Source organism: Crocuta crocuta, unplaced genomic scaffold, assembly GCF_008692635.1.
Source record: "Crocuta crocuta isolate KB4526 unplaced genomic scaffold, BGI_CrCroc_1.0 scaffold666, whole genome shotgun sequence".
Taxonomy (NCBI): domain Eukaryota; kingdom Metazoa; phylum Chordata; class Mammalia; order Carnivora; family Hyaenidae; genus Crocuta; species Crocuta crocuta.
The window spans coordinates 139,585-211,673 of record NW_027528879.1 but is presented as its reverse complement, the minus strand read 5'-3'; the positions used below and the strand labels follow the sequence as shown (position 1 = coordinate 211,673).

The 72,089-nt window shown below is 37.7% G+C and overlaps 5 protein-coding genes and 2 pseudogenes across 5 annotated transcripts; 4 read left to right on the top strand and 3 right to left on the bottom strand.

The window, feature by feature from the left end:
- Nucleotides 1-8,224: 8,224 nt before the first annotated feature.
- Nucleotides 8,225-9,397, bottom strand: LOC144225557 (olfactory receptor 52E1-like). The gene is given in 4 exon segments (XM_077756780.1): nucleotides 8,225-8,272; nucleotides 8,492-9,061; nucleotides 9,064-9,165; nucleotides 9,167-9,397. Coding segments are annotated over 4 exon segments (951 nt in total).
- An 8,340-nt stretch (nucleotides 9,398-17,737) lies between these two features.
- LOC144225570 (olfactory receptor 52D1-like) lies at nucleotides 17,738-18,574 on the top strand. The gene has a single exon (XM_077756791.1). It carries the CDS (start codon nucleotides 17,738-17,740, stop codon nucleotides 18,572-18,574), a length of 837 nt encoding a protein of 278 aa, XP_077612917.1.
- Nucleotides 18,575-23,153: 4,579 nt separating this feature from the next.
- On the bottom strand, nucleotides 23,154-24,113 carry LOC144225556 (olfactory receptor 51L1-like). Its single transcript, XM_077756779.1, has one exon. It carries the CDS (start codon nucleotides 24,111-24,113, stop codon nucleotides 23,154-23,156), a length of 960 nt encoding a protein of 319 aa, XP_077612905.1.
- Nucleotides 24,114-38,154: 14,041 nt separating this feature from the next.
- Nucleotides 38,155-39,114, top strand: LOC144225555 (olfactory receptor 51L1-like; annotated as a pseudogene).
- A 290-nt stretch (nucleotides 39,115-39,404) lies between these two features.
- LOC144225554 (olfactory receptor 51L1-like) lies at nucleotides 39,405-41,548 on the top strand (annotated as a pseudogene).
- Nucleotides 41,549-52,197: 10,649 nt separating this feature from the next.
- LOC144225569 (olfactory receptor 51L1-like) lies at nucleotides 52,198-53,157 on the top strand. Its single transcript, XM_077756790.1, has one exon. It carries the CDS (start codon nucleotides 52,198-52,200, stop codon nucleotides 53,155-53,157), a length of 960 nt encoding a protein of 319 aa, XP_077612916.1.
- Nucleotides 53,158-56,545: 3,388 nt separating this feature from the next.
- LOC144225553 (olfactory receptor 51L1-like) lies at nucleotides 56,546-57,478 on the bottom strand. The gene has a single exon (XM_077756777.1). The coding sequence runs from the start codon at nucleotides 57,476-57,478 to the stop codon at nucleotides 56,546-56,548; it is 933 nt and encodes a 310-aa protein (XP_077612903.1).
- Between the last annotated feature and the right edge of the window lie 14,611 nt (nucleotides 57,479-72,089).

The following is a 72,089-nucleotide window of genomic DNA, read 5'->3' as shown; positions in this document are numbered from 1 at the left end:
ATTTTCCTCTCTTTTCAGATTTCTAATCTTTATTACCTATTTCATTCACAATGCTTCGAATGGTACCTAGTGTATATAGGCATTCAATATATTCTTGATCAATGAGAAATAAATGATGAGGACTTCTACTTTGGGCCAAAATGGAGCAATTGAATTCATCTTCCAATCTCAAACAACCAAAATAATTAGAAAAAAGTGTATGAAGCAACAGTTTTTAAGAAAATGAGTCTCTGGCAACAAAGGACTCCATGAGAGTCAGGGAAACATACAAAATAAATCCCACAGGGGCGCCTGGGTGACTTAGTCTGTTAAGCATCTGACTCTTGATTTCGACTCTGGTCATGACCTCACGATTTTTGAGATCAAGTCTCGTGTCTTGCTCCCTGCTGCGCAGATCAGAACCTGCTTGGGATTCTTTCTCTCCTCTCCTTCTGCCCTCCCCTTTCAAAATAAATAAACATTTAAAAATAAATAAATCCTACAATGGCCCCAGCTCACTGCGTTGATAGAGTTTATAGGCAGAAACCCAGACAGAGCCTGTGAACTTTCTGAGTTGAGGAACCATTGCTAAGAATCTAAGAGGACAAAATTGTTTATAGAGTTCATGAGACAGAGAAATAAAGAAGAGAGAACTACCAAAGGTAGAGCCTTGAAGATCTGCAGAGGGTCCCCTCAAATACTTATCAGAGTCCTGATTGGTGCATATGTGTAAACAAATTACCTGAGGCCACACCAACAACCCTCGCAAGGGCAAAGCCCAAGGCCTGTGGAAATACAAGAAGCCATAGTTGGGGTCGGGCAAACAGCTCATCAAATAGCTGCTTTTGGAAAAACCATGCATACATTCCTAAAAGGAGTTCAGGGCACCTAGGTAGCTCAGTCAGTTAAGTGTGGGACTTGGGCTCAGGTCGTGATCTCACAATTCCTGAGTTTGAGATCCTGCATAGGGCTCTCTGCTGCTGGCACAGACCTTGCTTCGGATCCTCTGTCCCACCTCCTATGCCCCTTCCCTGCTGGTTCTCTCGTCCACTCTCTCAGTTAATTAATAAACTTTAAAAATATATTAAAAAATAAAAGGAAAATCAAAATACATTGCCCATCCTTGCTTCCTCCTCCCTTTACTGGGGATTATAGACAATGAAGTAAGGTCAGGAAAGGGAACAATCAGAGGATCCTAGCAGGAGAAAGAGCTCTAAGTTGGTGGTCAGAAAAGAGAGCTTCTGGAGAGACAGGAGGCTGGCACAGACGTGAAGGGGAAAGATGGGGTGACTGAGACAGGTAAGGGTGGGAGGGTGACAACACAGACAAGACCACAGCCAGAAAAGGAGTGGCTCAAGAATAAAAGGAATTGTTTCCCCCCTAAACATAAGCGTTTTTTGCTCTAGGACAGCTTGTACTTCACCAGTGCCTGACTTCAGAGGGCCTGCAGTGTGACTCAGGACACAAAACAACTGTAAACCTGTGTGCTATAGCCCTAGGCTACTTTCCAAAACAGCTACACGACCCTGACTTGCTATTAAAAATGTGAGTCCCTCTCTGCCTTGCTTCCAACTTCCCGCCTTCCTGGGGCTTCTCAATGGGTCAGACACTGAGGGCTACATCCAATAAGGGCCCACACCGTGGGACAGGATCACGCAGTCAATGGAGGAAAGGCAGGGTCTGCCAAGAAAGGCTTGCCTCAGAGTGTACAGAAAGAACCCGATTCTTGGTTTCACAGTTCTTCAAGCCACCCTCACTGCCTGCAGGATCTGGGGCTGCACTGCTGCCCCACTGCCTCAAGGCGCTTCTTTGCTGCCTAGGGAATCTTTCCAGCCTAAGACTTCAGGAAGCACTAAGGCAGCCAGGCCTTGCCCCTTCTTCTGCTGATCCTCCCATTGGTGGAAAGGACCATTTCCCAGCCAATCACTTGCCTGAACACTTGACTCCACCCCTCAGTCCCAGGCCTGGGTAATGTGATTGGCTAGACTGGAAGAGCTCTTGCCCCTCCCACCTCAGTAAATTCTGTGGGCGTAGGGTGGGAAGAAGCACCTGACTTTGGTGCTCCGTTCAGGCCAGGGCAGGATGTCCTGTCCCTGGAAACTCAGGTTGGTCTCAGAAACAGCCACTGCTACTCGATTTTGTTAGTTTTAATGGTGTATAATTTTATCTGCACATGACATGGCTTTTCTCAAGTATTCCAGAGGTGTACAGTGTGGTTCTTTTTTCTTTTCTTTACTCTTTTTTTAGGTGGCTGGGGGAGGGGGAATTAACTATAATTGCCACCTGGTATCTTTCCACCGCTAATATTCTAATAGCATAGAGACTGCCTGGTCCATGGCCGAAACCTGCAATCTGTACACTGCAGCCAAGACCTGCTTCCCAACTCCTTCTTGCTTTGAATCTAACTGAAGGTTAAAATCTTTGGTGTGAGTTGATAGATGGTTTTGCAGATGTCATTCCACGTGTGAAATTTGTTGTCTCTAGCACATGAGAAGTTACACCATGAATTGTGCTTCATTTTTGTAGTGGAAAGCGTCAGATGCAAACATTCATTCTGCGTTTGATCAGTGTCTAAGACAAACAGCCTCTTAAAAAAACTTTGCTGTTGAGATAAGCCACTTAATATTCAGGAGGTTTATTTCCCACTCTTTGGAACACGTGTCTTACTAAGACCTCCAACAAACTCTCTACTTATGGCTCAACTAATCTTATTAAAATGAACCAAGAGGAAATTCTCCAGAGTGTATGGATTATTAAGGGTCCTTTGAACTGTATCAGGGCAGTAGGAAAATTGAAAATCCTGACATCATTGTATTTATATGATGTTGTTTTTCATGTGAGTGTGATCTCTTAATGAACTTTCTTTCCGATAGAACTGAAAAATAATACATCTGTAAGATTAACGTCTACATATCATGTACCTGAAATATCCAGCAAAATCCAACTTATGGCACAACAGTTGCAATTACTACCATTAATTGCTTGTGTTTTCAATAGTCCACTAACCCACTGTCCACCTCTTATGTTTGTTTAAGCGGAGACTACACATATGGCTATGTTATACTTGTGTAGGAGCCAGATTGGTGAATTAAATGAGAATATGAAAGGGGTAAATGGCTCTGCAACCCTGATTTTTTTAAAGGAGGCTCCACACTCAACATGGAGCCCAACACAGTGCTTGAATTCCTAACCTTGAGATCAAGAACTGAGCTTAAATCTAGAGTCAGATGCTTAACCAAATAAGCCACCTAGATACCCCTGTAATGCTTAGATTTTTTTAATGGTTGCATTAATCTCTGCCAGTCCCCATAGAAGCAGTATTGTTTTTATATACTATTTCTGGGGGGTAAGATCAGTTGCAAAGTCTCCTACTTCACTTTCTCTTCTATAACAACATTTACCTTTGGCCAAGAAATGAATGAGAGTTTCTATTAAGGGTTATGTATATCCTTTCCAATTACTTTTGGGAATCACGTAAATAACGATTCCATATTGCTAATCTCCTGTGAGTCAAAATTGAAACAGGGTTCCATTTTAAACTTTCCTCCATTTGTTCTCATTATAAGAGTTTATCATGATGCTTTGAATTTCCAGGACTATGTCTATTCAGAACACAAGTCTTTGTAATATCTTTGCATCTTTGTAGAAAACTGAAACGTGTATTTCCAAAAGTACTTGCGACACTATTGCAATATTCTTCCTCATGGAGACATGGCTAGTTCACATCATTTAGTGAGTGGATTCTGGATCTGGAAACTGTATCATGTTGGAAACTGAACAAAATGTTGTGACACTTATCCTGAAGTAGCTGCCCTCAGCCTCTTGATGACCCGTCTTTGGTTTCTTTGTGTTGTATAGTTTGAGAAATACATATATCAGCTTAGTTATGTCATACTGTATTAAGCATCTCCATTTCTCTATCTGCATCAGGCCCGTTGGCTGTCACTCTGGTCTTGACATTCATTACAAAAAAATCCCACCACCTTGTTTCAAATAATTAAGATCTGTCACCTGTTCCTTTTTACTTTTGTACTTCTCAATTCTATAACAGAAACTGCTACCTTTCATCTAGTGTGTGGAGGCCAGTCATTGGATTTCTCAGTAATGCTAGCACCTCTCTCTCCTCAATGCATTCTGGCTTCACTTAATAAAATATTCTCTAGTATCTTCCATGGAACATAGTTGGCTAGTGGTTTGCTGGCATTTTATAATTTGTTTATTCTAACACGACCATCTCTCTGAGTATTTTCATCCATTCATGTATCATGTAAGATGGCTTTCTAATATTTTTATTTCTTTCAGTGGAGAACATCATTATTCAAAGCTTCCAAGGGCCAAAATAGCCACAATTAGCACTATTTCCCAGGCTTGTGGAAAGAAATTAAATCTTCTCTAATAGAGGATTTCTTTATTATCCATAAGCTTTTTCCAAATTGAGTTTTAAAAAATAATATTTATTTGTTTACTTTGAGAGAGATGGAGAGAGTTGGGAGGGGGCAGAGAGAGAGGAGAGAGAGAGAATCCCAAGCACTGATAGTGCAGAGTCAATGTAGGGCTCAGTCTCAGGAATCGTGAGATCATGACCTGAGTCAAAATCAAGAGTTGGACACTTAACTGACTGAGCCACCCAGACACCTCCTAAACTGGCTTTTAAATCATTCTTCCCATTGTTATTGTTGTCATTTTGTTTTCTTTTGTTTTTTAAGTTGAGTTGTCAAAATTTTCAGGTATGCCTTCTCAAATGTCTCCATTCTATATCTCAATGTTCCACTCCTTCCCAAATATGACCTCGAACTTAGCACAGAAGGCTTATGAGGTTTAAGAATTAAACCTCATATTAAGAATTAAGAGAACCTTCCCTGGAGCTTCTCTATGGTTAAATGTTCTCTGCTCTCTCTTGTGTGGCAGATGAGGGTCGATTGCATCCTCACCTTTCTAGGTTTACCACAAATTAGTGCTTAATAATGGTCACTTTGTTGTTTTATTTCACTATCTATCTCCATTGCATCAGTGGTCCCCAGCATGGACTTACAAATCTGTGTTCCTAAGGATTATGATTAGTGTGTTTGGTTTGTGGAGCCTTCTCCACATGCATTGTTACAACTCTCTCCTTTGTCCATGTTGCTCCCAACACACTGTTTTTCTAACTGTCATTAAATGACTTGAACTATTCTCTACCTCCAGGTTTTTTTTACTTACTCTTTCCTTTGCATGAAATTTCCCTTTCCCAGCTTTTCAAAACTGTTGCCATTATATTTCAGATCTCTGCTGATGGATAATCTGACCACACTATCTAAAGTAGAGAACACATCCTGTGTTCTCTCAGAGCACTTCATCCATTTTTTATTCCATTACCAGAATGTGAAATTCTTTGCTCAGTTTACATGTTCAGTAATTGTATGCAGTATCCCAAATGCTCTCTCCCCATCAGAAACACATTATATGAAACAAATGGCCTATCTGCTTTGTATCAGCCTTGTTTATTATTGCATCCTCAGCACTTACCATCATGACTGCAGCAGAATCAAATTCTAGTGTGCATTCTTTGAATGATCTTTAATCAAGAAACTGGTTGATCTATCATATGATCAGTAGCCCAGGCTCCTGACAGTGCAGAATAAATGTTACTATTGATCTAGAATAATTGAAGACACTTCTTAAATGTTACCAAAAATTCATACTCAAAAAGAAAAAAAAAAAAACCACAGCTTTACCAGTGAGAGTGGGACCATGAACCAAAGACATGACTTTCATCTGAAGCAAGCCTGTGTATATTCAGTAAAAACATGATGATGAAGATGATTCTGAAAATATCAGCCCAGCTTTTCTAAGTGTTCTTTTCTTCTTTCTTGAATCCTTTTCTACGTTCACTCAAATTTTTATCATTTTTCATCAGAATGAATAAAAACAGACATCAAAATTGTCCCATTATTTTCAGTTTACTGTTCTGGATTCCAATTAAACACTACTGCTGGGGGCCTGCGTGGCTCAGTCAGTTAAGCATCCAACTTCAGCTCAGGTCATGATCTCACAGTTTGTGGGCTTATGCCTTGCGTTGGGCTCTGTGCTGACAGCCATAGCCTGAAGCCTGCTTCACATTCTGTGTCTCCTTCTCTCTCTGACCCTCCCCTGCTCACACTGTCTCTCTCTCTTTCTCAGAAATAAATACAACGTTAAAAAAAATTTTTTTTANAAAGACATGACTTTCATCTGAAGCAAGCCTGTGTATATTCAGTAAAAACATGATGATGAAGATGATTCTGAAAATATCAGCCCAGCTTTTCTAAGTGTTCTTTTCTTCTTTCTTGAATCCTTTTCTACGTTCACTCAAATTTTTATCATTTTTCATCAGAATGAATAAAAACAGACATCAAAATTGTCCCATTATTTTCAGTTTACTGTTCTGGATTCCAATTAAACACTACTGCTGGGGGCCTGCGTGGCTCAGTCAGTTAAGCATCCAACTTCAGCTCAGGTCATGATCTCACAGTTTGTGGGCTTATGCCTTGCGTTGGGCTCTGTGCTGACAGCCATAGCCTGAAGCCTGCTTCACATTCTGTGTCTCCTTCTCTCTCTGACCCTCCCCTGCTCACACTGTCTCTCTCTCTTTCTCAGAAATAAATACAACGTTAAAAAATTTTTTTTTAAAAACCACTACAGCTGGATGATTGTTTTTAATTCTATGCTTTAACTTTTAAAGTCCCTCATAAATTAAGTCCAGTGGAACCTAATTACATGTAGGGACATTTATTTAAATGTCAAAATTATCTTCTGAAATGTATACAGTCAGTGTCTTTATTTTACTAACTGAAACTGAGACAAAGAGGCGCCATAACTTGAAGACTGACACAGCTTGTAAGTGGTTGTTGTAGGATTCAAAACTGAGCAGTATGACTTAAGAGTAGTTGTCTTAAACAGTACCACTTATTGCCTGTCTTAGAATTTTAGATATGCAAGCATATTTCATCTGCACCAAGGCAGTGTGATGTATAGGACAATAAAATACATTTGGACAATCAGAAATATGAGCATACAGTTAAACACTGTACTTTCAATGGAGAAAGTACAAAATCACATGTTAGTCAACAAAAAGTGGCCATATGGTTTCTGACACCTGACAACCCACTTGTTTGGAAAGAAGAAATAAACAACCAAGGGAAAACTCTCATGATACTGAATAACTTGACATTGAGAGAGGTACTCTAGCTACAGAAGAACTTGATAAAATATGCTACTAGGGGCTAATGACAAAACTATTTTGGATATTATTAGGAATAATATAGATCTTAAAGAAATCATAATCCTTTTATTATCTACCCTTAGTGACTTATTCTACATGATATTCCATACAAATATGAGTCATTGAACTGCCAAAAAGGAAAATGAAGAAACAATATTGCAATCAAGAGTAACTAGAAAGATGAATTATAAGGAAATGGCAGAAGAGAATATTTATGTATTTTATAATATAGATTGGGACTGCATAGGATTAGAATATGCAAGATCATCAAAGAATGGAAGAAGGAGCTATCCATATTTTCAAAGTATCAGCTGAGTCAACTTGAACCACACTGAAGGAAGAGAAAAAGGAAAAATGGTAGGACAATTCTGGATATCATTAAGATTTCTGGAAGAGTTTATGTGGGAAGAAATGCTATTCAGAAACTTTAAAAAGATTTTAGCTAGGTAGAGTAAAATAAGAATATGTCACAAAAAGAGTTCAGGAAGGCCTCTGGAAAGCATATCATGAAAGTTTCTTCATCCATCTGTTGAGAAAGTATTTTGCTAGAACCATACCAATTTCCAAGATTACATATTTAAAATGCTTTCAAACTTATACTTCAGGAGATACAAACAATTCCATTAACTCATATATACAAATGTGCAGCTTCTTCCTGAAAGTAAGAGATAATGAGTCCAGAAAAATCATCTCCTATAAAGGTGATAAGACTGAACTACTGGATAGTCCACTAGGAGCAAACATAGCTTATAAGAACAAATAATAGTGGAGATATTGCATTGTCATGCATATATATTAATAATAAGTAACCTAAGTCAGCTATCTCTTAGGAAAATAATCTGAGGAAAACAAAATCTAGTTAATGCAAACTAATATTTGAAAATTAAAAATGGAAGATGTAGCAATTCAGAATTCTAGAAAGAGTTCATTCTTTTTCTTTTCTTTCTTTTTTTCCCCCCATAAGCCAATGAAACTTCTTAAGGGAAGACTTGGGAGTTGGTTGTTTCAAAATTTGTGAGAAGTAATAGCTTGGAGGAATTGATCTCTGATCCTGTTGGTTCTTTATTTTTTCCATTTTTATTAAAAAGATTTTTCTTTAATTTTTTTCTACTATATTTTTTACTTTTTAAAAAAATTTTATAGTTTATTGTCAAGTTGGTTTACATATAACACCCAGTGCTCATCCCAACAAGTGCCCTCCTCCATGCCCATCACCCCCCTTTCCCTCTCCCCACCCCCGTCAGCCCTCAGTTTGTTCTCAGCATTCAAGATCTTGTTGGTTCTTATGCCATAGATCATTAGGTTCACCATGGGTGGAACAAAGATGTAGATGTTAGCCACAAAACTGAGAATATGAAGAGCCGTATGATGACCAAAACTGTGAGTGAAGAAGGAAAAAAAGTCTGGAGTGTAGGCCACTAAGATCACACACACATGGGATCCACAAGTGCTCAAGGTCTTGAGCCAAGCAGCCTTGGATGGGAGACCAAAGACAGTGTAAAAGATGATAACATAAGAACATAGGATTAATATGAAATCCAAACCTCCTGTGAGGAAGACAGCAGTCAGGCTGTAGATTCTGCAGATCCTTGTCTCCGCACAAGCTAGCTTGATCAGAGCCATAAATTCACAGTAAGTGTGAGGGATGATATTAGTTCTGCAGTAAGGAAGCCACTGAAGCATGAAGGGTTGAGGACTTAAGAGCAAAACCACACGGAGGACAATAGCCAACCCCAAGTTCTTGATGACTCTATGTGTCAAGATGGTGGAATGTATCCGAGGGTCACAGATTGCCACATAAAGGTCAAAGGCCATGGCCAAGATAAACCCTGAGGCCATGCCATGCTGCATAGTGAATGAATGAGAAACACTTGTGTGATGCAGGCTTCAAAATAGACCTCCCTGCCACAGAACCAAAAATTGCTGAGGATTTTGGGCACAGTGGTAAGTGGAGATGATCAAGTCAACTGCAGAGAGCATACAGAGGAAGAAGTACATGGGCTCATGCAGGTTGGAATCTGTTCTGATAATAAAGAGAATAGAAAAATTACCCAGGAGAGCACTCAGGTAGATGAGGCAGAAGGGCATTGAGACCCAGGTGTGGATGGCCTCCATTCTTGGAATGCCAAGGAGAAGAAAAGTGCTGGGATGGAAATTAGTATTATTTGACAACGACATGATGAGAACTCCTGGCTGCACTCAGTTGTGGGATGGTGTTGAGTCTTTCATATTCATATGTTCATTCATTCACTCCTGCCTTTATTGTTCATTTATATAAAATACTTGGTGATGTTTTATATCCCAAAGATACAGTGATAGATAGGATTGATCCCTAACTTTCGATATTAACATTCTAATAGTGGAAAAACTGATGCAAACCAAGGATCAAATTCCCAAGTGATTAATGCAGTAAAAGTTACATGAACAAACAGGGAGATTTGTTCCACTCCTATGAGTCAGAGGAATCATAGTGAAGATGCTTAATCTTGGTTCTGAAGCACATTAGACCTTTAAAATTAAGAAAAAATTATAACTACAATAAAGTTCACAATACGAAAAAGTTCACAAAGTGCCTCCACCAAGGATATTAAAGAATCTTCTGTTGTTTGTATGTGGGTGAAGCTGGAGTAGTTGTTTGAGACATAGCCTTTGTCTATGACTGCCTCCTTGTTTTATTAAACACATGGGTGAAGTCATCATGATACACTGTTAATTGATAAAAAAAAATTTCTATGTATTCTACATAACATGGTTGCCTAACACATATCCCTTGTACACACCTCCACATAGTGAAAAGTCTGAAACATTACAAACCAATCCGTTAGCAGAGATTGGGAGTTGTATATACAGGGAGATAGAAACAAAATATCACTTCTTCAGAACAACCTTTGTTTTGAAAAAACAGTTGTAGAACAAACAAGATTATTTTTCTTTTTGAAAAATGTAATGCATTAGTGGTTTCTCATTAATTCTAACATGTTTTATTTCCATTTTCTTTCACTTCAAACTACTTTCTACGGTTGGGTTGTTGTTTTTTTTGAGTCACAGGGTATTTAGAAGAATATTATTATTTTCTAAATATGGGGAGGGGGCTTCAAGGGAAATTACTACTACTTTGGAATTATCACTGCAGAATACTACTTTTAATAGCCTCATCCCAATTGGCGTTCACTTGTTCAGAAATGCTTCTAAAATTTATTTAAATGACAATGAAACTGTAAATAAAGAGGACAGGAGATTGTTTCTTACCTTTCACTTGAGTGTCCACTATGCTATATATAATTAGTATATATTAATAAATAATATTAATTTTATGTATTCTAGATTCTTTTTCCAAGGAATGAGAGCTAGAAGAGTGACATTAAAAAGCTCTATGCCAAGTCAAACATGACCAAAAGTCCATCTCTGTTAGGAAATCCATAGAAGTTTTATGGCTTCTCAGAGCTCTGCTCCTCAACACTTGCTTGGAGTGTAGCTCAGAAAATTAGTAGAATTAATACCCCTGATGCCTAGAGATGGCATGAGAGAGATAATAAACATATCATTCAATTTTAGAGTTAGCAACTACTGAGAATAGGTTGATCTTTCTCTCTGATAGTAAATAAGAGAACAGACAAAAAAAGAAATCTCAATTACTTGGTAATGAAATTGGAAATTGGCCGAATATATACAGTTCAATATTTATTTTGGATAGTAGTTTTACTTCAGCAAATGCAATAGTTCAGAAATGAGATGGACATATGCAAAGCACACCCATCATTGTGAAATTAAATTTGCTTTTCAGAGCAGCTCTTCACTGAAAGAGTAAATCAAGTTCAAAACAATACATTCCTATGAAATTGTAGAATATGAGAACATTGTCAACTGCATGGCATGATTCCAATTCTTAATTTGTAGTAAATCTATAGGCTTTTTTGTTTTTATTATATAAATGATAAAAAAGAGAAAGAAATAAAGAATTATTGATTGAAGATTTCAAAATAATGCCAGCAATAATCTCTAGAAAAATAAGAATGAGGAGATAATGAAAATTTTTAAAAAGTGGTGTCTTGCAAGACAGTAAAAAAGTAAGAGCATACTATTTAAAAGAGGGTAAAATCTGATACGATTCTACCAAATTTAAGAAAAACTAAATGGATAATTAAGCAAATTTACAAATGCAAAGTAGCTTTTGAAATATTTAGCATGAAATTCCACATACATTTCACATTAGAGAATTACTTGGCCCATTAGCTCTTCTGCAGAGAGGTTATTCTTTTGTGTAGATTATCTTTCCATATTCATCAACCCTTGGACTCACCATTTTTTGATCTTCTCTATTTCTTCTGGAGACTTAGTGACAAGAGCCTGAATGAGCAATTCAGATGCTCTTAGAGTTTTTTGTAGTAAGCTGTAAGAACATGATGGAGGCAGGCAGCCTGGATTCTATTTTGGACATTGTCATATAGTCCCTTTCTCCCCAGAAAGCACAATACTTTGCTTGGAATTGCTTTCTCTCTGTTGCCTTGGCACTATAGGAACTGACTTTTCTTCAGTAGATCACAAAGTCCCTGCTTCTCACTTCAACAACAATTATGCGCTGCAGATACAACATATGCAGTAGCCTTCTTTCTGTATCACAGCCTAGGATTTTTCACTCTCAGATCTTTGATTTAAAAAAAAATTAGATAACCTGGGTTATCCTTGATTCTGTTGCACATACCAATGTTGATGTCTGTGCTTTCCCCTAGGATTTGACTAAATAGGAGGTCAAGGGGTCACTACTTTTATGTCTTTTGTTTTTACTGCCATTAGGTACCCTCAGAAAACCTCAGCTGCATTGCTTGCCTTTCCTGGAGACAAGATCAGATGGGAATAGTGTAAAGTTTCTGGAGAAAAGGAAAATTCTAAAGAGGGGTAAGATGTTGTGGTACAAGAAATATCACAGTGGACTCAGGACCTGGATTGATAGAATGAAGTAGAAAGATACAATAAAAATGATTTTATGGCATCTTCTCTGTTTGATGAGAAATTTCCTTCATAGAAGATACTAATCCTAATTCCATCATTTCCTCACTCCTACTACCCTAGAGCACATTTGAATATTCAGTGCTATTTTGTTCTCTGACCTTACAGACATTGATGAAGTGCTCGAGGTCTCATGTGCCATACTTGTAGTGATGAAGTGAGACCCTGAAGTGGTTGTGTTATCCTTGATCTTACCTGTCCTGTAGCACCAGAAGCTTCTGACCTGTCTTTATTATAATCTACTGCCTTTTCAGCTAACCTCAACTATCAATAGCTCTAGAACCACCTCAGGGAGACCAAGAAAGTGGCCCAGCTGTGCATGCATTCCCTGTGGAGCCCAACATATGCTAGAGCATAGTACCAAGTCCTCAGAATTATTCTCCTACTATTTTTATTAAAAATCCATGAAAAGGGAAAGAAAACAGATCATTTCTTTAATGGAATTTGTCTCACAATAAAACTATTTTCAGTGGGGGTGTATTGGTTGGTTAAAAATACTCTACAGATCTGCTTCTCGCACTAAATTCTTTCAAGTTTATAATCACACTGGCTTTGCATAATGATTTTTGACATGGTGGCACATACATAATTTCTATTCCAGTGAGAAAATATTATGCAGTAAGGACTGTTTTTATGCTACAGTTTTCGGAATTACAATGTCAAGGTCACCAAACAGTTATTAATTTTATGTTCCATACTTCACTTAACCGATTTCCAGTTCTTAGATATATGTCTTATTTTTATTGTTACAATGATTAGGAAAGGATATGAAGAAGATCAATTCTTTATACAATTGTGATTGAAATTTAACAGAAATACAGAAAAAAGAAAGACAAATCCATACATATCTACTACTCAGAACACTACCCTGCAAAGAAGTTTTAAGATATCTTATTCCACCACAATGCACATAGAATTTTTCACATTCCTGCATTTATCTATTAAATCAAATCTTTCATTCATTAAATCAACTAATTTTCAGCGCTAGATAATAAGGGAATATTTTAACAACTGGCAGTGTAATAAAGGAAACAGACAGTGCCCACAATGTGAGAAATATCTGTTGAAGGGGAAGAAATCAGCAATAAACAAATTCAAAGTAATATTTCAAGGTGTGAAATATTGTCAGGAAGCTGCATAAAAATATGCCTAAATGTACAAGACAAGAATGTAGGATTCAAGAATGTTTGTAAATAACCTAGAAGAGGTTTTTTTGATAGATAACATAATATTTATTGAAAAATAATGAAATTATATAGAAAAATTCTGGAAGATGTAGTTCAAGGAAGATAAAACATGTTGTTTTATTATCAATGTTGTGTTCATATTTTTGGAGGAGGTCACCAAAAGAACTTGAGGGCTGGTTAGCCCCCAAGCTACACTGAGGCAATTGTTGGCTTCTCACCCACTCCACTGTCTTTGGAATATGCATTCTGCCCACCTGCCTACCTAGTCTGCACTAGGACCTTTTCTATGGACAGCCTTGAGAGAGTAATGTGTTGCTGAGGCTGCCTGGAGGTTATACATGACCAAATTCCATAAAGGCCTCTATATGAACTATTAAGATTCTGGTGGCCTGGTGTAGAGAGCTACTCATCTGGTGGCCACGCAAGCAAGATAAGCCTCATAAGTAAGTTCCCTTGCTTATTAAACCTTCCACTTACCTGTATAAAATGGCCTGCCTTTTTCCTTAGTTTTTTCCTGCCCTTGATGTATGGCGCCAGTTTGTGAAACAACAGTTGATGACCAGCCAGAAGATGGAGGAAATGGGACACAGATCATGTGTCCTTGGGGACAAATAAACTATGATAACATTGATAAGAAAGGCCTCTTGTTTCTGATATATTGTGGATTTCACTTGAGTATTTACTTGTCAGGATTCCCTCCATCCCTTAAAATGCAGATAGAGGAATATCTGTTTTGATAGTCACCGTATCACTAAAATCACTTTGGAAGGCAGTTTGGCAGCTCTTACAAAAGTAAACATACTCTTACCATATGAGCCAGTGAGGAAACTCCTTTGTATTTGCCCAGATGAGGTGAAAACTTATTTTCACACAAAAACTAGTACCAACATATCTAGAGAAGCTTTGCTTATAATTATCAAAACTTGAAGGCCACCAAGATGTCCTTCAATAGGTTAATGCATAAACTGTAGTACTTCCATACAATGGAATATCATTCAGCAGTAAAAATAAATGAGTCATTAAGCCATAACATGGCAGAGAGGAAAGTAAATGCTTATTGCTAAGGGAAAGAAACCAATCTGAAAGGTCATCAATACTGCATGTTTCCAAGTATATGACAATGTGAAAAAAATAAAGCTATAAAGACAGACAATAAGTGGTTGTAAGAGGGCTTGGAGGAAAGGACAGATAAACATGTGGAACACAACAGATTTGTAGAGCAGTGAAACTCCTGTGTATGATATCATAACTCTAGATACATGTCATCATTTGACTAATAGTCAAAACACAAAAAATGTACACCCTAAAGAATAAGGTCTAATGTAAACATTTTTTTAGCTAACAAAAATGTGGCGATATTGGCTTATAAGTTATAACTATTGGATCACACCTATATGACATGTTAATAATAGGAGAAACTGGGTGGGTTGAGGTGAGGGGATTATGTGTGGACTCTGTACTTTCTGATTAATTTTTCTATAAGCCTAAAACTGCTTTATAAGTAATACTTATATAAATTTTTAAATCTTTAAATATCTAAAACATTTCAAGTATTTAAATATTTTAAATCTTCAAATATACTGTAATGTTTTTCCTTTAGAATAACTTCAAAATATCTCACTAAAGGACACCTGGCCATGTAGGGACACATATTAAAATAGTCTCAATAGTTGGGCTTTATCATAAAAGACATCCATGTTTCAGAATAGTCATGCAATAGTATCCTGCAAGGACTACATCCTGAACTAGAAAAAAAGTGCAGAGATGTTGCTCAGAGATTTGGTTTGAGATGGAAAATTATCCAACACAGTTCAAATTTGGGAAAATAATCACAAATGTGAAAGGTCGGTTTAGTAATCCATATACTGACTGGGTCTCAGGTGCAAAAGCAATCACGCATCAGGTAAAATGCCCAAAAGACTTCTTGGCCCTGAGGTTATTCTTTCAATTGTTGTCATAGAGATCTATGTACAACACAGGTGGTATATATATGCCTACAAATGTCTGCTGAATCCCTACAAACAAGACATGACATTTTTACCTAAGACCTAAGAATATCAGTGTGGACAGTGCTAAAAGGAAATTCAAGGTCTGCCTTTTTATATTCCCAATGATTTAGAAAACTCATGAATTTAAAAGGTAAGTTAGAATAGTTCAATGGTTAATAATTTGGGCCCTGCAATTAAGGTTCATGATTTTGAAACAGGGTTTACATACTCCTTAGTGTTGTGACCTTGGGAAAGTCCTTGAGTACCTGAGTTTCCTTCTGTGTAAAATGAGGTACTAACAATAATTACTTCATATAGTAGTTGTTACCATTAAAATGGATAATCCATGTAAAGTGATTAGAGTGAGTTTTAAGAAAATGCTTAGCACATGGTAAGCATTTATACATATTTGTAATTGTTATCTTTACCATTACTGCTATATTTCTGATCCCTGTGCTGAAATGTGGTATGTCTTCTATTTAAATATGCTGACATTTTTTGTGTGATTGCTACACGAAAGCCAGGCACTGCTGGGAAACAACTAGATAAAAGAAGCAAAGTGTCATTCTTACCAGGATAATAAAGTTGTGGTTATATCTCTAAAATAATCATTCAAAAATTCTCTCTTGGACTTGCATTCAAAACCATTTCATCTTTTTTGATGAAAATTTTTGTTAAGAGATGAGAGAGAGAGAGGAAGAGAGAGAGGACAGTGTGAAGGAGAATAGAATAAATATGTGTTAACTCATGTGATAAGGTGCCCTACTTCTTTGTTAAGGGTTGTGAAAATCTGTGAAGGGTTTCAATTAACAACTAAAGTGTAATAGACATCTTGCACTACAGTGTAGTTTTCCATACTTGTGGAAGTGTCACATGAAAAGTGGACCCTTTGCAGATTTTAGATGTTGGTTTTTTGTTTTCTTTTGTTTTGTTTTAGCTAAACAGCATTTATTATCCATCATTTTGAAACTTTTCATGATTTGCAGTCAAAAAGTATTTATAAACATCTTAGTGCCTTTACCAAAAGTATTGCATCTGATTACAAACTTGACTAATTGAATTAGTGTTTTATAAGCCCTGGGAAGATATATTTGAGGTATTTTTTAAGAAACCTATTTTTATCAAACGTTTTTGATACATGAAAAGTAAGAACTGTCATTACTTTAAAAAGTTGCTAAAATGTGATCTTACTCTTTTGTTGGTGAATGTGAAGATTGTAGTCCTTCTACTCCACAGTTGGGTCTTTCAATAATAGGAATTGAAAATCATGGGCCTTGACATATTTTCAGTGACAGTCTTGTCCTGAATGAAAACATTCTTTACTCTGGAGTTTTATTTGTCTTCATCTTCCTTGATTCTAGTTTATGATCCTTGAGAGTTTGTGCTTCTTAGGGTCTGAATAATACCACAATTTTAGCAGAGCAGTTTAAATTTCATGTTAATTAAACTATTGTCTTCAAGAGTTCAAGTGAGAAGCAGATCAATAAAACATTTTATTTATTGTAGAAAAAGTAAGCCAAGGAAACATCACTCATACTATCAGGATGGGAAACAAGAATTGGAATCTTCATGCAGATTCATGTATCAGTTGACCATTCAACCCCTGTCCTTCCATTAACTTTGTCAAAGAATGAAATATGAACCCTCTCCAGTCTTCTATTCAGTGTTATAGAGAAAAAATAAAGAGAAACTACTTTTTGGTATTTAATAAATTATTATCAAGTTAGAAAAGCAAAAACTATATACACAGCACCATTGAAAGTTGAAAAAGCATACATATAAATTATGTGTTTATAACAATTAAGTTTACAAAAATAAAGGTTTTACCACTTATTTTTCTGATTCATAGTTTTGTTTTTTTCAGAGATAGCAAGATGCCCCATAAAAGGGAAGTGGTTTGCCCATAATCATTCAGGTTTGTGGCAGGGGTGGTTTTTTTGTTTGTTGTGTTTATGTGTGTTTAGTAAGCTGTAAGCCCAACATGGGGCTCGAACTCAGGCTCAAGACCCCAATATTAAGAGTCATGAGCTCTACTCACTAAGCCATCCAGGCACCGTCATTCAGATTTTTAATAATTTTCTCAGACCATTTTATTCTGTTTCTACTTCCTCATCCCAGAATTAATTGTTAGATTTTAACTAGGATGAAAGAATAAATATGTGTTTTCTATTAGTGTTTGCTCCACCTATTTTCTCTCTGATTTTCATGTAACAGAGTTGGGCCACCTGTTTACAAGAACATCCAATTCTACATCCACTCACCTCACTGGCTTTCTGCTGACTGGAGTCCCAGGATTAGAAGACTTCCAAATCTGGATCTCTATCCCCTTCAGCTTCATGTACCTTTTGGCGGTGATAGGCAATGGCCTGGTTATGGCAGTGGTGGCTGGGGACAGGAACCTCCATGAACCCATGTATCTCTTCCTGGCCATGCTGGCACTCAATGATGTTCTCCTTTGTACTGTGACAGTGCCCCAAATGCTTCTTATCTTCTGGAAAGGCCCTTCCCCATTAACATTCCCTGCATGTCTCACACAGATGTTTTTTGTTCATGCTCTTTTCCTCTCTGAATCCGCTGTTCTCTTGGCCATGGCTTTTGATCGCTACGTGGCTATCTGTACACCACTCCGTTATGCAACTCTTCTTACAGGCTCTCTCATTAGCAAGCTGGGTCTGGCTCTGGTGGCTCGGAGTGTGGCTGTGGTCACCCCTGGTGTCCTCCTCATTCTCCGGCTACGCTTTTGCCGGGAACACATCATCCACCATACCTACTGTGAGAACATGGGCATTGCCAAGTTGGCCTGTAATAGCATTGCTCTCAGTAGCATTTACGGGCTCACTGCTGCTCTCCTCACCACAGGGCTAGACTTTGTCTTCATCTCCCTGTCCTACTGGCTAATCCTGAGAACAGTCTTCCAACTACCTTCTAGGGAAGCCCGGATAAAAGCCTTTGGAACATGTGGAGCTCATATATGTGTCATCTTGATATTTTATACTCTGGCCTTCTTTTCCTTCTTTACCCATCGCTTTGGAAATCAGGTACCCAAGCATGTCCTTATCCTCCTGGCAAACCTCTACTTACTGGTGCCACCTACTATGAACCCCATTGTTTACGGGGTAAAGACAAAGGAGATAAGGATGCATGTACTAGGGCTCTGCAACAAACTAAAATGACCCAAGGGTTATAAAGCAACAAAGAATACATGAGTCCAGGATGGGGGATCAGGCTTAAAAATCAAGTCTGAATCAATCTGGACAGATCCATTCCCAAAACACCTAACCTCTGGATAGAGCTTACAATAGTCACATTTCCAAATGCTGTCTTCCCGACATGGGGTAAACAGGAAGCTAACAGGGAACTGCTCCATTTCCATCAAAGAATATTTCAACATAGTAAGGCAATAAGCAGTGGGATGTCACTATAAGCACAGGGGACTTAAATATCCTTTTTAAATACACAGTGCCTCTTTTATGTCAATTTGCTGCAGACAGGACAAAACGTAAACTCCATAAGTCATGGTTTAGTTCAGATTCCAGCTTCATCGTTATATCCACAAAATCTAGAATATAAAACATTAACAAATATTTGTTAAATAGATACATACATTACCTAATCAAAAGCCAAATGCTAATAATGTTATGTATCAAACTCCCTACTGTGTCCTTATGTATTAAATAGGACCTATACTTTAAATACTTCTTTCCTTTCCTCTAAAACACCTTTCCCTTATCTTGCAGAGAATGTTGATATCTCCTTTAATACCTTAGTGTAATAAAGATTCTTTTGGTTACACACAAATGAAAGTTACTTTAGTTAGATTAAATAAACAGAAAAGCAGGATGAGGCATGGCATACAACCAAGAAGTTTGAGGATCTGTGCCTTAGGAAGGACAAAAGCCAGGCCAATTGCCCCATATTGGGTCAGAATGTTAAAATTGCATCAATCTGTTACATCCCTTAATATTCTGATATTAAGTTGAAACTGTGTCAGGGAAATTCTCAGAAAAAAAATCCTTGCAAACGGTCAAGATTATGTTCACTGGATTCATTTGGCTCTTTTATATAAGCACCTACAATTTCTCTCTTGTATTGGTTTTCACACACCAAACATTCCTATTAATTTCATTCTATAGTAGCTGTGACAAACTTTATTATTTATAAATCTGTCATTATTTCTACATGTAATCCCTTTTCTCCTCTAGAGAATATTCACCTGTTAATTAATAAAAGATCTAAAATCTATCCCTGGCATAAGCCAATAAAACAATTGGTACGTCATGTAAAGAAGATGTGGTATATATATATATATATACAATGGAGTATTACTCAGCGATCAAGAAGAATGAGATCTTGCCATTTTCAACTATGTGGGTGGAACTAGAGGGTATTATGCTAAGCGAAATTAGTCAGCCAGAGAAAGACAAATATCATATGACTTCAGTCACATGAGGACTTTAAGATACAAAACAGATGAACATAAGTCAAGGGAAGCAAAAATAATATAAAAATAGGGAGGGGGACAAGACATAAGAGACTCTGAAATATGGAGCACAAACAGAGAATTACTGGAGAGGTTGTGGGAGGGAAGATGGGCTAAATGGAGAAGGAGCATTAAGTAATCTACTCCTGAAGTCATTATTGCACTATATGGTAACTAACTTGGATGTAAATTTAAAAAATAAATTAAATAAAAATTTTCATCATAAACATAATATAAACATATACATGGTCTAGTGGTTGAATTAATTGAATAGAGTGTTTTGTAAATATTTATATTGTTATCATTCTTTTTACAAATGTATATGGCTGTTTCTAGATTATGTGTGTAATGAGGTAATTACTATAATATATGTTTTCTAAGAAAATTATGTTTTTATTATTTAAGATATCAGATGGAATAACTGAATGGCTAAGTGGGATAATGAAGTATTTTGCAGTGCAATGCTTTGTATGAACAAAATGCCAGACACTTAGATGAAAAAAGGCGTAGTGATCTTCTTTACTATTATTTTTTCTTGCCATTGTGTTTTGCCACTGAGAGCTTTGGGCAGCATCAAGCTGATTCATGTATAACTTAAAAGATAACATTTGATATTATGCAATTATGAAAATAATTGCATTGCATATTTGCCTAATGATAGAGGATTCAAATGCACAAATGAATTTTTATTTGGGCTTCTGGTTATTTTACAGATTCTGCAGGAAGGTAGAGAATGCTTTCAAAAGGCAAATAACTACTCATGACTTTGTCAAACAACCTAATATGAGTAAGAGTGTTTCCTAATTTATAAATCCATATAAAAATGAGAAAGATGCTCTAGACGTATTAATGCAATTCTAGGCAGGAACGGGAGACCTTCTTGTTTTTGGAGCACCAGATGCTTGCCAGAAGACTAAACCCCTGCTTTCATTAAGGTTGCACAGCAAGATAATGCTTCTGTTCTCAACTCCTAATACAACCTTGTCATTCACTCATTCATTCATTGATTCATTCATTGTTATATTCAATCACTTATCTCCCTACCAACTGTATTTTATTGAGAGGAAATATTTCAATTTTGAATGTATGTGCTTTCTAAATGTTTATGGTAAAATATATTTTATGAATATAGTGTAATACTAATAATAAAGTTAAGAAGTGAGCATAGTAAATAATAATCTGTAAGTTTAAAGTTAGATTATCTATGCAGGTGTTCATTTAAAATAGTCTCATTGGTATGTAAAATGCAAAATCTAGGATGCAATAGTTAAAACATATTTCCATAAGCAAATAAAAACTAATACATCTTCATTTTTTAGAGCACAAACACTAGGAAAGTTATGTACAACGTCCACAGGTTAAAAATATCTTTTGAATTTGAAGTTCTAATTTTAAAGATGATTATCAATAAGTTAAATGTTACTTATACAATGTGTAGCTGATGGTAATATTCATTCTCAACATTTTCATTTTTTCCTATCAATTTTGTTTATTTATTGCACCAAATACTATCTAATTTTGATGTTTGTATAGTTTTATTTTTGGTTGACATCCCTTATTCAAAGCAGATATGCTAAAAGGACAGTGACTGTTGGAAATTAGAATCAAGAAATACGATAAAAGAAGGGAACGGACATAGTTGAGTTAAAACCAGGTAGCAGAAATAAATTTTGAATGTGCTCAATGTGACTGAAATATGAAATCCTAATTTAAGCTAGTAAGATCGCTTTTATTATATGACATGGGGTCATATAATAAAATGTTTTCCTCTATTTTCTTTAATATCCCAAGTAGTCATTATTTATTCAGTGATTGATTCATTTATTTTATCATTTACATTCAATAGTGATTTGGTATCACTTTTATACCAAACATATATTCATTTTTACAAGTAACAAACTCTTCAAACACACTTGCTATACTAGGTAGAACAAGGTATGTAAAAATAGAGTATTATTAAGACACAGATACTGGGAACTATAACACATTTTTTAAAGTCTTATTTGTACCTTTTGTTTATTTTTTGCCTTTGTACAAGTATTGCCATATAAACTAGAAAATTCAATTACATTTGCACGTTTTCTGTACAACCGTATGCAGAGCCATGTGCTAGCTAATTTCAGAATTATAAGGAAGGATAGTTTTGAGTACTGAGAAGAGTTCAAGATAAAATTAAGAGACCTTAATCTGTAACTGCTTCCTGCTACCACAAATTCATAGGTAGCTGCATCCCAGTGAGTTATATTGTTACATAAGTAAAATACTTCATAGCCAGGGATACCAAAGATAATACTTTTTTACATTTAAACAAATAGATGTCATAAATTATTATTAAGATAAACTTTACCCAATGGATTATAATCACTGACTTCACATCACAGTATTTGGAGTATTTCAAAAATTACTGAGTCCAAAATTTTTATAAAATTAATAATATTTCTAAAAATCAAGAAAGGAAAAATATACAGATTGGTCCTTTCTATTTCTGAGCAAACTAAATTTCCTTAGTAGGGCAGAACATGTATATAAACTTTAAAATATGATGCTGATGCACCATAAGATTTGATAAGTTCTTCTTTGAACCTTAATAGGCTTTTATATCAAGATAAAATTTTTTCCACCTTGAAGAAAGAAAGAATGCAGATATACAAACACATTGTTATAACAAGAAAGGCAACATAAGATTTCTAAACAGCTACAGAGTATCAAGAGGCAAAGAAACATGAGTTGTATGTATGTATGTATGTATGTATGCAGGTATGTATATATTTCTGAGAAAAAGTGAGAGAGAGAGAAGAGGAGGAGCAGAGAGAGAGAGATTGAGAATCGAGAGAAGGTTCCATGTTATCAGCGTAGAGCACATGTGGCTCGATCTCATGAACTGCAGATCATGACCTGAGCCAAAATTAACAGTCAGAAGCTTAACTGACTGAGCCACACAGGTGCCCCTGGGTTTAATATTTAAAGAAAACTTAATGGATAAGTTCCCATGAAAGGTTGAGATTAGAAATGGAAGGGAATAAGTGATTTCTAAAACACTCAACACCACCATATTGATATTTAAAGGTAGTTTATGAACCACATGTTAAGTAAGCTGTATAGTCCCAAGGGACAACAACTCTCTCCTTTAAGAATTTCTCATGATACTCTGTGGACTCTATTTCTGATCTTTCTCTTTTGTTCACAACTGTGATGCCAACATACCTCCTGCAGACAAATCAGTATATGTGTACATCATTTAGAATGATGCCATCATAGTTTAAGATCATGCCTTAAGATATAGTAGAACTGATTTTTGTGGGGCGAAGTAGGTGGAGGACTCCTTGGCGAATCTGTTTGGTCTTCACACTATAGATGATTGGGTTGAGCACAGGTGGAACCAGTAAGTAGATGTGAGCCATGAAGATATGGATCAGTGGGGAGGAATGTTTGGCAAAACGATGAACAATAGATAGCCCCATCATAGGCACATATAGGATGAGTACAACACAGATGTGGGATGCACAGGTGTTGAGAGCCTTAAGCCGCCCCTCACGGGATGCAATTTTTAATATAGAGTGAAGGATGTACACATAAGACACAAAAATACCCAGAGAGTCCATTCCCCACAGCACAATGACCAAAAGCAACCCATATATAACATTAAACATGGTGTCAGCACAGGCAAGGCGGATCATATCCTGGTGCAGACAATATGAATGAGAAAGGACGTGGGAGTGGCAGAAAGGAAAGAAGGCCAGCCGGGCCAGAAGTGGAGTCATGGCACAGGCACTCCTAAGCAGGGCTGCAATTCCAATTTTCATGATAAGTCTTGGGGTGAGAATGGTAGCATACCGTAGAGGGTGGCAGATAGCCACGTAGCGGTCAAAGGCCATGGCCAAGAGCACAGACGATTCTGTGAAGGAGAAAGTGTGAATGAAAAACATTTGGACCACGCAGATGTTGAACTGGATTTCCCTGGAAATGGACCACAGTACCCTGAAGAGTGATATCATTGTGGGCATGGACATGCCCATGTCACTGAAGGAAAGCATGGCTAGAAAGTAGTACATGGGCTGATGGAGCCTGGGGTCTGTCCGAACAATATGCAGGATGGTGCAGTTACCCATGATCCCAACAAGGTAGAGGAGACAGAATGGAATGGATATCCAGTGGTGAAATTCCTCATAGCCAGGGATACCTGAGAGATAGAATGTGGAGGACAAGGTATTACTGGAGTTTAAGGTTGCCATAGAGCTCACTTTTAACTACAGTCCAATTTCAGGATCACTCTCCAGTGGGGAGGGCAGTGATAAGCCCGGCATCTGAATCAGGAAAACAAAACGAAAGCATTAAACTTCAATACTTTCCTGTAAGCACTCTTAAATTCATCCCCACTCTTTTGCTTCCTTCATTTCATTGCTGAGTATTGTTATTTAAGTAAAATATATACTTTATAACAATTCTTTCCCTCCTGCCTCTCAGATGGAGGCTCATTGGTATTCTCTCAAAATACGGACAATCTTCTTCTAAAGACACTACCTAGAGCAGCACACACATAACCTGTTCAGGATGACATCTTTCATTTTTAATTTTCCTCTAGAAATTTCTTGGCAAGGCTATTGATGCTAATATTAATGTTTTTTAATAACTCCTGCTATGATTTACACACAATGCCTTTTTATGCCTAAGCTTCAGTGCTTTCTCAATAATACTACAACACCATGAACGGTGTCTTTACAGAATTCAGTCAAGTATGGGTCAGCAGTACTTATTACCATGATCAGGTCTTACTAAATTAAGATCCGCAGTTAAACCACATATAATTGAGGCCACAGACCTGGTCTGAGACTAGCAATCCCAGGAACTAAACATAGGTTAAAATAGACTTAATTTAAACAGTTTTAAATTTAAAAAATTATAATAACGAACTATGTAACTTTAAATGTAATGTTCCTATTGTAATAAAATATATAATCTAAGCAAAGTGTAACTGTCCCTGACTCTGATTTTAAAGATTCACAACCTTCTTTCTATGATGTTTCAGATCTGCCTTGCTTATTACCACCACCAACCTCCACTTCTCTTGCCTTGGGCTTGTCTCTCTCACCTTCCTTTCTACACTTGCATTCATCGTCTTAACTCCCTAGATTTTCCATTATTCCTTCTTTTTGTTAATTATGTGGAAAAATCTCATCCATAATCCAAGCTTCCTTTTTTTACCCCACTGCTTAGTCAGTTCAGACCATTCCTCTGATATTTTAAATACCTCTCCCAGGGTCGCCTGAGTGGCTCAGTCTGTTAAGTGACCAACTTCGTCTCAGGTCATGAACTCATGGTTCATAGGTTCAAGCCCTGCATCGGACTCTGTGCTAACAGCTTGGACTCTGGAGCCTGCTTTGGATTCTGTGTCTGTCTCGCTCTCTGCCCCTCCACCACTCGTGCTCTGTTTCAGCCTCTCAAAAATGAACAAATGTTAAAAAAAATTAAATACTCTCTCCCAAAGCCAAGAAGAGGTAATTGAAAACTGGAAGATACCTGATCTGGAGGCCAGTCTGAAGCAAGTTTACATTCTCCATGACTTTCTCCTGAGGTTTTAGGAGACTACTATTCACTATCCCCCTTGCTCAGACTCTTTATCTACTTCCACAAGCATATCCACCTCAGTAATATTGTGGCTCCTATTCTTGCTCACTTTTGAAGTTGAATAAAGACTTATTTCCCTCTGCACCAAAGTAGCCTTATCTGTAGACTGAAGATAAAAAAAACTCTTGACAAGATTTCTTTAAGGTTAAAGGAGATACTGTGGACAAAACACTGAACTTAGAGCTTTTATACATAGTGACCATAAAATAATGGTAATAATGATGAAGACAATATATGACAACAACAGTATTTCTTTGAAGGGTCACAAGAGGTAGGAAGATATGAGGAGACTCTGGAGGATCCTTCCACAAAGGAAACACCAGAAGTGGGCACCTCACAAAAGTGACCGAGGTAGGCTGAGGAATGGGACGTGAATAGTACCAGTTTCATCTCTGTTTTATCCAGTGAAAATTTGGGAGATCCATAACATGAATGGCTTCATAATCTTTTTCTCTACCTCCAATTTCCTTGGGTAATTATGATGCTGTTACTTCTATAGTTTTCATTATAAACATTGTCAGTTTTGGAGGAAAAAAAATAAAAAAGACAACAACCAGGATGAAATGGAAAGCTCTCCAAGAAAAGGAATGAGGTTTTTGGCACTACAGGGAGTCTGCAAGCTGAGCATCCATGTTACTGTCCTGAAGTTGCCACAGCATTAATTCACTACATTCCATATATTCACTCATGTCCACTCTGCCTGTTTCTCCACAGCTCATTATATGGTGGCCTTGGTTCAATATTTGTCCAATTCCTATTGTTTCTGACCCTATAATTTCAAATTGATTCACATTGTATTGTGATGTTTTCTACCATTTCCCAGAGGAGGAAGATGGATTTAAGGAGTTATAAACTCAAAATCCAGAAAGAACTACAATTTGGGGTTTAGACTCTGATGAATTCTTTTTCTTCTTTTAAGTGTTTGTTTAATTTTTTAAGAGAGAGAAAGTGTAAGCAGGGTAGCAGAAGAGAGAGAAACGAGAGAAAATCCAAACAGGCTCTGTGCTATAAGCATATAGCCAGACTAGGGCTTGATCCGAGGAACCATGAGAAGAAAATTAACCTGAATCAAAATTAAGAGTTGGATGCATACCAACTGAGCCATCCAGGCATGCCTAGACCTCTGAGTCATAATTAATGTCATATTAAAAATCACTGACACTTGAGATTGGAAGGGACATTCTTGAAGGTTATCTGGTACAGCCCCAATAGCATTCTGGAATACCTATCCCATGACACTAGAAAATAATCCTTCACCCAGTATAAGCATCACATCCCACTCATGGACCCAGAGACCACCTACCATAAAGGCCTAGGCATCCTGGGCAAGTCCAGCCTGAAAAGTCTGAGTCTTGCTTGAATGCTATAAGAATGAGCATGAACAATGAAGGTATTTTAGTGAAAATTATATCCTCTGAGGAACTGAGAATGTCTCTCTTCTTCAACAGTGTCCTGATCCTCCTTCCCATACTCTGAGTGTCCACCCTCCTCTCTTCTGTCTCTCAAGTGCTACTCTGTAGTTTCCTCTTACCTCTCACTTTTATTTTCCCCAGGACTCACTCATGTACTTGGTGGAATAGTTTGCTTGTCGTCAGAGACCATTCTAATTCTCAGAGGAAGAAGGATCAGTTCATAAGTTTCCTCCAGTCCTTTGAGGTAGGAAGTCCCAGGATAAATGCAGGACAGTGTGTGTAACCCTGTCAGTGCCACCATTTTTGGTTTGCTTTTCTCCACCACCCCAGCTGCAGCAGGATTGAGAGGTTGGGAATACAGGGGCAAGAAGGCTATTGAGAGTCTCAAATACTGCTGCCTCAATGTCTAGAACAAATGAGATATCACAACATGAGATGAAATGAGATCAGATCAGATCAGATTAGATCAGATACTAATTTATATCCAGGATACGATGGCGTGGTAACAATTTGGGGATATGGTGCAGCCAGTGAGAGGGACTTATTAAGGATGTAAACTAGGGAGAGACAGAGTCTATACCCTACGAGCTGGAAGTGATCTACTTCCATTCTGTTATTATACACTGGATAAAAATGAGATTCAGTTATGATCTGCCTCCCTCAAAATCATACAACGATGGGTACATGGGAAATCTCTGTTCCTTCCACTTGATTTTGCTGTGAATCTAAAACTGCTATAAAAATAAAATCTATGTTCAAAACCACATAATAAGCCATAAAACCAATGTAATCACTCAGATCTGATTGACTAGTGTGGTATTTTCTTTACTGTGCCCTAGATTCCTTCTGATGAAACAGATTAATATGTTGATAAGACTAAAATCAGAAGCTGTTACTTATCTCTTTAAACTCTCTCTATGTTTGTCAACACTATTGTCTTCTGCATGTCTGTTGGTGATTAAGCAATATAGCATGCTGGCATGTGCACTAATGAATGATCAGAAATCTCTAACTTGGGGTGTGAGTTCCAATTGTGATGTTAGCCCTGTTTAGTATAGGAACTACTTTAAAGAATGTGATCTGCAGTTAATTTTTCCAACTCTGGCTTTAATCTTGCCAATACTGGTCTAATTATAACTGCTAACAATTTTATCATATGTACACTCAACTCAGATTTGTCTATTGCACATTTGTCATAACTCATTAATTACTAGGTACTGCTGTATTTAATGCTTTCTGTTAAAAATTGGCTTTCTCAGGAATTGATGACCTTAATATAAGTAATAGTTTTCTTAAATGTACTCAAAGAAATTCACCATCCACTGATAGTCTGTGGAAATGAGACTCTTTATACTTTAACATTACAAAAACCTTCACAGTTCCACCTTCGAATGTCTTATGAAATTACCAAATGGTCTGAACTTACTGCCTTCACTGACACTCAATGCCTCACACTTCTCCTTATTCTTTAATTTCCTTAATATTAATTTAAATCACTCTTCATGGATTTTCCTATAAAATAAATAAATAAAAACATACATTTTAAGACATCTGATGATTTACATAAGCCAAAATGCAGGGAACTTTAGGCTATGGAGAAATTACAATGCCTATAAATGTTTAGGCAGAAGTTATTTTTGTCCTATGACAGAGCACTATATATTATTTCTGAATTATTCTGCCTCAGCAAGGGCTAAACCTGAACAAATACATAAAAGATATCTTTAGGGACAGACAAGTGCAAGAGTATTTTGTCCCATTGTTGTAAGGCACTGAGCTGATCTCTGTGAATAGCTCCTTATTTATCAACAGAGAAGCTTTGCCAAATTTTACTATACATTTCCACAGATATTTTCATTCATGTATATGTATCTATACGGAACTTGCAATATGACCATTGGGTGGGTGCTAATCGAGGGAAAATATCTGAGTACCAATATCCAGGCTTAAATGTATGAAAATCCAAAATTTTTCCATTGGGAAGATAGTGATACCACTTGGAAGCTGAAGAATGTGCATGCATCTTAGGACTAGATTACTTAGTAAGAAATAGTGCAGTTATAAGACAATAAATGGAGTAAGACATGATGTGATAGAAGATTTTCACTAGAGAATAAATTCCCTCCAGCTTTTTCTTTTCTTCCTTTCCCTCCATCTTTTTTTTTTTCTTTTCTTCCCTTCCCTTCCTTCCTTCCTTCTTAAGATTTAGTCCTAATAGTTTAGGGACATGCCAAGTTACACGGTGGGGCTTTGAGTCTGAAAAGCCAGAATTTGTGAAGACGTGCTGCTTGCTATGGAATGAACAGAAGGAGGTTCATTGGCAACAACGTGAAGTTCATTCAGTGCGATGACAAAGTGAGCCTGATGCCAGTGTGTCAGGACACCAACAGTTCCTTGCATGGCTCCTGACTCTCCGCTTGGGACACAGTTTGTATTTACTCTGGACCACAGTAGGCAAGAACTGCAACAATGTGGTTGTAACCCGTACTGTGAGCTTCCTTCACTTCCCTCTACATATCCAGTTTGTCAAACAACTTCATGGCTTTCTTTCCATTCAGCTCCCTCTCTCTCTTTCTCTCTCTCTTTTTTTTAAGTTTATATTTATTTTGAGAGAAAGCGTCCACACTAGCGCGCGCGCGCGCACACACACACACACACACACACATACACACATACACACGTGTGCTCAAGTGCGAGAGGCAGAGAGAGAGGGAGAGAGAGAATACCAAGCAGGCTTCTCGCTTTCAGCACAGCAGCAGCTCCCTCTCTAAGCAGTGAAATTCATCCAAACTTCCCCTCAAAACCTTTCCTCTGCTCTACACACTTCTGGATTGGCTCACCCCTCCCCCCACCCCATACTGTGATTGGCTGACTATACTTGTCTGGTTTCTTTCTTTTTAAAATTTTTTAAATGTTTTATTTATTTCTGAGAGAGAGAGAGACAGATTGCATGAGCAGGGGAGGGTCAGAAAGAGAGACAGACTCCGAAACAGGCTCCAGGCTCTGAGCTAGCTGTCAGCACAGAGCCCTGAGCCCTACCCGGGGCTCAAACCCACTAGCGGAGAGATCACGACCTGAGCCAAAGTCGGAGGCTTAACTGACTGAGCCACCCATGCGCTCCGATACTTGTCCCATTTCTTAAGATCATAGAACAACATTTTGAAAGTGATACTGGTCCTAAAACAAACAGCCTTCCCCCACCCCCACATGCTTTCTTTTATATATATATATTTTTAATTTTAATGTTTATTTTTCAGAGAGAGACATAGTGTGAGCAGGGGAGGGGCAGAGAGAGGGGGAAACAGAATATGAAGCAGGCTAGGCTCCAAGTCTTTTACTCTACCCACTGATACGGGAGGTTGGGGGAGTTCTCGGCACCTGACACCTCAGCCACCAGCCAATGCCAGATTCTTGACTTCGCTGGAGAAAGAATTCAAAGACGAGTTAGAATAAAGTAAAAGCAGAAGCTTTATTGCAGAGCAAAAGTACACACTCCCAAAGAGAAAGTGCGGAAGAACTCAGAATATCCAAGTGATGCCAGGTGGATGTTGGGCTCTGATGCTTATGGGTGGCTATCATTTGGGGACTAAATATTCTCGTGGGGCTCTGGAACAGGAGGGGATTTCTGGGAACTCTAGATAGTATTACACATGCTCTATAGTAGGTCCTACGTGCCTTCAAATTTTGCTCTTGCGACTACTCCATGTACACTCAAGATCTATTGGGAGTATTCTGGCATTCCCAGTGAGGCGTCATTCTCAGTCATTTATGGGAGAACTGGCTTTTTCTGCACATGTGTGCTGCAGTTAAGGCTACTTGATGTCTTGAGAAATCACAGCGCTATCACAGGTGTGCCTAATCGTCACAGACTGTCAGGTGTCAGACTCAGTTCCCAGTTTTTTGTTACTCTTGCAAATATCCAGCGCTTCCCTATCCTGCCTGCCTCACCACTATTATAGACACTTGAAGACTATGGAGTCCTGTGATCAAGAAAAATAATCCTTAAATCACTGTCCATTGAAGAAGAGATTGGAATACCTACAACAGACTGGCCATCTATATTGAGTTACAGGGATGACACGTGTGTTTCCACTTAGTCTGTTGAAGTTTCAATTCCAAAATTTCTGCTTACTGTGGTCATTTGGACTTTAAGGTCCTAGGGATGGATATTCTCTTTTAAACATTTAAACAGCTGGATATATAGTTGATCCTTGAACAGCATGGAGGTTAGGGGTTCTGAGTCTTGTGCTGTCAAAAATTTGGCTATTATTTTTGGGGCTTCAAAAACTTAACTGCTAGTAGCTTACTGTTAGCCCTATTGATAACATAAATTGATTAACAACTGATTAACACATGTATCATATATTTATTATATGCTGTATTCTTACAATAAAGGAAGCTAGAGAAAATAAAATGTTTTTTGTGGTTTTTAAATAAAGTTTATTTATTTTGAGATAGGAGAGAGCATGCACAATCAAGGGAGGGGCAGAGAGAGAGAGAGAGAGAGAGAGAGAGAGAATCCCAAGCAAGCTCCCCACTGTCAGCACAGAGCCCGACATGGGGATTAATCTCATGAACTGTGAGATCCTGATCTGAGCTGAAATCAAGAGTTGGCTACTTATCTAACTGAGCCACCCAGGAACTCCCAAAAAATAAGTGTTAAGACAGTCATTAGAAAGAGAAAATACATATATAATACTGTACTGTATTTATTTTAAAAATCCATGTATACATGGACTTATACCATTCAAGCCCGTGTTGACGCCCGTGTTGTCCAAAGGTCAACTGTATAATATATGCACATTTGTAGTGAGAATTATATAAACACAGAAAACAATTTAAAAGAATCCATAGCCAAATCAGAAGTCTAAAATGGAAGATGGATGGGAAAAAGTATGAAGAAGGTATAATTTAGATGTATATCTGTGGTTTGACTTTTTTTTTCGACAATGCCAATGTACTCTTGGTATACCTGTGTTACTGTGTAGCTTAAGGGAGGTGAATAAATAATGCAGTCATAATTGTATTCATCAGAAAAAATATAAACCAAGAAATTACAAAGAAGATGTGTCCTCCCATGTCTTGTAAAACATTAAGAAATTTTTCTATCCTCTTATAATACCTTTTCTATATCTCTCTGCATAGAGAACTGGTCATCTACTCGGCTGATGAAGGTGAAAAATCTGTGTCCTGTTCATTGTGATATTTCTTCACACATACAAACCTTCAAAACTTGGTTAGAATTGGATTCTACTCACATGTCACGCTCCTGTGAGAATATATTTCTAGGAACTTTGAACCACCATCGACATCTGTCCTCATGTTCATATTGCATATGCACTTGTCTTTTATCTCTTGCCATTTTATATTTTATATTTTTGTATGTCTTTCTCCTTTGTTATAGTGCACATTGCTCCTTAGCAGAGGCCATGTCCTCCTATGTATTTGCTGTCATTCCAATAAATGAGAAAAAAAAAGAGAAGGAAAAAGAAAGCAAGGGAGTGGTTTTTTCTCTGTCCAATAATTTCAATATAAATTTAGGACAACCAGTGAATTGTCTTTAGTTTATTAGAGGTCACACTAATCCCCAAGTACTGTAGTGCATTAACAGTTTCCTGATTATAATATTAAATCTTTCAGACATAACCAGGGATCAGTCTCCAACAAAATTGAATTCTGTCCACATTTTGCTATGTATTTAACTATAAGATGGAGAGAAAAGGGAAAAGAGGAAAGAAACTTCACATCTTCTTTCCAGGAAGAATAAGATAAATGGACTATAATGCTTTCTGGCTAAATCTCACATATTCTATCTATCTCTTTACAATAATAAACAAACAAACAAACATATATTGAGCATATATGAGGGCTATGTTAGTTGTATTATAGTTGTATAATATAGTTGTATTAGAGAGTTTGATATTTTTTTTATTTTTTATTTTTTATTTTAATTTAATTCCAGTATAGTTAACATGTTATGATAGTTTCAGAGTAACAATATAGTTACTCAAAAATTTTATGCATTAGTCAGTGCTCATCATGATAAATATAATCTTAATTCCTTTCACCTATTTTTACCAACTCCACCCGCCTTCCCCTGGTAACACCAATTTGTTCTCTACAGTTAAGACTCTGTTTCTTGGTTTGCCTCTCTATATCCTTTTTATTCCTCTGTTCATTTGTTTTGTTTCTTAAACTCCACATATGAGTGAAATCATATGTTACTTTTCTTTTCTAACTATATTATTTCACTTAGCATTATGATCTCTAAATCCATGCATGTTGTTGCAAATGTCAATATATCATTCCTTTTTATAGCTGAATAATATTCCATTATATATATGTATATAACATATATATATTGGTGCATATATCTTTTTGAATTAGTGTTTTTCATATTCTTTGATTAAATTCCCAATAGTGAAATTACTAGATCATATTGTAATTCTTCTTTTAATTTTTGAAGAACCTACAGACTATTTCTCATATCCCATTTAATTCTAAAGGAATTTTATTAATACATAATCCTAATGACACAGTTAAGAAAACAACTAAGAATGATCAGTTCATTTGCCTAAAAACTATCCTAGTATGAATTCATTGCTCTGGAATTTGAACCCAGGTATAATCACAAATTTGCAATCTTTACATTATCATTTTAAACTTAGGAGTCATATAGTTACGTATTGTTAAGTCAGTAGTTAATACACTATTAGTTAAGTTTTGGGGGAGGCAACTTAAAAGATGAGCACGTCACAGCATTTTTTAAATGTAAAATGACATAATGAATTTAATATTGTTTTAAGCAGCATGAACCCTTATTCAAATACCAAAGATTTTCTAAAGTTTGCTCAGAATAGGGGACTGACGCATCTACTCTCCTACCCATTACTCCATCAGCCTTCCTCTGATGGACTGAATTAAGCATAGATGCCCATGTATAAATTCAGTTTCAATGGAGTTTCTATCTAGTCCCAAAATATAACAGAGTAGAGATGCTGTTGCTTGTAAGACAGAGATGGTTGTACAATCTTAGTATCCACAGACTCTTTGTTCTACTAAAGGCTTTACAGTTGGAACTCAACCACCCCTCTGTGTATCTAAGTTCAGCCAGCTATCAGAAATACAGTCAGAATCTCCTTGAATTTATCCACCTGAGTCTCTCTTAGGCATTCTCTGTTCCTGTGGAAATCCCCACTCTCTCATCCTGAGGGACATTCATCCCTTATACCCATCCTTATACCCCAACTCCTTATGTGGCATTAGTGGCTATTTTCCCTCAGGCTCCCAGGAACCCTCCATAACCAGGAAAAACTAAAAGCTTCTTTTGTCTCAGATATATAAATCAGTAACTCCTTTGCCCCTTGGGAAATTGAGAACTCCATGAGTAAGAAAGCAAAGCAGTGAAAGTTAATTAAGTGATGGGGAAACAGAAGTGGCTATAGACTTGAGTAAGTCTGTTATGGGGAGGAGGGCTAAGCTTGGAAGAAAAACAATGACCAATTTGTCAATGGAAAGGGGGAAGGAAAATATGAGTTAAAGAAAAGAGATTGTGGAAGGTTAGACATAAGGATTTGGGTGAGGTGAAAAAAGCAAATTTTGTAGGACAAAAATATAGAATGTGGTATAGTACCATGAGGTGAGATATGCTTAAGTATTTGAGATAAGTGGACAAGGAATATTTGAAGAGAATTATGAGGAGACTTGGATTATTATACAAAGAAAGAGAGAAAGAATGTCTGTAGTGTGGTGAACAATAATAACAATAATATGTTTTGAGTGCTCTCTGAGTGGCACTCTGGGGGTTTTGAGCATAAAGGTAAAGAGGAAAGGGAGTAGGGGCAAAAACCACATGTATAAATCTATCTTCCTTTCCCCATACACTAGAAAGAAGGATCTTTTCAGTAATGGCAATGGCTTTCCTTTCATCCTGAGATCAGTAGGCAGCAGTTGACACATTGTAAACACAGGAATGATTTACCTTACCGATGTCTTTAAGAATTTACTGCTCTAAGAAAGATTTGAGGGAATGACACACAAAACAGGAAAGAATTAGATGACTTAAATGACTAATATAATAATTTAGAAAAGAAATCATGACAATGATAAAAATCAGATGTGAATTAGTTGGATACTTTAGACACGGGAAGAAGAGGACATGTTAAGGGGTTGGGTGGAAGTAAAAGGTTATAATAATCAAGGACAATGCCTAGTTTTTATATTTGATCAGCTATGCAGCATGAGTTACATTTACTAAAGAGGAAATATTAAGGGAATCATCAGGATTTCTTTCTTGGCCATGTGATCTTTGATGTGTCTTTTAGACATACAAGCAGAGATATTTCAGTAAGCTGTTTCATACATCCTTACTCTTGTTGGAGATTTTGAGTTCTTCCCACTTCACTCCCTTCTCTGCCCTGCAAAACCTTTTCCTTTCAGGATCTGCCTCCCTCAGTTTTGTTCTAGAACTATCTTTTTGGTAAAATTATAAAGAAAAGTGAGAAAACAACACATGCCCAGGTAAAATTTGGAGGCATTTGCAGGAGAGAACAAGGGAATTACACAGGGAAGCCTGATAAACATGCTCTGCAGTCTGAGTAGGAAGGACCATTGATGAATTATATACATCACTCTAATTCCTAGTGTGTGACCAAGGGTCATCATAGTATAGAATCAGGGCTACTTCCTGAAATAGGGTTAACATGTTTCAGTAGAAGTTACAGAAGCTTTAGAAGTAGGGGCATAGATTCTATTTCTAACTATTCTTTTGTTTGCTTGGTAACATTTCTGAACCCAGGCTACTCATTTATAACATGGCCTCTGTTTACCTTATATAAATATTTAGTGGTTCATATGTGTTAATTAATATATAAATAATTTTAAAGAGTCTAAAAATACTCTGAGATATTTGGATATGATTATAAGCCATGAACGTAATAACTCATAAACTTAAGGAATCAGATAATGATAACTGATTTTTTTCTTTAACTATGTAGAGATTTCCATTCATAGCCAAATTTCTCTTATGAAAGAATCATTGCATTATGAGGAATAATGTACAGGTGATTAAATGACCAAGGATTTAGTAACAAGCATAAGATGTTGTGTGGTTGTTGTGACAGAAAGAAGGCAAGGCAGAAAAAGTATACATTAGTAAAATACTGAACTGGTGAAGTGTCTGAAGGAACTGAATTTGTTTTAACATTGTTTTGGCATTAGGGACTGCTCATCATGGTGGGCTGGAGCTTGAATGTTGGCCAAGCTACTCACAAGGCTGCAGGAACCAGACAGGTGATCCAACCACTATTCTGGGAAATTGCCATCTACATGAGCAGATCTTTGAAACTGATATTTATTAAAGCTATTATTGTATCTGTGTGCTTTTACCCAAACCGTATAAGTCTCTAAGCCTCAGTCTGCCTATCCCTAATACGCCTCTCTTTTGATGTCATTGGAGCTAGTTTCCAGTACAAATATGATAATTAAAATGTACAAATTCAAATTGAAAGAGGGAAGCATTTTCATACATTGTTTAATTTAATTATCTGTAAAATATTGTAAGATACAGTTTAGTCACTTTGTAACTGAAATACACTAAAACTGAATGAGCAAAGAAGCAAAAACAAGAAAATTAAGAGATGGCACCAGATTTTTGCAATTTTAATGGCCCACTGGATCACAGTCTGGGGGGTACTATCTTCATTCTAATACCATAGGGATGATGAGGCTGTGATTGCTGATATTTTTCTTTTATCTGTCAGAGATGGCCCAAGGCCATTTCTACAGATGGGAGGATTAGAAAAACAGCTGAGTTTCAGTGACACCAGAAGAGAGGTTTCAGGATCAACAAGGCTGATGCAGCTCACAAATCAATGATAAAATGATAATGATTCACTTAAGTAAAACCCTTCCTGATTGCAGTATAAGTTCATATAAATGAACCTTGGGTAGGGAATGTGAAATGGAAACCAAACTCCAAATACCCATATTGAATAAGTGAGGTACGTGCTATTTATTCCTGGATGTTTGTGGGCTTCTGGTTCCCACTTAAACGAGTTTCAGGGCTCATTTATTTCCCTCTCAAATTGGAAACCACACTCACTACATGTGCAATGTTTTTCAAGTAACCATTATATACTATGATATGATTTGATTAGTTTTTCAAGTATCCATTATATCCTATGATATGATTTGATTAGTCTTGTAAGTTATTTTCCATTGGAAAATGGATTTTTTATGCATCTATTACCTAAACTTTTTCCAACATTCCTTCTTTTTTTTTTTAATGTTTGTTTATTTGTTTTTGAGACAGAGAGAGAGGGCACAAGGAGAGGAGGGGCAGAGAGAGGGAGGGAAGACACAGAATCTGAGCTTTCAGCACAGAGCACAACACAGGGCTTGAACTCACCAACTGTGAGAACAGAACTTGAGCCAAAGTCTGATGTTTAATGGACTGAGCCACCCAGGTACCCCTTCCAATGTTCCTTCTAAACTGTTTCTATAAAGTGTCCTTGTCTCAGGAAAACTAATCCTTGACATGGAGAGATCAGGATCTTGGAAAATATCCTTACTTAATAACATACACAAAAATAAATGGTAAATAAACGATGAATATAAAAGTAAATAAAAACATGGGGCGCCTGTGTGGCTTAGTCGGTTAAGCGTCCGACTTTCGCTTAGGCCATGATCTCGCGGTTCGTGGGTTCGAGCCCCGCGTCGGGCTCTGTGCTGACTGCCAGCTCAGAGCCTGGAGCCTGTTTCAGTCTGTGACTCCCTCTCTCTCTGACCCTCCCCTGCTCATGCTGTCTCTCTCTCTCTCCTAGAAATAAATAAAAACATTAAAAAATTTTTTTTAAAGTAAATAAAAACAAACCAGCCTATCAAAATATTAGTAGAAAAGATAGGACAATACATTATAAATTTAGAAGAGAGAAGAGTATCCTGTGAATGACTCAAAATCCAGAACTAGTAGAATAAAAAATTGACAGTAAAAGTCATAATTATCATAAACCATTTAAAGGACTAAAAAGTAATAAATTAAAAGAGGGTGGTGACTTTGGGTAATTTTTCAAAATCATTTTTAAAACCATATAGATAATGTGTCTACAAAACAATAAGAGTAAAGAAAAAAACTAATGTAGAAACATGAGTTATTGTCTTCTCCATACTATATGTTTTTCTTCCTTCTAGGAGTCCACATTTTTATGGTAGGAAAATGACTACTTGGGACAGACTCATGACAGCCTCTAACTCCAGTATGGAACGGTCTGTTTCATTCTACCTCACTGGGATTCCTGGCTACGAGAATGCTAATCATCTTTCGATCCTCTTTTGTGTGTGCTACCTGATAGGAATAGTGGGCAACAGTGCAATCCTTCACATCATCTACATAGACAAGAGTCTTCACAAGCCCATGTACTACTTCCTGGCCATGCTGTCCCTCACTGACATGGGCATGTCTATCTCTACCCTGCCCACAGTATTAAAAAACCTCCTGGTTTGATAGTAGGGAGATTGAGATTAATGCTTGTGTAGTCCAGATGTATTTTATTCATACTTTTTCCTCTGATGTAGTCAGCTGTGCTTCTAGCCATGGCTTTTGACCACTATGTTGTCATTTGTGATCCTTTGAGGTATTCCAGCAAGCTCACTCCACAGCCCGCTATCTATATTGGGGTCTTCATTATAATCAGATGTTCTGTTGTCCTCCCTGTTATTCTTGTTTGTATTCTCACATTTTCTTTCTGTCACTCCCATGTTCTCTCCCACTCTTTCTGCTTGTATCAAGATGTCATCCAGTTGGCCTGTGATGACATCTTACTCAACATTTTATATGGCTTGTTTGTTGTTGCATTTTATTGGAGTGTAGATTCTCTAGGAATCTTGTTATCTTATGCTTTCATCCTCCATTCTTTGCTAGAGATTGTATCCCAGGGAAGGCAGCTTAAAGCCCTCAATACATGTGCTTCCCACATTTGTGCTGTATTCATTCTATATGTGCCCATGATCGGGCTATCCTTAGTGCATCGCTTTGCAAAACACTCCTCCCCCTTTATTCCACGTTAACATAGCCAATATTTACCTCTTAGTTCCACCAGTACTTAACCCAATCATTTATAGCATCAAGAAAAAGCAGATTCACCAAGGTTTCCTAAGGGTATTATTACCCAAAAGGATTGAGCTTCCTCACACTTAACTGGGATAAGATTCTCTATTATTTTGACCTTTTTATCCATTTTCTTCATTCTGAAGATAACGTGTTTAGAATTTCTTGGACACATTTGGTGCATAATAAGTACATGATAGTTAATAAATTCTACACGTCTCTGCAGAAGAATGAAACCAGACAACTTTCTTACACCATTCACAAAAATTGATTCAAAGTGGATGAAAGTCTTAAATGTGAGAGAGAAACCCATAATAATCCTATAGGAGAAAAGAGGCTGCGACCACTATGACTTTGTCTGCAGCAACTTCTTAGTAGACATGTCTCAGGAAGTAAGGAAACTATGGGGACCTCATCAAGATAAAAAGTTTCTGCACAGCAAAGGAAACAACCAAACAAAATTAAAAGGCATCCTACAGAATGGGAGGAGATGTTTGCAATGACATATTAGATAAAAAGCCCAAAATCTATAAAGAACTTATCAAACTCAATACTCAAGAAACAAATAATCTGGTGAAGAAATGGGCAAAAGACATGGGCAGACACTTTCCCAAAGAAGACATCCAGATGGCCAACCAACACATGGAAAACATCAATATCACTCATCATCAGGGAAATACAAATCAAAACCACAATGGGATACCACCTCACACATATAAGAATGACTAAAATGAACAACTCGGGAAACAGATGTTGGCAAGGATGAGGAGAAAGGGGAACACTTTTGCACTGTTGCCAGGAACACATACTGATGCAGCCACTCTGAAAAACAGTATCGAGGTCCCTCAAAAAATTAAAAATAGAATTTTCCTATGACTGAGCAATTACACTACTAAGTATTTATCCAAAGGATACAAAAAAGTTGATTCAAAGGGCACATGCACCCCAGTGTTTATAGTGGCACTATCAACAATAGCCAAATTATGGAGGGAGTCCAAATGTCCATCAGCTGATGAATGGATTAACATATAGTATATACATACAATGGAATATTACTTGGCAATACTACTTATTGCAAACGGCAATGAGAAAGAATGAAATCTTGCCATTTGCAACAATGTGGATGGAACTAGAGTGTATTATGCTAAGTGAAACAAGTAAGGCACAGAAAGAAAAATATCATATGATTTCATTCATATGTGGAATTTAAGAAATAAAACAGATGAACATACGGGAAGTAAAGGAAAAATAAGATAAAAACAGAGAGGGAGGCAAACCATAAGAGACTCTTAAAGACAGAGAACAAATTGAGGGTTGCTGGAGGGGAGTTGGGTAGGGGGATGGGTTAAATGGGACACAGGCATTAAGAAGGACTCTTGTTGGGATGACCACTGAGTATCATATGTAAACCATGAGTCACTGGGTTCTACTCCTGAAACCAATACTACNAAAAAAAAAAAAAAAAAAAAAAAAAAAAAAAAAAAAAAAAGAGAAGGACTCTTGTTGGGATGACCACTGAGTATCATATGTAAACCATGAGTCACTGGGTTCTACTCCTGAAACCAATACTACACTGCATGCTAATTTGAATTTAAATACATTAATTAAAAANACTGGGATTCCTGGCTACGAGAATGCTAATCATCTTTCGATCCTCTTTTGTGTGTGCTACCTGATAGGAATAGTGGGCAACAGTGCAATCCTTCACATCATCTACATAGACAAGAGTCTTCACAAGCCCATGTACTACTTCCTGGCCATGCTGTCCCTCACTGACATGGGCATGTCTATCTCTACCCTGCCCACAGTATTAAAAAACCTCCTGGTTTGATAGTAGGGAGATTGAGATTAATGCTTGTGTAGTCCAGATGTATTTTATTCATACTTTTTCCTCTGATGTAGTCAGCTGTGCTTCTAGCCATGGCTTTTGACCACTATGTTGTCATTTGTGATCCTTTGAGGTATTCCAGCAAGCTCACTCCACAGCCCGCTATCTATATTGGGGTCTTCATTATAATCAGATGTTCTGTTGTCCTCCCTGTTATTCTTGTTTGTATTCTCACATTTTCTTTCTGTCACTCCCATGTTCTCTCCCACTCTTTCTGCTTGTATCAAGATGTCATCCAGTTGGCCTGTGATGACATCTTACTCAACATTTTATATGGCTTGTTTGTTGTTGCATTTTATTGGAGTGTAGATTCTCTAGGAATCTTGTTATCTTATGCTTTCATCCTCCATTCTTTGCTAGAGATTGTATCCCAGGGAAGGCAGCTTAAAGCCCTCAATACATGTGCTTCCCACATTTGTGCTGTATTCATTCTATATGTGCCCATGATCGGGCTATCCTTAGTGCATCGCTTTGCAAAACACTCCTCCCCCTTTATTCCACGTTAACATAGCCAATATTTACCTCTTAGTTCCACCAGTACTTAACCCAATCATTTATAGCATCAAGAAAAAGCAGATTCACCAAGGTTTCCTAAGGGTATTATTACCCAAAAGGATTGAGCTTCCTCACACTTAACTGGGATAAGATTCTCTATTATTTTGACCTTTTTATCCATTTTCTTCATTCTGAAGATAACGTGTTTAGAATTTCTTGGACACATTTGGTGCATAATAAGTACATGATAGTTAATAAATTCTACACGTCTCTGCAGAAGAATGAAACCAGACAACTTTCTTACACCATTCACAAAAATTGATTCAAAGTGGATGAAAGTCTTAAATGTGAGAGAGAAACCCATAATAATCCTATAGGAGAAAAGAGGCTGCGACCACTATGACTTTGTCTGCAGCAACTTCTTAGTAGACATGTCTCAGGAAGTAAGGAAACTATGGGGACCTCATCAAGATAAAAAGTTTCTGCACAGCAAAGGAAACAACCAAACAAAATTAAAAGGCATCCTACAGAATGGGAGGAGATGTTTGCAATGACATATTAGATAAAAAGCCCAAAATCTATAAAGAACTTATCAAACTCAATACTCAAGAAACAAATAATCTGGTGAAGAAATGGGCAAAAGACATGGGCAGACACTTTCCCAAAGAAGACATCCAGATGGCCAACCAACACATGGAAAACATCAATATCACTCATCATCAGGGAAATACAAATCAAAACCACAATGGGATACCACCTCACACATATAAGAATGACTAAAATGAACAACTCGGGAAACAGATGTTGGCAAGGATGAGGAGAAAGGGGAACACTTTTGCACTGTTGCCAGGAACACATACTGATGCAGCCACTCTGAAAAACAGTATCGAGGTCCCTCAAAAAATTAAAAATAGAATTTTCCTATGACTGAGCAATTACACTACTAAGTATTTATCCAAAGGATACAAAAAAGTTGATTCAAAGGGCACATGCACCCCAGTGTTTATAGTGGCACTATCAACAATAGCCAAATTATGGAGGGAGTCCAAATGTCCATCAGCTGATGAATGGATTAACATATAGTATATACATACAATGGAATATTACTTGGCAATACTACTTATTGCAAACGGCAATGAGAAAGAATGAAATCTTGCCATTTGCAACAATGTGGATGGAACTAGAGTGTATTATGCTAAGTGAAACAAGTAAGGCACAGAAAGAAAAATATCATATGATTTCATTCATATGTGGAATTTAAGAAATAAAACAGATGAACATACGGGAAGTAAAGGAAAAATAAGATAAAAACAGAGAGGGAGGCAAACCATAAGAGACTCTTAAAGACAGAGAACAAATTGAGGGTTGCTGGAGGGGAGTTGGGTAGGGGGATGGGTTAAATGGGACACAGGCATTAAGAAGGACTCTTGTTGGGATGACCACTGAGTATCATATGTAAACCATGAGTCACTGGGTTCTACTCCTGAAACCAATACTACACTGCATGCTAATTTGAATTTAAATACATTAATTAAAAATAAAAAATAAATCCTACATGTTTCTATAAGAAAAATATTGTAAATATTTCTATCATTACTTCCTAGTTTGAAAGCATCTCCAAATCGTGGTACAAGAAGATTTAGTAAGAGGAAATTAATTTTATTCCAAAAATTTATGGAGATATTTTATATTCATGTTTGAGGAGAATCCAAATTTTTCATGCTAAAACTGAGACTTACAGAAGTTAACTATTCAAAGGTAACAGAGGTAATATGTGATAGAGTGGGCAATGGTAACCAGGTACATTTTCTTTCCATTGAGGCCAAGTAGACCTTATTCTCCAGATTTTGAGCCAAATCATAATAAAATGGATGTTTCAATTTAGGTATAGAATAAATAAGTTTGCATTTCTTTGTTTCCTTTACCTCCATCAGAATGAATGTCAGAAAAAGCTTGGGCAATGAGATGAATTGAGTTAGTTTTCACAAGACCAATCTACACTTCACACTCAAAGGGCTGTATTCCTATCATGAAATGGGGTAAAAAAAAATATATAAAATCCCTTGGTTAAGTGTATATTACAAGTAAGCAGAACTTCTTCAGAACTTTAAATAAAATGGAGTAAGAGAGATGCTAAAAACTTCCCAAGACTCTTGCTGTCTCATCTAATTCCCTAGGAGACAAAAGCAAAGACTGAAACTTAAAGGTTTGCACTCCAACAGAAGAACAGAATGAGGCAATGAGAAAGACGGTTCAAAGAAAATCTAAACGAATGTTTTACAAATACTATTTTAAGTCAGTCGCCCCAAAATACTCCCTTTGGTTAAATAAAGGGCAACTGAAAAGTATAAACAAACATCTTTTATACAATATTATGACTAGGATTCCCAGAAAAGAAGAAAAAATATTTAAAAATTAATGAAAAAATTAAAAACTATGCCAAGCCATAGTTTATTTTCTTTAATTTAAGGAGTAAAATTATTTCAAGTAACAGAAGGAAAAAACTAATGAACTGTAGTTTCCAAAGATTCCAAAAGCAAAAAATCTGTGAAAATACACTTTAAAGGTGAAATGAGATGAGAAAGCAGATTTTATAGCAAAGGCAGAGATGAATGCTAGAAAATACAGAATTCTAGAGAACACAGAATGTTAGAGAATAAATATATGCATGCAATTAAGTTCTATACATGACAAAGACCTTATTTCTTACACTCTGACCAAGTGGTCTTATTTCCCACGACAAAAGTCTAAGTTTCGGGCCACTTCCCATCTACTCTGGGAAGATGATTCCCATCTTCTCTTCTCTATGTACATTGCCACTTGAAGAATTGATTCAACTTTTCTTTGTGAAAGAGGCCTCCTTTCTTCTTCTCTGGGCTCATTCACTACCTGTCTTCTCAGTGCCAGCTTTTCTAACTGATGTATGTAGGGAAAAAATATGCAATAATTTATCTGAAGTTTTTTCTCTTCTGCTTGAGTAACTGGCTTATCTGAGGTGACCCTCAATTTTGAAAAAAAATTTGTACCCAATTAATCAAAAAATGGATATCATGTTACTTGTAAGAATAGACAAAGCATGCTCTTCTCACAGAAACCACTGTGACTTTCATATTTACATCCACACTCAGGCTTGTGACTCTCTAGGCTTGTGACCTAGGTAGTGCTTGAACGTGGATATTTGCCCATCACATTCTCCCCATCAGAGTTAATCATTAAAAATAGAACTTATGACATAATATTGTCAAAGATGTTGGCAGTGGAAAATGAAATTGTGTTATTGCCTTCCATTGTATACCTGAGAAATATATAGACTGTATGGCAAAGGAGTATGGATACATTGACTAATGCAAATCTTTTAATTTGGGATCCTTGATTATATCAAACTTATATGCTATCAAAATGATTTAAATTAATATTAAATAAATTAAGTATAAAGAGAATTGTGAAGCATCCAGCCAGTGAATGCAGTAAGTTCATACCATTTGTCTGACAATTCCATGAGAAGATATTTGAGACTGGAATTATGAGGGTTTGCAATTGTTAATGTATAATGTCTCATTTCCATAGACTATCAGTGAATGGTGAATTTCTTAAATAATTGAGTACGTTTTCTTTAGGAAAACTATTATTTATATTGAGGTCATCAATCCCTGAAAAAGCCAATTCTTTTTTTTAATTTTTTTTTACAAATAGTTTATTGTCAAATTGGTTTCCATATAACAGCCAGTGCTCATCCCCAAAAGTGCCATCCTCCATACCCATCTCCCCTATCCCCCCGACACCCATCAGTCCCCAGTTTGTTCTCAGCATTCAAGAGTCTCTCATGGTTTGCCTCTCTCCCTCTCCCCGACTATTGCCCCCCTTCATCTCCCCCATAGTCCTCCATTAAGTTCCTTNTGGAGACGTGTCTGTTCCTATCTTCTGCCCATTTCTTCACTGGGTTGTTTGTTTTTCGGGTGTGGAGTTTGGTGAGTTCCTTATAGATTTTGGATATTAATCCTTTACCTGATAAGTCATTTGCAACTATCTTTTCCCATTCCATCGGTTGTCTATTAGTTTTATGGATTGTCTCCTTGCCTTGCAGAAGCTTTTAATCTTGATGAGGTCCCAATAGTTTATTTTTGCTCTTGATTCCCTTGCTTTTGGGGATGTGTCAAGTAAGAAATGGCTGCGGGGGAGGTCAAGGAGGTTGTTTCCTGCTTTCTCCTCTAGGGTTTTGATGGTTCCTTATATACAGATTTCTTATATCCCTGGTTAGGTTTATTCGTAGGTACTTAATGGTTTTTGGTGCAATTGTGAATGAGATGGGTTTCTTCATTTCTCTTTCTGTTGCTTCATTGTTGGTGTATAAAAATGCAACCGATTTCTGCATGTTGATTTTGTACCCTGCAACTTTACTGAATTCTTGGATCTGTTCTAGTAGGCTTTGGTAGAGTCCATCGGGTTTTCCATGTAGAGGATCATGTCATCTGCGAAAAGTGAAAGTTTGACTTCCTCTTTGCCAATTCTGATGCCTTTGATTTCCTTTTGTTATTTGATGGCTGATGCTAGGACTTCCAGCACTATGTTAAACAACAGTGGTGAGAGTGGACATCCCTGTCGTACTCCTGATCTCAGGGGGAAAGCTCTCCGTTTTTCCCCATGGAGGATGATGTTAGCTGAGGGCTTCTCATAGATGGCTTTGATGATGTTTAAGTAAGTTCCTTCTGTCCCGACTTTCTCGAGGTCTTTATTAAGAAGGGATGCTGTATTTTGTCAAATGCTTTTTCTGCATCTATCGACAAGATCATAAGGTTTTTATCTTTTCTTTTGTTGATGTGATGTATCACATTGATTGATTTGCAATATTGAACTAGCCCTGTAACCCAGGAATGAATCCCACTTGATCTTGGTGGATGATTCTTTTTATGTGCTGTTGGATTCGATTTGCAAGGATCTTATTGAGGATTTTTGGATCAGTATTCATAAAGGATATNGTAGCATGATATATATTTCTCCATCCCCTTACTTTTAATCTGAAGGTGTCTTCCCGTTTAAAATGAGTTTCTTGTAGACAGCATATAGATGTATTTTGTTTTTTTATCCATTCTGCTACCCTATGTCTTTTGATTGGAGCATTCAGCCCATTTACATTCAGTGTTATTATTGAAATATGTGGGTTTACAGTCATTGTGTCCTTTGTGGGATTCATGCTTGTGGTGGTGTCTCTGGTATCTTGCATTCCTTGCAACACTTCCCTCAGAGAGTACCCCTCAGGATTTCTTATAGGGCTGGTTTCGTGGTGACTAATTCTATCAATTTTTGTTTATTTGGAAGGACTTTTATCTCTCCTTCTATTCTGAATGACAGGCTTGCTTGATAGAGGATTCTTGGCTGCATATTTTTTCCATTTATCACATTGAACATCTCCTGCCATTCCTTTCTGGCCTGCCAAGTTTCATTAGATAGGTTCTGTCACCACTCTGATAGGTTTTCCTTTGTGTGTTAAGGCCCATTTCTCTCTAGCTGCTTTCAAAATTCTCTCTTTGTCCTTATATTTTGCCAGTTTCACTATGATATGTCGTGCAGATGATCAATTCAAGTTACATCTGAGGGGAGTTCTCTGTGCCTCTTGAATTTCAACTTCTACTTCCCTCTCCAGGTTGGGGAAGTTCTCTGCTATAATTTGTTCCAGGACTCCTTCAGCACCTTTCCCTCTGTCTTCCTTTTCTGGAATTCTTATGATATGGATATTGTTCCGTTTGATTGTATCGCTGAGTTCTTGAACTCTTCTTTCATGTTCCTGGATCAGTTTATCTCTCTTTTTCTGTTTCTTCTTTTTCTGTAATAGTGTCTTCTAAATCACTTATTCTCCTTTCTGCCTCTTCAGTCCGTGCATTGGACGCTTCCAGTTTATTAGGTATCTCATTTATCCCATTTTTTAATTCACCATAACTATTTTTAAGCTCCATATTGTTTGTAGCCATAGATTCTCTGATGTCCTCCATGCTTTTTTCAAGCCCGGCGATTAATTTTATTATTATTGTTCTAAATTCTTGTTCAGTTATGTTGCTTATATCTTTTATGAGCAGTTCTTTAGCTATCATTTCTTCCTGGAGTTTCTTTAGAGGAGAGTTCTTCCGTTTCGTCATTTTGATTAGCTTTCTATCTCTTGTAAATTTTAAAAGCTTGTTGTACACATGTACCCTGTGAGTTCTGCTGTATTAGAGAGGGCTCTTTTAACGGTTTAGGGTCTGTCTGTTCAGGAAGTATTCTTTGGTTTCTCTTGTTAAGTGTTTGGTTATTTTGTTTCCCTATTGGTAGTGGTATTTGGGACTCTCCACCATGTGTAATTTGGCTTGTTTCTTGAGGCAGCCCTGGGCGGTGGGTGCCTCTGGTCTCCCCTGTGCTTGGGACACCTGAGAAAGCCAATTCTTAACAAAGTTTTAAATACAACTATGCCTAGAGATTAGTGAGTTATGATAAATGTGCAATAGACAAATCTGAGTTGAATGAAAATGATAAAGTTGTTAGGAGCTATATTCAGACCAATATTGCCAAGGTCAAAGCCAGAGTTGGAAAAATTAACTACAGACTACATTCTTAAAAATAGTTCCTATACTAAACAGGACTGATGTCACAATTGGAACTCCCACTCCAATTAGAGATTTCGAAACATTCAGTAGTGCACACCCTATCCTGCTATATTGCTCAATCACCAATATAGTCATGTAGAAGACAGTAGTGTTGGCAAACATAGAGAGAGTTTAATACAAATTTTTAAAATATTTTTATTTATTTCTAGGAGAGAGAGAGAGAGAGACAGCGTGAGCAGGGGAGGGTAGAGAGAGAGGGAGATACAGAACCCGAAATAGGCTCCAGGCTCCTAGCTGGCAGTCACCACAGAGCCCGACGCGGGGCTCGAACCCATGACCCAAGCGAAAGTCGGACGCTTAACCTACTAAACCACCCAGGCTCCCCAAACATAGAGAGAGTTTAAAGAGATGAGTAACAGCTTCTGATTTTAGTCTTATTAACATTAATCTGTTTCATCAGAAGGAACTCTAGGGCACAGTAAAGAAAATACCACACTAACCAATCAGATCTGAGTGATTACATTGGTTTTATGGCTTATTATGTGGTTTTGAACATAGATTTTATTTTTATAGCAGTTTTAGATTCACAGCAAAAATCAAGTGAATGGAACAGAGATTTCCCATGTACCCATTGTTGTATGATTTTGAGGGAGACAGATCATAACTGAATCTCATTTTTATCCAGTGTATAATAACAGAATGGAAGTAGATCACTTCCAGCTCGTAGGGTATAGACTCTGTCTCTCCCTAGTTTACATCCTTAATAAGTCCCTCTCACTGGCTGCACCATATCCCCAAATCGTTACCACCCCATCTTATCCTGCATACAAATTAGTATCTGATCTGATCTGATCTCATTTCATCTCATGTTGTGATATCTCATTTGTTCTAGACATTGAGGCAGCAGTACTTGAGACTCTCAATAGCCTTCTTGCCCCTGTATTCCCAACCTCTCAATCCTGCTGCAGCTGGGGTGGTGGAGAAAAGCAAACCAAAAATGGTGGCACTGACAGGGTTACACACACTGTCCTGCATTTATCCTGGGGCCTCCTGTCTCGAAGGACTAGAGGAGACTTGTGAATTGATCCTTCTTCCTCTGAGAATTAGAATGGTCTCTGACGACAAGCAAACTATTCCACCAAGTACATGAGTGAGTCCTGGGGAAAATAAAAGTGAGAGGTAAGAGGAAACTACAGAGTAGCACTTGAGAGACAGAAGAGAGGAGGGTGGACACTCAGAGTATGGGAAGGAGGATCAGGACACTGTTGAAGAAGAGAGACATTCTCAGTTCCTCAGAGGATATAATTTTCACTAAAATACCTTCATTGTTCATGCTCATTCCTATAGCATTCAAGCAAGACTCAGACTTTTCAGGCTGGACTTGCCCAGGATGCCTAGACCTTTATGGTAAGTGGTCTCTTGTCCATGAGTGGAATGTGATGCTTACACTGGGTGAACGATTATTTTTCTGATGTGACAGAATAGGGATTCCAGAATAGGGATTCCAATGCTATTAGTATTGTACCAGATAACCTTCAAGAATGTCCCTTCCAATCTCAAGTATCAGTGATTTTTTATATGACATTAATTACGACTCAGGGGTCTAAAACCCAATTATACTTCTTCTGTTTTTTGAGATCTGAAACTCAGTCCTCAAACTGCAGCCACCTCCTCTAGGAAATAGTAGACTACATCATAAGACCATGTGAATGAATCTGAAATTATAGGATCAATAGGATCAGAAGCAATAGGAAGTGGACAGTCAAAATGAACCAAGGCTACTATATAAAGAGCTGTGGAAAAACAGGCAGAATGGACACTGGTGAATATTTGGAATGTAATGAATAAATGTGGCAACTTCAGGACAATAACATGGCTTCTCAGTTTCCAGTCTCCCTGTATTCCCAAAGACTTCATTCTTATTTTTGGAGAAATGTCCCATTTCATTCTGGGCTCTGTCTTTTTTTGTGTGTGTCCTCTAAAACTGACAATGACTAGAATCATTAGAATGAAAAGTAAAGAAGTAACAGCATCATAATTACCTGAGGAAATTGGAGGTAGAGATTATGAAGTAATTTACATTATGGCTCTGAATTTTCAACTGGCTGAGATGGAGATGAAACTGGTGTCATTCTCACCCCTCAGCCTACCTCTGTCATTTTTGTGAGAGGCCCACTTCTGGTGTTCCCTTTGTGGAAGGATTCTCCTAAGTCTCCTCACATCTTCCTACCTCTTATGGCTCTTAAAAGAAATATTGTTGTCATATGTTGTCTTCATCATTATTATGATTACTTTGTGGTCACTATATATAAAGGATCTATGGGAAGTATTTTACGCACTATATCTCCTTTGATTTTAATCAATCCTGTCAATAATTTTATCTTTAATTTACAGATGAGGCTACTATGAAGGAAATAAGTCATTTGCTCAACTTACAAGGCAAGGAAGTGTTAGAGCCAGACAATGTCATATATAGACAAACTCAAGGCAAGAGAAGTGGGGATTTGTGGTGGTAATAATCCTGGTAGATTGAGGAAAATAGCAAGACTGTAAGCCAGGTGATACAATAGGTGGACAGTATTTACTTATAATATGAGTAGTCAGAAAGGCTGAATTTATCTCTGGAATTTGCTTGTTTGATTTCTTGATTATGGGTCTTCTGTTTCCTAGAAAATTGTCATTATTAATCATTCCAGGTAAATATCTGCTACAATCAGGGTTTATCTGCATGGAACTCAAGGAGACTGAAGGGGATTTGATGTTCCCAAAGGGACAAGGTAGACTTTACAAGACAGAAAGATACCAGTTTATTCTTTTACAAGGGGAAGTAGTCTGTCTCATGGATTGCCAATTCTCAAAACAGCACTTTGGTGAGCAGGGGTTCTTGGCACATGATGGGCGATTGGGATTTTGAGAGGTGGCTCATCTTTCTTACTTCAGAAACGTTTTTCGTGACCACAGAAGAAGTACTGCAATCTACTGGGGGAAAATATATTTTCTCACTTGTTCGGAGTAGGAAAGATTTAGTATCAAAATCAGATGCTTTTTCTGAGCACCATAGTTCTTTAGTTATTTGTTTTCTTTGTTTCTGCCTTTAAGCATGAGTTTCCACTTTGTCTTTCCACAACTTCTATTTTCTATTTTCTTTCTTTCTTTTTTGTGTAGTATGTACCACTCTCTAAATGACTGATCAGATTTGAAACATAATAGAAAGAAGGTTGTGAATTTTTAAAATCAGAGTCAGAGGCAGTTATACTTTGCTTAAAGTATATATTTTATTACAATAAGAATTTTACATTTAAAATTACATAGTTCATTATTATAATTTTTAAAATTCAAGATTGTTTTAATTAAGACTATTTTAACCCATGTTTAGTTCCTGGGATTGCTAGTCTCAGACCAAGTCTGTGGCTTCAATTGTATGTGGTTTAACTGTGGGTATATTTGTAAGACCTGATCATGGTAATAAGTATTGCTGACCCATACTTGACTGAATTCTATAAAGATACTACACATGGTGGTCTAGTATTATTGAAAAAGCTCAGAAGCTTAGGCAGAAAAATGCATTGTGTGTAAATCACAGCAGGAATCATTAAAAAATAGAACTAATGTTAAGATCAGTAACCTTGGGACTCCTGGGTGGCTCAGTCAGTTAAGCATCCAAATCTTGATTTAGGCTCAGGTCATCATCTTTGAGTTCTTGGGATCAGGCCCCATGTTGGGTTCTGGACTGATAGCAAGGAGTTTCTTTGGATTCTCTCTCCCTCCCTCTCTGCTCCTCCCCTCTCTGTCTCTCTGTCTCTCTCTCTCAAAAAAAAAATAAACAAACATTTTTACAAAAGATCAGTAGCATTTGGCAAGAAAATTTTGGAGACAAATTATAAAACAAAGAATGCAATCTGGACGAAGTTGTGTGTGTACTGGTCTGGGTTGTGTCTTTAGGAGAAGATTATTCATATTTTGAGAGAATGTCAATGAGCCTGCATCTGAGAGGCAGGAGGGAAGCTCCGTCTGCTTATGAAGAAGACATTTTACTTAACTGACAATACTCAGCAGTGAAATATAGAAGAAAAAGCACAGATTTGGGGATGAATTTAAGAGTGCTTACAGGAAAATACTGAAATTTCATTGCTTTGTTTTGACTCAGATGCCGGGCTTGTCCCTCTCCACTGGAGTGTGATCCTGAAATTGGATGGTGATTTAACAGCGAGCTCTATGGCAACCTTAAACTCCAGTAATACCCTGTCCTCCACATTCTATCTCTCAGGTATCCCTGGCTATGAGGAATTTCACCACTGGATATCCATTCCATTCTGTCTCCTCTACCTTGTTGGGATCATGGGTAACTGCACCATCCTGCATATTGTTCGGACAGACCCCAGGCTCCATCAGCCCATGTACTACTTTCTAGCCATGCTTTCCTTCAGTGACATGGGCATGTCCATGCCCACAATGATATCACTCTTCAGGGTACTGTGGTCCATTTCCAGGGAAATCCAGTTCAACATCTGCGTGGTCCAAATGTTTTTCATTCACACTTTCTCCTTCACAGAATCGTCTGTGCTCTTGGCCATGGCCTTTGACCGCTACGTGGCTATCTGCCACCCTCTACGGTATGCTACCATTCTCACCCCAAGACTTATCATGAAAATTGGAATTGCAGCCCTGCTTAGGAGTGCCTGTGCCATGACTCCACTTCTGGCCCGGCTGGCCTTCTTTCCTTTCTGCCACTCCCACGTCCTTTCTCATTCATATTGTCTGCACCAGGATATGATCCGCCTTGCCTGTGCTGACACCATGTTTAATGTTATATATGGGTTGGTTCTAATTACTGTGCTATGGGGAATGGACTCTCTGGGTATTTTTGTGTCTTATGTGTACATCCTTCACTCTATATTAAAAATTGCATCCCGTGAGGGGCGGCTTAAGGCTCTCAACACCTGTGCATCCCACATCTGTGTTGTACTCATCCTATATGTGCCTATGATGGGGCTATCTATTGTTCATCGTTTTGCCAAACATTCCTCCCCACTGATCCATATCTTCATGGCTCACATCTACTTACTGGTTCCACCTGTGCTCAACCCAATCATCTATAGTGTGAAGACCAAACAGATTCGCCAAGGAGTCCTCCACCTACTTCGCCCCACAAAAATCAGTTCTACTATGATGTAGGTATATCCTTACGACAATGATGGCATCAATCTAAATAATGTGAACACATACTGATGTGTCTGCTCTAGGTATGTTGGCATCAGAATTGCCAACGAAAGACTGAAAGGCAGAAATAGAGCTGTGCATAGTGTTGTAAGAAAATAGGGAACCTTGCAAATGTAATTGAATTTTCTTGATTCATGGTCTACCCTTGTTTAAAGGCAACAAACAAACAAAGGGGGGAAATGAGACTCTCCTTATAATTCCCAAAATTTGTAAAAGTCTTTTTTTAATGTTTGTTTATTTATTTTTGAGAGAGAGAGAGAGAGACAGAGTACAAGTGGGGGAAAGTCAGAGAGAAAGGGGACAGAGAATCCGAAGCAGGTTCCAGGCTCTGAGCTGTCAGCACAGATTTCGATGCAGGGCTCAAATTCACCAACTGCAAGATCATGACCTGAGCTGCAGTCAGACGCTCAACCGACTGAGCCACCCAGGCGCCCTGATACTTCCACTTCTACAAGTTGGTTTCACTTATGTTAAGTTCCCCTGCCTCAAAGATGACTCTGCAATCAGCTGTTTATTCCCAGAATGGCGTAGCACAGATACCCATGTTCTTTATACAATTTACAGAGGAGAATAAGAGAAAAAGATGATGCTGACTGCTATTGGCTAGCCTAAGTTTCAATTAAAATTCATGGTCAACTCCTATAATCTATCATTTAATCATTACTGTTACTATATATAATCCCAACTCCAAGACAGCAGCTCCCAGTGGTCAAGTAATAACTGTTCATGTGTATGGATATACCACCTGAATTAGAAGAGGAGTAAATAAAACTGTCATTATGAACCATGATTTTTTTTGGTGAGATTATCCATGATAAGACTAAAGAAATATACACATTATTAATTAAAAGGAGTCTACATATATATGTTTACTTGAGGGAAAAACAAAAATGAACTCTAAATGTTGATGAGCCAGAGAAGTGAGGCAATTTATTGCAATGGTTAGAGAATACCAATAAGCTATGAACATTCTTTTAGTGAAGATAATTATGATGCTGCTCAGTGGTTAACGATATAAATCAATGCAGTTTGTCTTCACATGTATTCTTAATTTTTACCATTTTAATTATTTATTTTTGAGATAGAGAGAAAGAGTGAGTGGGGGAGGGGAAGAGAGAGAGGGAGACACAGAATTAGAAGCAGGCTCCGGGCTCTGAGCTGTTAGCACAGAGCCCAATGCTGGGCTGGAACCCACAAACTGCGAGATCACGACCTGAGCTGAAGTTGAATGCTTAACCTACTGGGCCACCCAGGTGCCCTACATGTATTCTTATTTTTAAGTTAATTATATTTGAATCATCACGTACTCCTGAACTCTGAAATCACATTCCCTCATAGTTCAAAGCTAGCTAGAAAGTCATGTATTTAAATTCACCAATATAAAATTATACTGAAATTTTTCTATTGACACCCATTAACTCCCTCACCACTAGATTTGATAAATTATTAAGTATCTGTCAGAAAACACTGGATTATATAAAACTAAGTCACATTTTTCACCGAAGAACATTTAAGGTAAGGTTCAATAATATGATCTTCAGTTAGAGTTTTCCTGCAGGCCAAATACAGGTCTCAGCCTCACCTTTGCCATTGATCTCAGAGTCATGTCTAAGCACAATGTCCTGGTTGCTCTCAAAGAAAATAAAATGCCTTTCTCTATTGTCCATAAGACTTATGTAGTTTTTCCTTGTTTAGATTATGACCTTGATTTTTTTGTCTCCTCTGAGGTTTATACCTCAAATAATATATGACCATATATTTATTTCTTTATTCTCTCGATACATATTTTGTGGATAAAAACTTGTTTCTCAAGTAAGATAAAGGCATTGAGTCCTAAAAATAAAGAGTTCTGGAATGATATGAAAGCTGAAAATGACAAATGAGAAACTAAAAGTAACAATGGCAGGAAACGTTCATTGGCTTTCCAGTGTCTAAATGGAGTGTCTAAGGATGGCAACAGATTGTTTACAGGCACAGGTGAGGCAATAGTTAAATTTACAAGGTCCTACTTTACCATACAACCATTTAGAAGTACTATGAAATTCCCATTTATGTCCAGGAATCTTTGTGGATTTTTAAAATGATTTTTATTTGCTTTTTAGAGAGAAAGAGACTGAAAGCGAGCAGGAGAAGGGCATAGAGAGAGGGAGACACAGCATCTGAAGCAGGCTCCAGACTCTGAGCTATCAGCACAGAGCCTGACATGGGGCTCCAACTCACAAACCGTGGGATCATGACTTGAGTTGATGCTTAACTGACTGAGCCACCCAGGCACCCTTGTCCAGAAATCTTTGTAAATATAATTCTGTAGAAGTTTGTCTGTTTTTCTTCAGTAGATATAGGAAAGCCATAGAAATCAGCAAACCTTGAGAAAGAGGAATATATAAGAGACCCTATAGCCTCTAAGAAGTTGATGTCCTGGCTTATGAAATTTTTCCTTCTTATTCTTGGTGGAATATACTGCAAATGCAACCAAACACAAGCACTGTTATTTCTCTCTCTCTTTTTGTCATTATTTTAATAACTCCTTTGAGGCAAAAACGATTGAAAATGGATGCTGTTCAAATAAAAGTACCATTCCTCTATCAAATATTCTCAGCAGCACACCTCCCAAAAGCTATGGAAAGTCAATAGCCTACTTTTACATAAGGTGAGTTACATAGTTTCACAAATCAGCAAAATACTCCTTAGCAAATCAAAAATATGAGACAAAGAGTAGTACCTGGCATGCCAAAACAGCAGTTCATATCAACTTTTCAGTCTGTACTACAATTTTTAGCTTAGTTTTCTAGGTATTACATGTGTGCCTATAGGTATCAAAGAATCTGGGCCTGTTCATGGTAAAATAGATGAACACATTTGTAAAGTAGTAGCTAAAGGTTTCTTGCAAGTGAAAGTTGACAAAATTAACTATGGTTTCAAAGATGGATAGTAAAAATTCACGGAAGGGACATCTGTGGGAGGTATCATCTCAAGATAAATTGCAGATGGAGTCAGGTGATAGCATGGCCTCTACCAGATGCCTTATGTTTTACATCCTACATCTTCCAACTAATCCACTGATATCCATAGATACTGGGGCTTCCTGACAGTACAGATGGTTGAGAAGTCACTATTTGTACAATTATTTATTATCTATCTTTGTCGAGTTGAGGGAAATGAAAATCATAATACATTGTTAATGTCTTCAAAAAATTCCAGAAGAGTGAGAGAAAAGTATGTACATGGGGCTTGTGAGCATATGAATGTTTCTCAGTGACATATATATTTTGTGTGGCTCAAGTTAGAAGATAATTTCATAAGAATTAATCTAGAAATAATAAATGACCCTAACGTACTTGAGCTATGATTTCAGTAGATTCCCTAGAATACGGGTGCGTATTGCTTGGGTTTTAACACAATAGACAACAGGGTTGAGAACCGGAGGAACCAAGAGGTATATATAACCCATGATAATGTGCACCACAGGTGGAACATGTTTCCCAAAGCGATGGATAATGGATACTCCCAGCATAGGGACATAGACCAGCAGCACGGCACAGATGTGGGAGACACAAGTGTTAAGGACCTTGAATTGTTCTTCCCGGGAGGCAATGCCTAGCACAGTAATCAGAATCTTCAAATAAGAGAGGAGGATGAGTACAGAGTCCACGCCAAAGGTGATGAGAATGATGATGAGGCCATAGATGCTATTTATTTGGTGGTCAGAACAGGAGAGCTTGATGATATCTGGGTGCAGGCAGTACGAATGGGAGAGCATATTAGCCTTACAAAACATCAGTCGCTTGATGAGAAAGGGTCCTGGGAAGATGACGCCCACTGCCCGTAGCAGAAGCCCCACACCTATCTTGGCAATGGTGGTATCAGTCAAAATAGTAGTGTACCTGAGTGGGTTGGAGATGGCCACATAGCGGTCAAAAGCCATGGTGAGGAGGATGCCTGACTCCATTAAGGAAAACACATGGATAAAGAACATCTGGATGAGGCAGGCATCAAAGTCTATTTCACGAACATTAAACCAGAAAAGCTTGAGCAGAGTGGGCAGGGTGGCAACACAGAGTCCCAGGTCACTAGCAGCCAGCATGGAGAGGAAAAGGTACATGGGTGTATGAAGTGACTGTTCCACTTTTATAACCACTAAGATGGTGATGTTTCCCATTAGGGCAATCAGGTAGAGGACACAAAACAAAATGGAAATCACTGGATATGAGTCTTCCAGACCAGGGAAACCACTCAGAAGAAAACGTCTGTAGCTACTACCATTGAAGAAGACCATGATGTGTCATTTGAAGTGCAGGAATCAACAATCTTTGTATCGAGATTAAGAGAGTCTGCATTAGCACACTTTCACCAAGATCCTTATTTCATGAAATTTACATTCTGTGCTTGTGCTGTTGACTACACAAGTCCTCTTCACCACCTATTCAAAGCTGTAGTCAAAGAGAAACACGAAGTCACTAGTAAGCTTTTAGACAAGAGATCATAATAAGAAACTCGTATGAGCTATTTAATTTCCACATGTAACACTGTTTTAATCAAGACATGAAAAATCATATGAAAACAGTCTTTAAATTTGTTTTCCATTTTTTCATATAAAGTGGGGTATGGTTGCTAGGAGAGGACAATCTAAAGCTAGTTTAAAGATGAAAATCAAAGGAAATAGGTGGAAAAGGGAAAAAACCTCTCCTGGCTCTTATGCTTATCTTATCTATCTTCTTGGCCACTAAAGCAATTGATGCTCAAAGTTAGGGAAATATGAATGTCATCCATACAGAATTCCTGTCTTTGCAGTAAGAATAGCCTCACATCCCTGATCAAATTAGAATCTTTATCAACACATAGTCCCAGGATCCTTTTAGCACAAAATGCTGACTCTATTATTTATTTCTGTATCTTCATTCTGTCTTAGCTTCATCTTAAAGGTGTGGACCAAAGAATAAGACTGGAGTCCAAGAAGTTTATATGCTACTCCTAATCTGACACTAGCTATATGATAGTGAATACAGTGCTTCCAATCTCTGAATTTTTTTTTTACATTTTTAATATATTTTAATCAGGAGCAATTAAGTAAGTGATCTTTTACTTTCTTTTGCCAGGAGGTTCATATTTGGTTAAATTTATAAATTTATTTTTAACAAATAAGTACTTAGAAATGATTATGTGCCTACAAACCAGCCCATCTTAGATACTGTCCTTTGCAGTTAAAATATAAAGTGGACTCAACTACTATGCTATGGAAGTAACTATATCATGTATTGGGGAAAGCTCCCTGGGAGGTAATATTTAAGGTCATATTTAAGGGATCCTAAAGGTGAGAAAAAAATGTGCACATGGGATTGTGTGGTGGGAAAGGAGAATTCCAAAAAGAGATAAAAGCCATAAGGCAAAGGGGAGGATGAAACATTTTACAATTTATAATAAAATTTCCAGAATAGATTTTGGATATGGATACAGGCTTGATATGAGAAGCATTATGAAGCAAACCTGAAGAGGTAAGTAATTTACAGAAGTTCTTATATTATTCCTAAATAAATACATGTCAGGGCACTATTTTTGAATGCATGTACATGTGTGTGCTTTTGAGATAGTCAATGGCATGATCATGTTTATATTTTTAAAAGATGATTCTAGTTGCATTGTGGTCAATTAATTGCATGGGAATGTTTTATTCTTCTCAGAAAGGTTATTTCCCTGTTTGGGAAGCTGTGGTTTACAACAATAACAAACTTCTACTGAAAGGATTAACACTATGCCTCTTGGACTATAATGTTCTTTGTGATCATCTCCATAAAATTTATGCAATCTTTATGGGAAAAATTCTTGTTTATTCTTATTTTTCTGATAAAGTCTCAGACTTCTAGAAGGAAAGTGCCTTTCTTCGGAAATAGCTATATACAGCAAGACAGAATTTAATTCAGTGGAGGAAAGTAAGTTTTTTCATACTAGTGCTGATTTTCTTAATTAACAAAATCATTATAAACAAAGAAAAACATAGGTTCTGCTTGGGTTTGGTACTTGTATGGTCTTGGGCAATTTAACCTCTTTAAGCTAAGGTGTTGTATCTATACATTATGGATAGTGACAGTAATAATATCTATTACATAGAAGTTCTGTGAAAAATAGATGAGATGATTCACATTAAGAATTTATAACCCCACCAGGAGCATAGAATCTTCTCAGACATATTGATAACTAAGAATATTTTGCGGGAGAGTGTCACATGCTTTTTTGCTATATTAAGGAAAACAAATAGGTTGCCCGAGTCTGTGTTGCTGGCTACAAAAACATTCAGGAGTTGAGGGTCACACATTTCATAAATCACACCCCAAGAATTCTTCTTATAATGATGGCATGGCATTCCATACCTACTTACTGATGATCTGTTGCTTCATCTAACTTCTCGATTTCTCATTTTGTAGATCTGGTGAGTCAGAGGAAATGTACATTGTTAGAAAGAGTACAGTGAACCAAGACCTCAAAAAAAAAAGCAGCGTTCCACAGGCCTTGGTCTCATTATACAAACAGACTTGAAAACGAAATAAAATCTATGAGTAAGAATTACATTTTAAAACCTCTCTTTCCTAGAATTTCAGTTAAGAACAAGAGAGATACCCAGTTTGCCACCACACAAAGTAAGTCAGTACTTTGGGATCATAAGCATAAAAAGAAACTTCTAAAATTATGTCTAGGAACAGGCAGTTGTGTGTGTGTGTGTGTGCGCGCCTGCCCGTGCACGTGCGTGTGTGCATGGTTACCAGCCTGTATCTGAATTCTTTTGAGGTTTCCTCATGAGAATCACATCTGGCTCCCATGAGAACCACAAGTGGTTCCCCAAATCCATCAAATTTATGTGGCTGTTTTCTTCTGCCGTTGTATTAGGCATAAAGAAATCTTACTTTTGTTCTATTATCTGCAGTACTTTTCATCCTAAGTAGGATTTTAATATACATCACTTCTGAGAAATGTTATGCAACTAACATCTTGATTTTGTGCATAGTATCAAAGGAATCATACAGGCTTGTTTCCCTACACTATTTTACTAATTATAGTCTATATGGGAAAGATCTTTTGCTTGTCTTTTTTTTTTAACATGTTAGCCTATTTTTTTCACTGTATCTGTGTTTTATGGTAGAGAAGACAGTTGTTTAACTGATGACAGAGGCATACACACACACACACACACACACACGTATGCGTAAAAGAAATAGAAAAAGAAAAAAAGAAAAGGAAGAAAAGGAAAAAAGCCACAGAGAAACATGTAATAATGCTGTTTAAGCTTGATGTTGACCTGATCATATTATATCAATTTAAAAAGGTTACAGTACTTCAAAAAATTTAAATACTATGGAGATGGACTGAAAATAGCTTTAAATATGAATTGATATAGTTAATAATCATGGTGACAGTGTTGATGATTGCTGGGGGCTGCACTGGCCTCACTGGATGACAGTCACAGCTAGGAAATGGTAGCTTTGCACAGCTCCTCCCATGAGAAATGAAAACTGGTATCTCCTTTTGCTACTACTGGCTTATGTTAGAAATGAGCCTGCTGGTATTGTCCAGGCCTCACAATATTCCAGATCAGAACAATATTCCCCACACAGATTGCTCATAAGAAAAAGCATATCCCTGCCTTTTCCAAAGAGATTTCAGATGAAAACATTGTGGATGATTGTTAAAAGTCTCTTCCTTTGGGTCTTGCAGATCCAAAACTTATGTGATAAAGGGGGCTTGAGTCTGGCCCTGAGACAAAGAGCCTAATTTAGAGTTAAGGACAGATATCCACCCCCACCCAATTGTTTCTGCTTGGAACACTGGCCCCCCACCCCCAAGGCATTTGTAAACAAGTATTTGGAGTGACTTATTCTGGCCTTGAATATGCTGATTGCTCCCTGTGAAGGAACCTATTGAGGAACTTGTCCTTTTGTGCTTATGGGAGCAGAGGTGTTTCCTGAAAGACCTGTTTGACTCCTGCTCACAAAGAAGTAACTTCACCCTTTTGTGCTAAAAACATTGTCGGATATGCTAAAGATAACTTCTTCCCCATAGGATAAGCATCTAAATCACCTATCTCACTATTGATAAACGTTATGCAGAAGTCTTCTACAAATCTATGTTCTGGGAAATTTTTTCATATGAAAGAAGTTTGTTATTAGAAATCATTGTCTAAGGCAAATGCCATTTCTGTGTTGTCCCCCAAACATTTAATTATAAAATAAAGTTGAGCCCTAGTCAGAGCAGAGATGCCTGCCTGGTGACCAGAAGAACTCTCGGGCCTCTCTCATCCCTCCTTCGCCGACACCGTCCATCCTTCAGGGACCCCTGGACCCCAGCCGGTCTCCAACAGATGATGACAATAATCATAGTGACAGCATTGATTATGATTCAATAGGAAAACGAACCCCATGGCAAGAGTTTAATTTTAAGCTTCCTTCTTTCTGTGTCTATATGAAAACATAGGGTGGCAGGATGGATGTTACTGAAGATGAAGCATGTTGGCCATTGACCCTCAAGAAAGGAGTGGGGGAAACATAAGGAATGGCTAGTAAATGTTGCAGTGATTGAATGGATATAAATTTGTTTGAGTAGAAAAGGTCTAAGAGGGGTGACTCAGTGGTGCAGTCAGTTGAGTGACCAACTCTTGGTTTAGGCTCAGGTTGCAATCTCACGGTCATGAGATCGAGCCCATGTCATGTTCCATGCTGGGTGTGGATCCTACTTGGGATTCTCTCTCTCCCTCTCTCATTGCTCCTCCCCCCTGAAAATAAACAAATAAACATTGAAAAAAAAACAAAAGAAAAGTTCTAAGAAAAAAACTGCCTTAAAAAACCCTTCAAAGTGATCCATTCTTAAATAAATAAGTGATCAGAATGGTCATCAGAGGGCGCCTGGGTGGCTCAGTCGTTTAAGTGTCTGACTTCAGCTCAGGTTATGATCTCACAGTTTGTGAGTTTGAGCCCTGCATCGGTCTCTGTGCCAACAGCTGGGAGCCTGAAGCCTGATTAGGATTCTGTGTCTCCCTCTCTGCCCCTCCCGTGCTCACACTCTGTCTCTCTCTCTCAAAAATAATATAAACATTAAAGAAAAAATTTTTAAAAGAATGGTCATGAGTATACACTTTATGAAACTGATAGATACTAACTGTGGTACTCAGGACATCAAATTAAAAACAGTGCAGGATTATATGTTTATAATACATATATATACATATAAGCAGAAGACAAAAGGAGGGGATATTGTCTTGGAATAAATTCAAAATACAACAAACAATCCCTTTAATAAGCTTAGCCAAATGAACATAGGTTTTAAAAATGTTATAGATCTCGTTTGATTGAAAAAGTGCAAAAATAATCCTCACATGCCGACCTGGCTCAGAGATGTGAGATGCAATCTTCATTAATTTATATAGTTTATAAAATGCTATCATTCCTCTAATAATTACAAAATTTAAAGGTTTCCTCATGAGAACAATTTCAAGATAACACTTCTATCACCACTGTGGATTAAAGAAGACACTGACGGTCTAGTATTTTATTAGATTCGCTAGTTTTTAAACATGACGTTTCTACCTTTGGGTCCCGGAGTTGTTCAAACACGTAAGTCATGTGTATCCTTAGCATCTGGATGATTATATACAAAATGAAGCACAGCATTATTACTTCATTGTTCTGACCAAAGAAGAGTAAAGGAACCCACACTTACAATGGATTCAGGAAGGTCTGAAGGGGGTGCTCTCACACACAGACCACATGTTGCAGACTGCCTAAGCAGCAGAGAAAAGGAATTCTTTTGACAGGGAAGGACACTTTTCATATAGGAATTTTATTTCCTGATAAAAACAAAAAACAAAACAAAAGAAGGACAATCCCACCCTGCCTTTACAACAGCCCAGTAACCACCCCTTGAAGCCAATGAGAATCCATCACATCGTTGAACACTCATTCTTCTGCATAGACTTTTGTACAAAACAGTCCTCCCCAATTTCGTCCTAAAACCTAATAAAGGCTTACCTTCCCTTGGTCTTTTCAGACTTGCCTATGGTTTGCTATTGTTTCCTTGTCCCAAACTGTAATTTCTCTGTTATTCCCAAAGAAACCCATTTTGCTGGTAAAACTGGCCATTTTAATTTTAAGGTTGATATTACCCAGGTACAGTGAATATGGAATTCCCTGAAGTGCACCATCTGTGTGGCTTGTGACCATGCCTCCCATTGGTGTCCTGGGTAGAACTAGGAAAAGACAGGGGCCTTCAGGTCATGAATCAGGATCAAAGTAAAGGGCTTACCTGCCGAGGAGCACCTGAGTGGCTCAGTCAGTAAAGTGTCTGACTTTGGTTCATGATCACATATTTCATGAGTTTGAGCCTCACATCGGGCTCTGTACCGACAGCTGAGAGCCTGGAGACTGCTTCAGAATCTGTCTCCCTTTCTCTGTCCCTCTTCTGCTCATACTCTGTCTCTCTCTCTCTCTCTCAAAAATAATTAAACATTAAAAAAAAAAAAGGCCTGCCAATGGAATAGACATTACAGAAAAATAATGAATAAACAGGATACACACAAAAATGAGCTTTAAAGAGTTCTGACTAGCATCTGAAGTTGTACACAAGTGAGCTCCACTGTGCACTGCATTACCTCACCAGGGGCTCTGTGGGATGAAGAGGAGAGAGACCTTCAGTTCTCTCATGACTTATGGCTTTTCCAAACGATCTCAGCTATAAACATGATCCCTAACGTCAGAGCCTCCCAAGGGCACCAAGGGGAATGGCCTTCCCATGTTGTGAGGGAAAGAAGCTATTAAGAATTAAAATTAGGTTTAGAATTCAGATTCTAATTTTATTAACTCATAATTTCTTCATTTTTGCTTAGTTTGAGGAGATAGATACAGATATGCTCTGGCTGAGAATGTTTTGCTGTCACTCTTATAGCTCTCAGTCCTTGGAAAAAGAATTTAGAACATATGAAATTAATATTATTTTTCAATACATACTTATTATATGTAGCATAGTGACAATCAGGTAAAATTTAGGAAACAATCTTCTGTTCTCTTCATTCTACAGTTTCTTTGTCATTAAATATATCTTGGAAGCAGTACTGGAAAAATGAATTCTAATTTGGGGTAAGACAATTAATGTCAGAGTTCTGTTATAATTCCAAAGTAATAGCAATTTCCCTTGAAGCCCCTCCTCAGATATTTGGAAAGTAATAACATACTTCTAAATAGTTTGTGGATTAAAGAAATCAAAAGAAACGTTAGAAAATAGTTCAAAGTGAATGAAAATGAAAACAAAACATGTTAGAATTAGTGAGAAACCACAAACACATAACTTTTTTTCACAAAGGAAAAGAAAAGCAGGATTATTATAAAGAAGCAATTTTTGTTTCTCTCTCCTTGGATTTACATCTCCTAATTTCTGCTAACAGATTGGTGTGTAATGTTTCAGACTTTTCACTATGCTGAGGTATATACAGAAGATATGCTTTAGTCAACCCCATTATGTATAATTCATAGAAAGTTTCTAAAATCAATTAAAAGTGTATCACGATGGCTTCACTTGTGTGCTTGAAAACACAAGGAGGCAGTCATAGCAAAAGCTTATGTCTTGGGATGCCTGGGTGGTTCAGTCAGTTAAGCGTCTCGCTTTAGTTCAGGTCATGATCTCACATGCTTGTGAGTTCGAGCCCCCACATCAGGTTCTCTGCTGTCAGCACAGAGCCTGCTTCAGATCTGCTGTTCCCCCATCCTCTCCCCTCTATTTCTCTCTCCTGTTCCACTGCTCGTGAGCTCTCTCTCTCTCTCTCAAAAATAAAGAAGTGTAAAAGCTTATGTTTCAAATAACCACTCCAGATTCACCCACATACAAATAATTTTTTTTAATTTTTAAGTTTACTTATTTATTTTGAGAGACAGAGTGAGTGCAAGCAGAGGAGAGGCAGAGAGAGAGAAGGGGAGAGAGAGAGAGAACCCCAAGCAGGCTCTACACTGTCAGCACAAAGACCAACATGGGCTCTCCCTCACAAACCCTGAGATCATGACCTGAGCCAAAATCAGAGTCAGACACACAGGAGGTTCAGATTTCAGGTTAATCCTATGTTCCTATGTTATGATTCTTTATATTGTCTTCTACCTTCCATCCAGGCTACGCTCAAGACCTTGGGCACTTGTGGATCCCAAGTGTGTGTGATCTTAGGGGCCCATGCTCCAGTTTTTTTTTTCCTTCCTCACTCACAGATTTGGTCACCATATGGCTTTTCATATTCTCATCTTTGTGGCTAACATCTACCTCCTTGTTCCACCTATGGTGAACCTAATGATCTATGGCATAAAAACCAAGAGGATTAGAGATAAACTCCTCTAAGCTTTTACTTCTCACACATTCTGAAACAACCACCTCATCAACTATTCTTTTGTTAAGATTCATTTACTTACCTGGGGGAAAAATATTAATCCTCTTTCTAAAAGCCTGAATCTCCTTATCTTCTATTTTTAATATTTAATGTATTAATTAGCATTGACTAGATTTTGTTCTCAGGAGAATTGCTTGGGAGGTGGCTGATTTAAGTATTTATTCTTAATATATTTGCCTGGTAATATAATATATCCACTATTATGTGTTCTTATCTGCTATGTTTGCTCCCATAAGACCATGTATTGTTCAGTCTTATCTCCTTTATCAGAGGTGTTTTATTGACATATTGTCTCTGACTTTCACTGTGATGCTGTACATTTGTAGGTCTTAATTAATGAGATTATTTATATCTCCTGAACAATAAGACTGAACGCATTTTAAATCTGTAACCTTGGAGATCTGGATGATTTTGGCCAAATTTTCTGAACAGACAGATGAAGAAATTGTCATGATATGCCTTCTAGAGTTCTTCCTGGAATTTCTGGTAACATATTCTTATTTCACTCTGTCTAGCTAAAATTTCTTTAACGTTTTTAAATGAAATCTCTTCCAGCAGACTTGATGATATCAAAAACTGTCCTACCATTCTTCTTTTATCTGTTTCCTCAATGTGGTTCAAAATGACTCTGTTGATTCTAATTATCTATAGCTCCCTGTCTCATTCTTTGATGATCTTGCATATTTTAATCCCATCTACTCATCTATTATTTTAAATACAGAAATATTCTGTTCTGATATTTTCTTATAATTTGTTTTTCTAGCTGCTCTTGACTGTGATATACCTCTCTTTTCTTTTTCTGAAGTTCAATGACTCATATTTATATGGAATATTTTGTAGAATAAGTCATTTTGGGTATGTGATATAAAGATTACAGTTTCTTTAGGATCTATTATATTCCTGATAATGTTCAAAACTGTTTTGTCATTAGCCTATAATAGCATATGTTAGCAATTTCTTCTGTGGCTAGAATACCTCTCTCAATGTCTTTTTTTTTTTTTTTTTTTTCCAGTATCATGTCACTTTTTACCTTGAATTTTTCATTTCTTCTTTCTGGACAAGTGGTTAAATTGAAATCAGATCAGTAAACTGGGAACAACTTCACTATTTAGGTGTCTATATGTATTAATTCTGATTTTTAAAAATGATGAAAATTTTCCAATGAACACAGAAAGGAAAAAAAATTAAAGAGCAAAAGAGTCCAGTTAGAAAAGCCAGACTGATAGCCTCAGAAGCATCTTAATATTCATGTTTATACTGAATCTACACAGGTCTACTTACTATAAAAGTGATGACTTTGGCTCATGGTCCCATTCTCATAGGTAAAGTATTTTGTTGTTTTGTGGGTGGTTTTTTTTTGGGGGAGGGTGAGTTTTATTTAATATTGAAGAAATAATTTCGATTATTCTAGATCGATGGTAACACTTATTCCAGTAGTCAGGAACCTAGGCTATCGATCACACAAGAGGTCAGCCAGCTATTCAATTAAAGAAGATACAATCATGAATGCGCACTAGAATTCTATTCTGGTGCAGACATGGTATTAGGTGCTGAGGATGTAGTAAAAAAAACAAGGGTGATATGAAGCAGATAGGCTTCATGTAATGTTGATGTAATGGAGAGGGGGCATTTAGGAAATTATATAAAATAAATTATTTAGCTCATAAATTGAGTGAAGAATTTCACATTCTGGTGTTATAAAAATGAATGAGATGCTCTGAGAGAACAAAGGATGGAGACTGCTTTTTTAAATGTTAATTTTGAGAGAGAGACCACACATGTATAAGTAGGGGAGGGCAGAGAGAGAAGGACAGAGAGAATCCCAGAATCCCAAGCAGGCTCCGTGCTGTTGGTGCAGAGCCAAATGTGTGGCTTGATCCCATGAGTCATGAGATCATGAATGACCTGAGCAGAAACCAAGAACCGGTTGCTTAATCAACAGTACCACGCAGGCACCCTGAAAGGGGGCTTCTTTAGATAGTATGATCAGATTATCTATCAGCAGAGATCTAAAATTTATGGAAGCATTTTTTGAAAAGCTGGAGAAAGACAAATCCATGGAAAGGATAAGAGTAAGTAAAACAAAACAAAACAAACTGAAGGCAGAGAAAACTTCAAGTTGTTTAAGGACAGATATAAAAACAGGGTGTTGGGAACAACATGGACAAAGGAGAGAGTTGTGACATGCATTTGGAGAAGGTTACACAAACCAAACACACTAATCATAATCCTTAGAACCACAGAAATATATGTCTGAAGGCCATTGATGCAATAGAGAAAGACAGTGAACTGAGACCATTGTTAACTACTAATTTAAGGTAAAGCTGGAAAATGAGAGGATATCGTTGGAAGAATGCAATCAGCGCTCACCTATAATATGTGCAGAACAGAGAACATTTGGGAGTAGTGAAGCTCCAGGGAAGGAAAAATTCTCAAACCCTGTAAGTCTTCTATGCTAAGTTCAGTCTCCTGTTTTAGAAAGAGTGAGGCATTGAGATGTAAAATGGAGACATCTGAGTTAGCATATCTGAAAATTTTGAAAACTCAGCTTAAAATACAAAAACAAAATAAAATGACAACAACAATGTTGGGGGGGAGACTAAAAGTCGGATGGAGAAAGTTTGTTTATTAGATAGCAATCCCTTATCACAGAAGACTTAACTTTTTTCCAAGAATCTTGGAAAAATGGTGTCAGTATGTTACTAATTTGGCTCTTGGAAGCTTGGAAAAATGATGATCCATACTGCCTGAAATAAAATGCTAGAAATGCGATTGTACAAAAATGCTGATAGAGCTGTACATGAGAGTGTAAAGAGACTCTACAATGCCAATAAATCACTAGCCAACTATAAACCCATGGAAGGCATTAGAGAATATTTACATAAATAAATTAAATATTTATTTAATTTTACATATTAAAATATATATAGTATTATATAATATATTTTAGTATAATTATATAATTATAATTACTAAANGTATATAGCTACGTGTTTTGTCTCTGTTTAAACAAATATTGGAGGTGGACATTGGGTCAGTGAACTGTTGAAAACAAAAGCAATTAATGGTACCAATTGCAACTGCTATGCTAGAAATTGGTTTGGGCTAGATTTTTCAGGTAAATGCCATGTGGATATTGATGTGTCAGATGTGTTATTTTCCAATCCTATTAAAGAGCCTGAAATTAAGGCCTCCATTAAAAGCAACCTTNTCATGACCTAAGCGAAAGTCGGATGCTTCACCGACTAAGCCACCCAGGCGCCCCAGTATAATTGGTCATTTTCAAAGGATTCTCAAAAGTCATGATTGNTAAATACCTCACAGATCCTGAATGGTCAAAGCTGTTACCATGGGTGCTGTACAATTGTAATTGGTGCTTATGTGATGATGCTATATGTACAACGTGTGCACTGTAAGAATCCCATCCCCTACCCCTTAAAAACCCTGCTCTCTATTGTTCGGGGCTTCACCCTGCTGCCACTACACCAGTAGATGGGTGAGCCCTGGCTCAAGCTTGTAATAAAGACCCTTTTGTACTTGCATCGGTGTCGGCTCCTTGGTGGTCTCTGGGGACACGCGAATGTGGCACAACACTATCAGAAACTTCACTAATAGTTCACACTTACAAGGAAAACAGCAGAATATAAATACAGTCACTCCCAGTATTTTCAATGGAGAATATCCTCTTGGTTCACGTTAAAAGATTAGTTGAGCCATAAGTGAAAAGTTTGTTGGAGTCCTTGGTAGGACACATGTGTTCCAAAGAGTGGAAAATAAACCTTCTGAATATTAAGTTAATTATCTCAACAATGAGTTTTAAAAGAGGTTGTTTGCCTCAGACATGTTCTCAAATAAAGGATAAATGTTTGCCTCTGACTTTTTTCATCACAAAAAATGAAGCACATGCTAGAGACAACATATCTTACAGATGACATTCTTTCTACAAACATTTTATCAAGTCACACAAAAGATTTTGACCTTCAGTTAGGTTCAAAGCAAAAATGAGTTATGAAGCAGGTCTTGGCTGCAGTGTACACAGCCCGAGGGTTTAGGCCACAGACACGGCAGTTTCTATGCAGTTAGAATATTAGCAGTGGAAAGATACCATGTAGAATTTATGGTTAATTCCAATAAATGAATCACATTTTAGACCTCTGGAATAATTAAGAAAAGCCATGTCACACACAGAAAAAATTATATACCATTACAACTAACAAAAACGAGTAGCAGTGGCAGTTTCTACGGCCAACCTGAGTTTCCAGGGACAGGGCATCCTCCCCTGCGCAGAATACAGCACAGAAGTCAGGTGCTTCTTCCTGCCCTAGGCCTACAGAGCTTACTGAGGTGGGAGGGGTGAGAGCTCTTCCAGTCTGGCTAGTCACATATCCCGGGCCTGGGACTGAGGGGTGGAGTCAGTTGTTCTGGTGAGTGATTGGCTGGGAAATGGTCCTCTTGTTATACCCAGATTGCGGTATCCTCAATGACCAGAGACCACTGGGGAGACCGAGTCACACATGCAAAGCAAAGGGCTTTATTATGGGCTCGAGCTCGGGCTCACAGACTTTACCAGCACAGTGGATCCATGCTGTGAGCCCCGAACAAAGGCAGAGTAGGGTTTTAATGGGGTTTGTGTCGGGGGAGTTACAGAAATTGTGACATGGGAACAGTGATCCAATCATAATTATACAATATCATTGACAGTGGGTTTAACCATGCACATTGTCTAGAGTATTTGTTACTTTTGGCAAGACCCAATTACAACATTTGGAGTACTTTTAAATTTAACCAGTTACAGAGAGAGCCTATAGTCTTGTTCGACACCTAATGGGTTAACTTTAACATTAGGTAACAGAGTTTTATCTATAGTTGCTGGCCTTTCTTGATTGGGTGTTGCAAGGGTGGTGTGGTGAGTGATGTAGTGGGTGGTTTCTCAGGCCTTGGGCAATGTGTAGATGCCTGATAGTCTCAGGGAAACTGAAACTTAGGCCTTCTAGTTTAGAGGGGAAACTTAAAGCCTGTTATGGAGTCAGTCTGGTTTAGACTTGTGTCCTTACACTCTCCACCAATGAGAGGGGCAGCGGAAGGAGGGGTGAGGCCTGGCTGCCTTAGTGCTTCCTGGAAGTCTCTGGATGGGAAGATTCCAGAGACAGTAAAGAGGTGCCTTGAGGAAGTGGAGAAACAGCGGTAGCGATGCAGCCCTGGATCCTGCAGGCAAGTGAGGGTGGCTTGAGGATCTTAAAGCCAAGAATCGGGTCCTTTCTGTCCACTCTGAGGCAAGCTCTTCTTGGCCGACCCTGTAGTCCCTCCTTGTTCGCGTGGTCCTTTCCCACTCTATGGGCCCTTATCGGATGTAGCCCTGGGTCCTCACCCTGGCACTCAGTGTCTGACTGGGTGAGAAGCCCCAGGAAGGTGAGATTGAAAGTAAGGCAGAGAGGGACTCACATTTTTAATAGCAAGTCAGAGTCAGGTCGTGTAGCTGTATTGGAAAGTAGCCCAGGGCTATAGCACAGGTTTACAGTTGTTTTTGTGTCATGAGTCACACTGCAGGCTCCTGAAGCCAGGCACTGGGGAAGTCCAAGCTGTCCTAGTGCAAAAAAAACGCTTATGTTTAGGGGGGAAACTATTCCTTTCATTCATGAGCCACTCCTTTTCTGGCTGTGGTCTTGCCTGTGTTGTCACCCTCCTGCCCTTAGCTGTCTCAGTCACCCCTTCCCACCCCATATTTCCCTTTCACGTCTGTGCCAGTCTCCTGTCACCAGAAACTCTCTCTTCTGGCTACTTAGAGCTCTGTTCTCCTGCTAGAATTCTCCGAATTTTTCCTTTTTCGACCCTGCTTCATTGTCTTTAATCCCCAGTAAAGGGAGAAGGAGGAGGCACGGTAGAGTTGATGGTGTTTGGACTCTCCTTTTAGAAGTGTAGGAAAGGATTTCCCCCAAAGCAGTCATTTGATGTGCTGTTTACCCCAGCTATGGCTCCTTTTCTTTCCCAGGCCTTGGGCTCCTTTTCCTCTTGCTTTCCAAGACTTTCCTTATACTCTCAGCAAAGTTATAATGTTACAGTATTTACGTTGAGGGGAAAGTTACTATGCTATATTCATGCAAGCCATTGAACATGTCTAAAAAAGGTGATAGAAAATGGGAGCCAAGGAAGATAAGCAGTGTGAGTTCCATGTTCCTGCCCCCATATCCAGTGTTAGTGTGCCAGCAGACCCTCAGCCCTGCTGTGGTGGCGATCTGCTCTCTGAAGCCAGCCTGAGGAGAAGTAGTTGAGCTTTAGGAGCTACATATCTGAGGCCTATGAACTTCAGCTCTGTTCAGAGCCTATCCCTGTCGATCACAGCTTAGCAAGGGCAGAGCTTGAGCTGCAACATTTACTGCAGGCAGCACTCTCCAACTTGCAAGAGACCACCGGCCCTTCATACTCATTCATCCAGCTGGGATCTTCTTCTTCTAGTTGCTGTGTTTTAGATACTGTTCGTATTTAC

Excerpts from the sequence above, each read along its gene's own strand:
- LOC144225570 (XM_077756791.1), top strand. The coding sequence starts at position 17,738 with ATGTACCTTTTGGCGGTGATAGGCAATGGCCTGGTTATGGCAGTGGTG.
- LOC144225556 (XM_077756779.1), bottom strand. The coding sequence starts at position 24,113 with ATGGCAACCTTAAACTCCAGTAATACCTTGTCCTCCACATTCTATCTC.
- LOC144225569 (XM_077756790.1), top strand. The coding sequence starts at position 52,198 with ATGGCAACCTTAAACTCCAGTAATACCCTGTCCTCCACATTCTATCTC.
- LOC144225553 (XM_077756777.1), bottom strand. The coding sequence starts at position 57,478 with ATGGTCTTCTTCAATGGTAGTAGCTACAGACGTTTTCTTCTGAGTGGT.